Below are 72,089 nucleotides of genomic sequence, written 5' to 3'. Positions count from 1 at the left end.
CAGCCAATTGATTTTAACAAAGCTGAATACTACATATATATAAAGAAAACAATGAATCTTGACCTCTGTTTCACACCAGTTACAACAATTCTACTATAATGGATCAAAAACATACTAAAAAACCATAAACTATATACGTCCTATAAGTAAATACTGGAAACTACCCTGTTGGCATTAGCTTAGAATTTTTACTCAATTCCAGAAAATATTAAATCCAAAGGAAAATAGGCAGGATAAACTTCATTAAAATGATCATGAAACTGTTTGTGGGCAAACCACAAGCTACAGGATTATTTGAAATTTATGTACCAAATAAAAGTATTGTGTCCAGAATATATAACAACTTTTCAGTAATGAAAAGATGCTTCAATAATAAAAAAAAGACCACTAAAAATGGTCAAATGATTTAAAAAGCATTCTAAAGAAAGGCAAGCATATGACCAGTGTGTATATGCAAGATGCTTAACTTCTGCAGCCACTTATCTGTCATGCTTTCAGCACTTACAATATTGCCTGAACTTTGTCCCTTGGGGAGCTGGAACATTTGTCAGGCCTCATCACTGGTCTCCATTTTTAATGGTCCTGACAACCTGTAGGTAGGGGTCTCTATTTGTGAAGGTCAAGCACCCGTTCTGGGGTAGCCCCAACCATCAGTTAATCCTATCATTTAAACTGAAGAAGCTCTGAATGTTTATTGTCCAAAGCTGTGTGATACACATTCTATTCTGTATCACACAATTCTGCATGGTATAGTGGTTAAAGCAAGCAATTTTATATCCATAGGAACCAACTATAAAAAGTTAATCTGCTGGTTAAAATTTTGCCCTTTTGATACTTCATTTGTCCTAGCACTGGGTTTCTTATGTATGAGACAGGTGATGGTAAGGGTAAGCTGAGAGACAGCATATAAAGAATTTAGCCTTGTGATTTCCAGAGAGTGAATATTGGTGGCACAAAGTCTCAGTTTCCTTGTTTGTCTCTCTGATCAGGCTGAAGAACCCAGGATAAGGTCTGTTTTTCATTCTGGTTGTATTCACAGTGCTTCCCAGCCCACATGCTAAAAATTTAAAATGAGAAAGACTATTGAGTTTCTGCTCTGAAAGAGCAGAAATGCTCATGACCTGGGAACTTAATCCATCAGGCTTCTGTGGACTCGGTGTGCTCCTGAGTGTTGTCCCAGCCACGCAGCCAGAAGGTGTGGTCAGTGATGTCAGACTGATCATAAACACATTGTCATTATTCCTTCACTTCTGTCACTATAAAATGACAGAAAGGTAGTAAAAATGGCAATTAACTCAGAAGTACAAAACAAAGAAAAAAAAAAAAACCAGAAGAATCACAATAACCCTGAATCTTGTAAGTTAGAAAGTAGATAAATGAACAATTCTTATTTTAGCATCTTATGACTTCTGCCCTTAATGTAGAACTGGGGAAACCAACAATAACTCCTGATTTACACCATACACTATCCACGTGCTCATAATTTTGTGGCACAAGATATCTTTAGGAGAAGTGAAGGTGGAATTGAATAATGAAGTAATTGGAGTTTCAGATCTCTTCTATTTGTCCACACAGCCACAAGATTACCTCTATTTATACCCACTATTAATATATAAAAGACTAGAATTTTATTCACTAAATAAAGTGAATGCCTGATGGCTCATATCTGTAATCTAAGCTACTCAGGAGGCACTCTCAGGAGGATCACAGTTGAAGGGCAACCTGGGTAAAATACCAGTGAAACCTTCTTTCAAAATCAACCTGTCTCCATTGCTCAGTCTTTCTCTCCATTTTCTTCTGTTCTTCAGAACTCTCCTTCTATTGTGTTTTTTATTTCTTCTTTATCTTTCTTTCTACATCACAGGAAAGATTTCTACTGTGATATTTTTCTTCTTACTCATGCCATATAACTGTATAGGCTTATTCTGATCTTGACTTATCCTCAGTCCCAAAGTTGCTTCAACCTGGTCTTCATTCTCTTTACTAAATGGAGATTTCTTTCCTATCTAAAGATAATACTAATTATACTTACTTTTTTTTCCCTTATGTTTATTTTCCATGGAAAAAGTCAAGGAGTTGGATGGATTCTGAAAGTTTAGTTCTGGGTTTTCTGGAACAATTTTAAAAAATATTTCATGTTTCAAGTGTTGAATTACTTATGCTAGTATAAAACATAAGGAGTTCTAAAAAGTGTAGAAATGATAACATTGTGAAAAAATCCAGATTCTTCAGGGTTCAACTTGTAGTTTTTGTTTTTCTTAGAGAGTAAAGTTTGCATTTGTAGTGAACTCTGTGATCTGTTGGATTTAGGTTCTGTTTTTACAGATGTGTGAGGATATATGAGATCTGCATGTCACCTTTTTATGCCCTACCAGTGGTGAGAATACATTGGTTAGCTGATATTTGGTCTTAAATAGAGGTAATGCTATGACCTATTTTTCCATGTTTGTGTGGCTAGTCTATGATTCTGTTTCAAAATTAGGTAGTAGTGTTACTGAGTACAAAGCATGCAACCAGGAAGACCATTTCTCTTTGTTTTTCCATCTTCATAACAAGAAATCCTCCTTTGGAAAACAAGTTTTTTTTTTTTTCTTTTCATTAAAAACACTAAAGAAGTGCTGAAGATGCAGTTCAGTGTTCTAGCCTTGGTTAAATCCCACCACTAGAAAAAAAAAGTTTAAAAATACAAAGAAAAATATGTAGCATTAATTATGCTCATTTCAGATTTACTCTTTCAATATGTAAATTTTACTCCTTCCTTTCCTCCTTTTTTTCTCTTAGAAGAACAATTTGACCTGGAGCTCTTACTGTGTGCCACACAATCTTTACATATCCTAATAAACATGATTCTTTATTCTATTCTCTGGCGGGGATATGTTTATGTGACTTACATAAGCCCACAGAGCTAATGATACAAAGCTCAGGTTTGGAACATAGTGTGCATCGTGGGAATCAATGGAAAGACAGGAGGATTGTGAAGAAGCAGGGAGACCTTCTGAAGAGTTGCTTCCCAGTGAGTTGAAAAGTGGGGAATATATGGGAATGGTGGCCTCAACCAATGTGTACAGCAGAGAGATGATTTACGAAGTGGGAAGAGAGGAGTTTTCGGATATCTTCAACTAAGTGAAAGGCTGTAGGATGGAGAGAAGGAAGAGATAACAGAAATTTATTTTAACCATAGCTTCTGCAAATTCAACAAAACAAATGACAAAAGAAAATCTTCTCACATTCCTTTCCTGTATGCTGATTATTAGGTATCAATGTGACACCAACACTGCTTTTAGAATGAAACAGCCAAGAACCAGCAGAACCTTCTCTTTACATTCTATTTCCCTGTCTCACACTGCACACTGTCCTGTCCCTGTCATCTATAGCCAGTGTGCATTCATAACAAGTGATTTAAGCTTTCTTATATCCAAATTAAAACATAAAATGTCCTGGTGATTAGGCATTTTTCCAAATTATCTGGTCATTTGCTGGTAGCTTAGGGAATTTATCTTACAACTTCTCCTTTTTCTTTGGACTAATGTCTGTTATAGATTACTAAGCCCTTTATTTAAGATACGATACCTTACTAGAAAGATGCTCAGCTCTGCAGAATTGTGATTTTAATGTGGAGTTAAAAGTGTGAGCTACAAAGAGACAATGATCATTTCTCTGTGATACTGAGACTGAAGAATTTGGGTCAACACTTCTGATGGGACATGTCACTATTTCCTTAGCAGAACACACCAATTTAAACATTATGCCACCATTTGGAGCAACAAAAAGTAAAGGAGTTATTAACAAAAGGATAATAGGAAATTGTGCCCTAGAAAATGTTCTCATTTGTCTGTTACACAGAAGAGAACTATTGACCATCACTACCTAGAGTGAATTTATGGCAAATGTGTCAGTGGGTACATTTTAAGCTAGGGTATAATAGTTCATTGTCACTTTAATTTTTGTTTTAATTTCATTGCTGGAGATTGAACTTAAGTCCTCCCACATGCTAATCATAGTCTACTACTGAGCTATACCTTAAAGAAACACACCATGTTTTAAGAAAGTTGTAAAACATTCACATGTAAGAATAGCCTTATTAGATACCAATGGCAGTTAAGAACCTTAGTCTGATTAAAGTTACAGTCTTTGGTGAAGATGTATAAGTACTTATATTTACTATATTATTTAAGTCACTATTATAATGTGTTTAAATATAAAATCTCTGCTGGGTACTAGTGGCTCATGCTTGCAACCCGAGCAGAGATCGGGAGGATAATGGTTCCAAGTCAGCCTGGAGAAGTAGTTTGCTAGACCCTATCTCAAAAATACCCAACCAAGAAACCATGGCTGGTGGAGTGGCTCAAGGGGTAGGTCCTGAGTTCCAACCCCAGTACTGCAAAAAAAAGAAAAAAAAAAAACCTTTAAATTCTCAAGTAAATTTGAATTCCTTTTGATTATACTTATTATAGTATATGTCTAATTAGAGGACTGTTTGGTTTGAATTTTATTAAGTACATGTTTTAATAAAGACATAGATTGCTACTAAAGATGTAAAATAAGGATTTTTTATGTCCATGACTATACATAACCACAGACACACACACACACACACACACACACACACACACACACACACACAAACCCATTATATCCATGACTGTATCCTTTGGCACAGTCTAAATAGTGAAACATGCTTCACAGGTCCAGACATTACATGTGGTCTGAGCACCATACTGAGGGCAGCAGTACATCATGGTGAAACTTCAATTATCCAGTACTGTGAAGTCAGTAGGCTCATTTCATAGGTAAGATTGTAGTTTTGACCTGGAAAGTCTAATTAACTTAACTTTGATATTAAAACCACTTTTATTAATGTTTATAAATAAAATAGTTTATATTCAAATCTGGAATTTAAAAAATTAACATAATAGGTACATGTATTATAAAATAATTTTAGGATACATCAACTTCTTTTGCAATTATTGAATTCTGTAAGTGTCATTATAAGTATTTGGTAAAGTTATGGATATTGTCACATTCATCTTCTATTTGCATCCTACTTTCTCTATACAGAAAGTTTGAATTGGAAAACTTTTTTTCCACTTACATTCAACTCCATATTAATACGTGTTAAAATCACATCAAATGTTTTCACATAGAAGCTTAATCATATTATTATGAATATTTTTCAGTACTTTAAGTGAGATGAACTTAAAGGAGAGTAGCTTTCAGGGAAAACATGAAGTTAGAAAACATGAGCACCTAATATTTTGGTGCTCATGGAATTGTGTTTGTTTCCCCATCACTTTCATTTCATCTCTCAAAGGAGCATCATCAGTTCCTTCATTTGACATTTGACCAATGTCTTTTTAATGAAAGTTTTAATTCAAATAAAGATCAATAATACTTAGTATACAGTTCAGCAACTACCGAATGCAAGAGACAGAGCAACCATCACCCAAATCAAGGTATTTCCAACCTCTTTATAAGTAAAACCTCCCGACCCCTATTAGAAGCCACTGACCTGTTTTTTGTTGCAATAGACAGTGTTGCCTTTGTAAGAATCTCATATGAGTGGAATCATGTACTACTGTCGTGAGCGCCTATTGGTTCAATTGGGTACAGAAAGACAGTACTCAGGAGACTCATTTCAGAGAGCAGGCTTTTATTCAAACACATTCACATGGCATTTTCCTGTGGATCCTAATGCCTATCTCTACTACCCTAGCTAGCCAGGAGTTACTCAGACTTTCCCCCAAGTCTCGCTCACCGTGCGCCGTCTTCTCAGCCGATGAGGGGGGCATAGTTGCGCCCCAGGAGATCCTCACAGCCCCTTCAGTGCAGGTCCAGTTCACGGTTCACCCCTGACACCCAGTGGTCGACGGGAGAAGGGGCAAGCAGGGCCTGCCTCCACGTCAGGGTCTCTGACCCCATGGTCTCCGATGTCAAGGAGGCAAGCAAAGCTTTGGGTTCTGGACTGAGTTTATATACCCTGTGGTGGCCTCACCACTTCTGTTATCCAGACTGTCACCTTAGGTTTGGCTCATTAGCATATCAGCTTGTCACACTCCGGCTGGCCTCCAAGCCCTAACACACACTAGCTAACACTTCTTTATTTCAACAATTTTTCATGCCTTAACCCAATACAATCCATCAATACAATAACAATCTTATATGTGTTTACCACAACTGCATAGTCTTTTAGTTTAGCTTTTTTTTTTTGCGACATAGTAAAACTGAGGTTCATCCATGTCTTTAATGAGTCAGTTACGAATTCTTTATATTCCTGAGTAGGAGTCATTGTACCCAGGAGTATAGTTCCTCATGCATTCACCAGATAAAAGGCAGTAAACTGCTCTATACATGTATTGATTTTGTGTGAGCACAAGTTTTCATCTACTTAAGAAAACAGTTGCATGTAAACAACTTTATAAGAAATGTTTTCTGATGAGGCTGCACCATTTTGTGTCCCCACAGTAAAGTGGAGCACTACAGATATTCATAGTTTTCATTTTAACATATTTAATAGCATTGATATTTAATAGTATCTTATTATTTTATTTTTATTTCCCTAGTGAGTATTGATGTTGACTATGTTTAAAATATTTGTTATCCCTGTATCTTCTTTGGTAAAGTATTTCTTCATCTCATCTGTTTATTTGTTTAAGTGTTACTATGTTTGTTTTTGATCTTTAAATGTTCTCTATATATTCAGGATAAAGTTTTTTTTTTTAGGTATATGGTTTGAAAGTATATTTTCTCAAGTTTGTCATTTCATTCTGTTAATACCTTATTTCTCAGATAAAAGTATATTTTTTTAAAAAAATGATTCTTCCCCTCCATTGTTCTCCATTAGCCTTCCTCCCCCATTTCTGAGCACAATTTCAACAGGTTTCATTTTTCTACTTTCATACGTGGATACAGACAAAAATCTGTCATATTTGCCCTTCTTCATCCTTTCCTTATGCATTCCCCTGTCCCATTGGTATTCATCCTTGAAAATGACATGTTTTACCTTCCTCTCCTTTCATTTTGAAGTGTATATTGATAGTTTAGGGGGATTTTTTCATGGCATTTCAGACATGTATATATCTTAGTTTAATCAGATTAACCCCCCATGACTTTTTTCTATCACCTGCAGCCTACAGTGATTACATTATATTATCTTCAAATACAGATGCAGTGCTTCAATATTTTTCACTCTCTAGCATCTCTTCCTGTTTCCTGCCTCCCTGTAGTCCACTTAATTCCCCTTAGGCAGACCCACAAAACAACCTCTCTCTCTCTCTGTGCATGTGTATGTGTGCTACTTCTTTTTCCATTCATGGATTTTTCTTTTGGTAGTTTCTTACCTTAATCTTTGCCAAACCTTAGATTATAAAGCTTTTATCTTTGGCAGTTTTCTAAATGTATAAATGCTTATGTTCATATCGATAATTCGTTTTGTGAAATTTTTAAATGCTGTGAAGCAGGGATTGAGGTTTTTGCTTTTGGTATGGACATGGAATTTTCCCATCCTTATTGCTTGAAAATATTGTAATGTCCTCAGTAAATTACCTATGAAATTATTGTCAAAATCAGTGGATGTGATAATGTGGAACAATTTTTGGATTATGAGTTCAGTAGCACAATTTAGTTAAAATATCCCATGCCAAAGGCAACCACAAACTTACTTTTTGTCTATAGATTGGCTACTTTGGGCATTTTGTATAAGATGCACCTAGGCATGTGTGGTGGCTGAGAGAAAGGAATTGAGGTCATTGTGCTTGTAGACTCGATTCCTAAGTGTATGAGTAATGTGGAAATGTTGTAAAGGCTTACAGTCAGAGAACATTACTTTCCACAAATATTTGAGGAGCTCCTTTGTAGCCTGAACTGTTCTTATCACCAGGAACAAAGTGGTAAATAAGGCAGCATGATCCATGTCCTTATAAAATTCATAGTTTTTAGGAAAAAACAGGAGTTAAAGATGAAAAAAATTGGGATGGAGAATGTATCAGAAGTTATGAGAGCATGCATAATGACAACTTATATTGATTGGTTTTGCCCTTGGAACGATCAATTAATTTGTCCTAGCTTCATGTTTTTATGTGTGAGAGAGGGATGCTTGGTTGGGAAAGTGATTGTAAGGGTGAGACAAGGGAAGGTATGCAAAGAATTTAGCACTGTGATTGACAAATAGTAACAGATGGTGGTGCAAATCTCAGTTTTCATGGTTGTCTTTCATATCAGACTGAGGGGTCCCAGAGCAAGGTCTGTATTACATTCTGTTTTATTGGCCTTGCTTCCAGCCTAAGTATTTTAACTTGGAATTTCAGGCTTTTGCATCTTTTACTCTTATAGAACAGAATTGCTCCTGACCTGGGATCTTTAACCATCAGTCTCCCAGGTGTGCTCCCCAGTACTACCTGCTGTGCTGCCAGAGGATTCTAATTAGAGATGGCAGACATGCTGCTTCTATTGCTTCCCAAAAGTCACTAGTGTGGGAGAAAGGGAGTTAAAAATGGCACTAACTTACAAGTGCAAAATAATCAAAGGAATAAACTATCCCTAGAGAGTCAAAGCAACCCTCAAGTATTGTAAGCTAGAACATCAGTAATACTTGTTTTGGCATTTTGATGTCTTCTGTACTAACCTATACCTAGGGAAATCAATAATAACCCCCCATGTATACAATGCACTCTGCATATGATCACAAGTTTGTGGCACCAAATATCTTTGTGAAAAGTGAAGTTGGGGACAGAAAAATAAAATGCTTAAAAGTCTTTTTAGGAAGTAATTGGATCTTCACATGTCATGTAACTCTACATACAACCAGGTGAGTACCTCTATTTATATCCTATTTAAATAAAAGACTAGAATTTTATTCATTGAAGAAATAGAAGCAGAGTATCACAATTAGGAGAGCATATGTGTATGTGAGAAATTTTGCCTTATTAAAAAATGGAAAAGGGTAGAAGATTCCTTCATTAATGTTTAAAACTCAAATTTATTCTTTCAGAAGTTTGGAAGACCCTTCTTTAATAATCAAACCAGTCCACCTTAGGAGTCCTAGGCAGTATTTCCACTAAGATTTCTCCACTGAAATGGACAATGTTCAGTGAAGCTCAGTTGATCAGTGCTAAATGCTGACTTGCAGACACTCATCTGCTTTTAGAGCACCTTTCCCACATCTTAAGTAGGTACAGGCATGTTCATACATTCTCAAGGAATTTCTAACATCACATGTGAAACTTGCAGAAGCAGAAACAGCTGGAAAGAGATAATTCCAAGAGGATGTTAGGTAACCCAAGAATACAAGATACACTCCTGAATGTTACAAATGGTAATAAAAAGATAAAACATAACAAAAGTCCCAGAAGAAATTGATCGTGTGTTCCATAGAATAGAGACACAGAAAATAGGAGAAAAATACAGTAATCATATTTAATTTGCAGATCTATTTCACAGTTTTGACCAAACTCAGTCAAAACCAAACAAACAAAAAAACAAAATTAAAAAAATGTTAAAAAAAAAAAAAACCCTCTATACAGTCACATGCACAAATTGGGCTTAGCCAAAGAGGAAAAGATCTTAGTCAGTCCTGCATTTTGGTCATTTGAATTTAAATCATTGTGTGATCCACTGAATGTTGCCCTGACCTTAATTTCATGAAACATGACTCCAAAAATGCAAATGGTTGCCAAAAAGCAAAGTAAATGTTAATGTGTTTCATTTAAGTTATAAAATGAAATTTTACAATTTCTGAAAGGTGACATGTCTTTTGCAGAGGTTGATTGGTATTTTGGGAAAATGAATCAAGCATGTGTAGTAGAATACTAAACTCCATGTCTCCTGAGAACTCATGCTTTTTTCTCAATGTCAGTCTTCCTGGTACCCTATACACATGGAGGTCAAGCATACACTGTCTCATACAATGAATCAATTCCAGGATATCTGCACGTGAATAGTGGAAGTTCAAGTAAGTAGGTTGAAGATATTAATAGAACATCTTAATTCATATAATATAAGCAAAACTTCCAGAACTAAAGGTCTTAAGTTTTCTAAATGGTCTTAATCGATGAACCTATTTTCCTTTTTGTCTTTACTGGGATTTCATCACAGGGCCTCAAACTTGCTAGACAGGAGCTGCATCACATGAGTTGAACTCCCATTCATTTTTGCTTAGGTTATTTCTGAGATAGAGTCTCTTAAACCTCCTACTATGCTTCCAGCAGCTGGAATGACACCATGCCTAACTTTTTTGTTGGGATAATGTCTCACTTACTTTTTTCCCCAGTAGCTGGCCTTGAAGTGGGATGCTCCTAATTTCCACTTTCCAAATGGGTAGAATTGTAGAAATAAGCCACTGTGCCTGGCAATTGACACTCCTCTTAATGTAGAAATATAGACACATATAAGATACAACAGTGTGAATTTTCAGAACAGTGGAAATAAATATAAAATCTTAAGAGCACCCCAAGTGGGAGAACATAACTAGGTTTATGTTATGAGAGTTATCAGGCCCTAAATTTGAGCAGTGCCTTCAAAATTTTGAAGAACAGTGGCTTCTAGATAATTAGTATTATTGTATCAAAGGTCAATAAATAGGATGGCACCTCCAGGTGTTTCCAGATGTGGGAAATGTCATGTGTGCATGAAGTGATGGTATGTGGGAACAAATGTCATTCTCATTTTCAATAGGAGTCCCAGTTAGTAGAATGCCAGATTAATCCAAATATGAGATGAAGCCTGACTACAAAAACTACCTAAGAGAAAAGAAGGTACATACTTGTGAGGGATAGGATTCTTTGGGACTTGGAGACTGGATTAAGATAATGAGTAGAAGGAGGTGGTGGAGTATAATTGTGTATTAGTTGCTGGTATGGTTGTGAGAATAACTGAAAAAATGATGATCTGAGTAAGATCATCACTGACAATAATAAGAAATTATAAATTAAGCTTATGCACATTAATTAATCTTTGGTACAAAATAGGTACAAATAAGCCTGTGAGGCAGATCTACCAGAAGTTCATGTGATACAGATAGACCAGTGGCTCCCAAACATGGATGAGTTCCTGCTATAGGATAGGGAAGGTGTGATGCTGTAATTTATCATCATAAGGGGTCCTGACTAACACAGCTTAATAAGTGAAGGACACAATAGATTTATTTAATCAAAGTTCCATAAGACACAGGTGCCCTGCAGAAATGACCAAAAGACCAAAGAAAACTGTCTATTTATATAGTCTGGATTGATCTAGAATGGGAAGCTCTGTAGAAATGCATTTGACAAAAACAGATCATCTTATGTAGTAGGTGGGAAGGAGAAATCCAGCAAGGCCTGTCTGTTCTGATTCTCTTTGGTCTCTTTGTGTTGCATTTTTTCCTCCTGGGTATTGGTCAGGTACATTTGTATATAGCACATGTACAGGGGTGAGAAGAGATTAGCATATTTCTAGATTTAATGACTAACTTTGAAGTTGATGGGTCCTAGTTTCTGTGACCTTCCTATGGAAGAAGAATTCTTAGTTTCTATGATCTGCCTTTGGAGATAAAGAAGAACAAACAGGAGGAAAGGAATTATATAAAAAACACTGTGTTCAGAACTTTTACAATGTCCTTCATTTAAACCACTCACGTGTCAATGTGCCATACAATGGAGTACCACTTTCTGAGCCTCAAGAGTGTCATCACATGTGATGTTTGGAGGAGATTTTGATGGGCCCAATTAACATGCAATGTGTATATGTGGTAGCAGGATTGTAATTTTACCTAATTAATAGAGGGGGTTTGTGTGTTCTTTACTACACAGACTATGCAACAAAACTTTTCTCATTCACATATCAACTCTATCAATTGAAAATTCCTGATCTATATATATGTATTTGTGGATCAAAAGGTTACTTAACCTATCAGGTTCTTTCTATGTATCAGGCAATTTCTAAAACTTTATGTGGATCTTTTCAGTTGATCATCATAAGAAGCCAATGAGGAAGATTTTTATGAGTTTCTTTTTGTAGATATACACAGGTATATCTAGATATAAATATAAATACAGAAGTGTCAGACATTAAATTTCTTGTCAGCTGTCCTCTAACTAGGATTTTCCAAAAAATGGATTTAAACTCATACTGATTTGACCATCTCCTATTCTTTCAATCATTTTGCTTCAACATCTTTTGTGTAGAGTGTTAACCCTAAAATATAATGTTTATTAATGCAATCCAGGTGCATTAAGAATTTCCTAGAAATGAAAGTGACCATGCCTCTAGAGTTTATTCTCTTGGATAAGTCATGGTGTGGAGAGAGAAGAAGGGGAACCACCCACTGCTCCATCCTAGGGACTATATGCCTTGTGGGAAATTAATGTTGAGTAGAAATTTCAGTCTCAAAGGATCCAATGTTAGGTGTATGTCACAGGCTGTAAACACAGACTTAGTTAGTAATTTCTACCCTCAAATGGCTCAGATAATCTGTGGAGAAATCATAAGGGAGACAATAATTTTCTGTGCTTGTAATCACTTTCCCAGAAATATGGGGATTGAAATACATTCTCATTTGACTGAGGTGGTGCTGTGAAGGCTCATATAAGGTTGTTTCTTTTTAATAGTGAAGAGAACCTTCTGGATATAGTATCAATTAAAAGTTTTGACATGTTTTCCAGTTTTTATGTTCTAGAAGGTCAGAGGCAGGTCTGTGTGGATGACAATAATGTCCTTAATCATCAGAAATTTGAGCCCCTAGGGGAGTGAGGCAGAAGTTCTCTTGAAATCCAGAAGCAGTGAGTTTTCCAGGGGAACAAAGGTGACTACTGAAACATTTTTCTTGATATTTTCCGTTCAAACCCCAAAGTCTATAAATCATGACTTCTGAGAACATCACTATTATTGCTCTTTTCAGTTCTAATCCTTAGCAAAGAATGAAGCAAATGGAGGAATTAATGTTCAGAAACGCTGTTTGGTTAACCACTTTCTAATGATCAGAGACATTTAACCTTGGTTAGGAGTAGACAGTAATGGGAATTCTATAGCAATCAGTATGCAAATTCTTGCTCTTGGATGTCTTGTTGTTTGTCTTCAGACAATCTGAGCTTGGAAAACAGCAGCACATTCTCCCTCTTTGGGCTAAGAATGAGGGCTCATTTTTAATGTCACCTTCTACCTCTGTTCCTCCAGATCTCACCTGTAAAGCAAATGACTGTGGAAAATGATTCTGCAGTGATGGAGTTTATTCTCATGGGACTGACAAACCAACCTGAGCTCAAACTACCCCTCTTTTTTCTGTTCCTGATCAACTACATAGTCACTATTGTGGGAAACTTCAGCTTAATGAATCTGATTTGCCTGAATTCTCATCTTCACACTCCCATGTACTTTTTTCTCTTGAATTTGTCCTGTATCGATTTCTGTTATTCATTTGTCATTACCCCCAAGATGCTTATGGGCTTTGTTTCAGAGAGGAACAGTATCTCTTATATTGGTTGAATGACTCAATTATTCTTCTTCTGCTTTTTTGTCAACTCTGAATGCTATGTGCTGACAGCCATGGCCTATGATCGCTATGTGGCTATCTGTCAGCCCCTGCTATACACGGTTCTCATGTCCCCTAGAGCCTGTTTCTTGCTGATGGTCAGTTCATACTTAGTGGGTTTTGCTGGTGCCCTGACCCACACAGGGTATATGCTCCAGCTCAACTTTTGTGATTCCAAAATCATCAACCACTACATCTGTGAAGTTTTCCCCCTCCTCCAGCTCTCATGCAGTAGCACCTATGTCAATGAGCTTGTGAGCTCTGTTGCTGTTGGTACAATTGTCATTTTATCTAGCCTCATTATCTTAATATCCTATACTTTAATTCTTTTTAATGTCATAAACATATCATCAGCTAAGGGTTGGTCCAAAGCCCTAGGTACCTGTGGTTCTCACATAATAACTGTTGGCCTCTTCTATGGGTCTGGGTTACTTACCTATGCAAAGCCAAAATCTACTGGGTCCAGGGGTCAGGGGAAATTGTTCTCAGTGCTCTACTCTTTTGTCGTGCCCATGTTGAACCCACTCATTTATAGCCTTAAGAACAAGGATGTCAAACTTGCTTTTAAGAGAACACTAAAGAGAATCAGAAACTGAATGAAGGCAGTGGGATTGCCCTAGTACCTAGCCCCATTGCTCTTTTTTTCAATCCATTTCTTTCTGCTTTTCATTCTATTTTTTCTTTTCTTCATCTTCCTTTCTACATCCTAGGCAGGATTTCTACTCCAATATCTTTCGTTCTTACTCCTCTCCCTGTAACTGTGTAGGTCTGTTCTGATGTTGAGAGTCATCCTTAGTCCCAAAGATATTTCAACCTGGTATTTTATTCTCTGGGGGCTTTCTGAAAAGTTCATCTCATTCTTGATTTTACAAAACAATTTTCTTTCTTGTTTCAAGTGTTTTATTGCCTGTAACTGCATTAACATAGAACAGATTATAAAAAGTGTGTATGTGACAAAATTGTGAAAGAGTCCAGTTTTTTTACAGGGTTCTTTTGGCAATTTTTGCTTTCTTGGATACTAAACCTTGCATTTGTAATGAATTGTGTGCTCAGCTGGACTTCAGTTTGTTTTTATAGACGTGCGAGGATATATGAGTTCTCCATGTCACTCTACGTTTTTAAAACCTACCAATAATGAGAACGCATGCTTAACTGTTATTTGGTATTAAATAGATTTAAAGTTGTGACCAATTTTCCATATTTGTGTGGATGTGTCTATGATTTTGTTTTAAAATTAGACAATATTATTCTGAGGTACAATGCAGACTGTAACCAGGAAGACTATTTCTTTCTTTGCTTCTCTATCTGGATAACATGGTTTCCTTTGTTTGCAAAATAAAGTTTATTTTCTTCATTGAAAAACACAAACAGAAGCCTGAGGTTGTAGTGCACTGTTCCAACCTTGGTTAAATCCCCAGCAACTGTAAAAAAAGATGAAAAACAAACAAAAATATGTGGTATGAATCATGCCCAATTTAGATATACTCTTTCAATAAGTAAATTATACTTTTGTTTTCTCTTAGAAGAATAATTTTCTCCTAGAATAATCTTTTTTTATTCTGTGTGCCGCAACATTTTTTAGCTTTCCTAATAACCATCTCTTTATCCTGTTCTCTGGATGAGTGCATGTTTATGTGACTTGCTTCAGGCTGCCAGGCTAATGATACAGAGCCCAGTATTTGAGCATATTGTGGATGCATTGAAGCAACAGAAGGATGGAAGAACTGTGAAGAAACAGAGTAACTTTCTTGAGAGTTGTTTCACAATGAATTCAAAAGTAGGGACTATGTTGGAGTGGTGGCCTTAGTCAATATATGTAGCACAGAGATGATTCACAAAATGGTAAGAGAGTTAGGAAATGTGTTCAACTAGGTGATAGGCTGGAGCATGGAGAAAAGGAAGAGATTATAGGACTTTATTTTATCTATAGCTTTAGTGAAATCAATCATGTAAAAAAAAGATAATGAAAAAGTTGCTCTACATTACTTCCCTGTATGTTGAAGATTAGACATCCATGTGATATCTGCATTGCTTTTAGTACCAAGAAACCAAGAATCAGCCAGACTTTTCTTTATGTCTTTTCCCAGGACTGTGCTCACTTCACATTGTACTGCCCCTTTCCTCTGTAGCCAGTTTTGGTTCAGGTAACTGATTTATACTTCCTTTTCAACAAATTTTCATTTTAAAATTCCCTGGCTTCTTAAATTGGAGGGACATTTTCCCCAGCACTTATGTGGCCATGCTGGTGGCAGCTTAGGTAATTTATCCTGAGACTTCTCCTTTTCCTTGGACTAGTATCTGCTATAGATCATGAAATTCTTTGTTAAAAGATCTCTTAATCTCAAAAGTTTGATTTTGTCTTTGATGCCTAACCAGAAATATGCACATCCCCTGTAGAATTCATATTTTAAAGTCTCATTAACAAGGTAAATTGCAAAATATTTCTTAACATTTTATACCGAGCTTTTCATAATAGCAGTGGTTTCCTTGGAATGGTGAGACTGAGGAGTTTGGATCAAACTTTCTGATGGGACATGTCCCTATTTCCTTAGTAGCAAATATGTATTAAATACTGTGCCATAATTTGAAGCAACTCAAAGAGTTATGCATAGTAAAAATGTGCTATAGAAAGTGTTCTGATTTTGTGTGTTTTCAGAAGAGAACTATCTAGTTTACATTGCTACCTTGAGTGAGTTCAGTGGATGTGTGTCAGTCGATATATACTACCCAGGGTACAATAGTTCATTATCATTATATATTTTACTTTAATTTTGGAGTTTGGGATTGAACCCAAGACCTCACACATGTTAACCATGCACTCTACCACTGGGTTATACTTCCCTGCTACTGTTTATGTTCATGTAAAAATATCATGATATTTAGAAAGTTCTAAAGCATTGGTATACATGAGTAGCCTTAGAAGGTAACAATGGCAGTTAATAACTTTAATCAAAATTATAGCCTTTGGATAAGATATATAGTATTTATTATAAAATTTTACCACTATTATAACTTGTTTAAATTTAATTCCTCAAGCATAATTTGAATGCCTAACATTTATTACTCTTTTGTTTATATTTATTATAGTGCATGTTTAAAAATGTGGAGACTGGGCCACTGTGATGCAGTCATAATTTAAAAGTGACAATAAATTTTTTTAACATTAAAACTGGTTCAAATTCATTCTGAAGCACATATTTTATAAACAGATAGAATGCTATTAAAGACATAAAATGAAATATATATATAACACCTGTGTCTATAAGCCTTTGGTATTTATCCAAAAGGTGAAATGTGAGTCACAGATACAGCACATGTCATCCTGTAGTTGAGCATGTGTCCTCAGCCTCACAGCACATCAATCACCCCATAGCCGGATTCATCTCTGGGAAGTCAAGAGCCTCATTTTATATATTGAACTTCTAGTATTGACCTTGGGAAATGTAATTGATTTAACTGTGTAATTAAAACCAAATTTAGTAATATTTATCACTAAGAATTTTAAAATTCAGGTCTGGAGTTTAAAAAAATTAATGTAAGTAAGTTAAATGTAGAATAATTTTAGGACATATAAACATATTTTACAATAGTCATTCCATCATCTGGACAGCAGTTGTAGCAGTCACAGGCAAAGAGGAACAGACCTCCCTGTGGTCCAGAGGCTTCTGGGGCTGTTGGTGGAGTCTGTGTTTCAGGTGTCCAAGGAGCACACACTCAGTTTCAGGTCTATGGCCCAGTGCCTGTCTCTCCACATCAGATCCTCTGTCCATTTCTAGCCAGTTTATCCTCCTAGTATCATCAAAGCTAATATGACTGCTATAAAAATGCCTGTCTCCTGCAAATTATAACTTCTTTGATATTTGGAAATATATGAAATGAAAATGTAAAATTGCTTCCAAGTCAATTCAACACAAAATGGATGAAAGAAAATATCTCTAGATCTCTTACCTTATGTGAATATGATTTAATTTTAATTTTGTGATGATTCTTTAAAGCTTTTTTTTTGCTAGTTTTGCATTTGATATATCTTCTAGGTAGTTGTAAAAATTTGGTGCTTAAGATTTTTAAGACTTCCTGATCAATAATTCTAAGTAAAACTTTAATTCACAAAACCTGATAGAAAAATTTATATTTCATATGCAATTACAAACTTTCATTAAGAATTATGAAGAAGTTTAATTTGAAAATATTATCTAATAAAAATGAATCATAATTTTCATGATCATATGTACATTTTAGTGGGAAATAATTTCACAAATGTGGTTGTATATTGAAAAAATTGATTTTTCTCAGTTAAGCCTCAAAGATGTCATGAACATTAAAAACCTCACAAAACTGTTAATAATTTGATAAATAATAAAAGTCATCTTACAGTTTTTAGAGATCTTAGAACTGTATAGGTTTATAATTTTATTAAATTATAAATAAATTTTGACTTTTGAAATCAAATCCAATTTTCCTGATTCTTTGCATGCCTGTTTTTATATCTAGTTTTGAGTGTAGCTTCTGTTTTTCAAATCATAAAACTTGTTATAGTTTCACTTAAAGTTGCTTTCATGTATATCACATAGATCAATGTTTAGCTGTCATTATTGGTGATAGAAACAGGAATTCATTGTAACTGGTGGCACTCTTGGGAAAGGGCTTACATGAGAAGTGAAGAACGACTCTAATTATATCTGACTGAGATTTTTCTTGTTCCCACTATGTGGCCTTTCAATTTCATTTGTTTATTACCCCAGTTTTAGGAATGGATTTAATAAAATTCAGAATTTCTATTTTGGATACACCAGAGTCCCATACAATGTAGAATCATCCATCTAGCCCAAAATTATGCATGTGAAGTTGATATGTAAGAGTTGTCAATTTAGAGTTTATTAAAATGTTACAAAAATACTGAAAAAAAGTGCACTAGTTTTCCACCATATGAATCTTTGTATAAGGAGTCTTTTGAATTAAAATATTGTTTGGTATATTGAGCTACATAAAATTTACAGATTTTAAAAAACTGATTTTGAGGTGTTATGTACATGTAATAAAATGTACAAATCTTAGGTGTATAACTTTCTGCCTTTCTTCCCTACAATTCCCACCAAGAACATAATGTGGGCTACATAAATAGAAATTGAAAATGTCTTCTTCCTACTTGTAGTAGAGTTTCACTGCACAGTCACTTTTGCTTGATCTAGAACTTCATAAATAAGGAGTAATGTAAATCAAAGTGGTTTCTTTCATTTAGCACAGTATTTTAGAGATTGTATTTTGTTGTGTGTGTCAGTATTTCATTCAATATTATTTAGTACTATTCTACTGTATGAACATACTAGAATTTGTTGATCCATTCACTAGTTAATGGATATTTGGGTTGATTTCAGATTTTGGACATAATTAACAAAGTATTTCGTACACATGTTTAAGTTCTTTTGGAGCTACATATCTTCGTTTTCTTTAGGAGACATTTAGGTATTGAATTATTTATTAGGTTATATGGTTAATTACATGTTTAGAATTATAAGAAGGTAAGTACCAATTTGTTTCCCCCACATGATTTACTATTTTGTATTTTTAAAAAATATGTGCAAGTTAAAACTCTTTCACATCTTCATCAACACTTGGGTTAGATTTTTCTTCTTTTTTTCTCTTCTCTTTTTCTTTGTTTCATTTTTGCCATAGTCAATGTGAAGGTGTGATGTAGAGAATCATTGTGTATATGTGTTTCAATTTTCATTCATTATCAAATAGTTCAAATAGAGCAAAAATTTACAGTACTTAGGACTTAAAAAATACACAGTTCAGCAATAATCAAACACTTGAAGCAGAGTAACCATCACCAAAATCAAGACATTCCCCGACCCACTTTATGGTTGAAGTTTCCAGATCCCTGATTTATTGGAATCCAGTAAACTTTCTATTGCTGTGGACAGTTTTGCATTTTCAGAAATTCATATAAATGGGATCATACAGTCTTTTAGTTTGGTTTCTTTCCGTTGATAAAATGAACTTGAGATACATCCATGTCTGCAATGTGTTAGTCATTTTTCCCCTCTTTATTGTTGAGTAGGATTCTCACTGTATCCATGGACTATAATTTACTTCTCTACTCACCAGATAAAGGATAATAAAATGTATGTAATTTTTGTGCGAGCATGTGTTTTCATTTACTGAAGAGAATACTTGCATAGAAGCAACTTTATTTTAATTTTTTATAGTTTCTTTCATGGTACTGGGATTTGAATTTAGGGCCTTTTGCTTGGTAGCCGTTGCTGTACCATTTGAGTCATGTTGCCACCCCTGTGTGCTGTAGCTACTTATAAAATAGGATCTCTCATTTATATGCCTGATCAACCAGGATTGTGATACTCCTACTTAGACATCCCCTACAGCTGAGATGACAGGCACCTGCCAACATACCCACTTTTTTATTGAGTGAGATGTGCTCTCACTGTTTGCCTGGATTGGCCTCAAACTGCAATCCTCTTGATCTTTACCTCCTAAATATCTAGGATTTAAGTGTGACCCACCATGCTGTATCAGGAAACTTCATAAGAAACAGTAAACTGTATTTCTGAAGAGGTAGCACCATTTTACATCTTATACTAATGCATCAGCATACCAGTTGCCTTACATATTCACCAGCACTATGAATATTTAGGGTTTTGTTTTCAAATTTTAGCATATTTAGTAGTTTCAAGGTAGTATCTCAATTCATTTGTATTTCCTAAGTGTCTTTTGATAATGACTATCTTTGAAATATTTATTATCCAAATATCTTCTTTGATAAAGTATTTCCTCACATCACTAACTCATTTCTTGATTCAAGTGTTACCATATTTATGTTTGATTTTAATTATTCTTTATATTTTTAGGATAAAGTTTTCTTAAATCAAGTATATGATTTACAGATTTAATTTTCCAATGTTTGGCTTGTCATTTCAGTCTAATAATATTGAGTTCCTAGGAAGAAAATATTTTAATTTGATAATGTCCAATTCAACTATTTTTTCCATGATTTTTCCTTTTGTTTTCTTACTGTAATATTTGCCAAACTCTAGGTCACAAAGCTTTTGCCTTTGGTTGTTTTCTAAATGTAGTAATGTTTACATTTACAACCATAATTCACTGTGTGAAAATGTTTTATGGTGTTGAGGTAGGGATTGAGGCTGTTTTTATTTATTTTTTGTATGTATCATCATTGCTTGTAAAACATATAATATCCTCACTAAATTACCTATGAATTTTCGCCAAAATCAGTTGACCTGATACATGTGGAACTCTTTTTGGACTGTGACATTCAGTAGCACAGTTCAGTTAAAATATCCCAAGCCCCAAGCAACCACAAATTTGTACTGTTTGCAGATTTGCCTGTTGTGAACTAGGAAAGGTGAGAAACTGTTCTTTACCATCGTAAGGGCCCTGGATAACACTTACAGCAGAATATAATTTTCTGAACCCCGGAGCCAATTAAGGGGCATAAGACTATGTCTGGAAGAAAGTATTGATAGTCCCAAGTAGCATTTTTTGTGTGTGAGTGTTGTGGTCAGGGTAGTTTTTTTTCTTAATGGGTAAAGGCATCATTCTTTTCTTCTTTTCCTACTCTCTTACTCTCCTTTAGCAGTCCCACTTTTGGAAACATGATCTGTACATGTTTATATGTATGTATGATAATGGCTGTATTTGTATCAAACTACCTTCCACATGTGAGAGAAAACATACCACCTTTTTTTGAACTTTTGGATGACTTCACTTACGACGATGTTCTTCAGTTTCATGCATTTACCTATTTACCTGTGAACAACAAAATTTCATTCTTCTTTATGGCTAAATAAACATGGATGTGCAAGTGTCTTTATTGTACCCTCACTTACATTTTTTTCCAGATATACGCCTAAGAGTGGCGTTGCTGTATCATATGCTAGTTTTATTTTTAGTTCATTGAGAAGCTGCCATACTGCTTTCCATAATAGTAGTACTAGCTTAAACTCCCACCAGCAGTGTATGAGGGTCCTTTCTCCCCATATCCTTGCCAATATTTGTTGCTGTTTGTGCTCTTGGTGGTAGCTATTCTAATAGGAGTGAGGTGGAATCTTAATGTGGTTTTGATTTGCATTTCATTTATGGCCAGGGATATTGATAATTTATTCATGTTTTTCTTGGCCATTTGTACTTCCTTTGAAAAAGTTCTGTTCAATTATTTTCTCATTTCTTCATTGGGTCATTGAATCTTTGGGAGTTTATTTCTTTGACTTGCTTGTAAAGTCTGGTTATTAATCCCTTGTCAGATGTAAAGGTGACAAATATTTTCTTCCATTCTGTGGGCTGCCTCTTCAGTCTGATGACCATTTTCTTTCCTGCACAGAAGCTGTTTTAGTTTCATGTTCTCCCATTTGTCAATACTTTCTCTTAGTTGCTGTGCAATTTAGGTTCTAAATAGAACCTACTTAGGTTCTATTTTTCTCCTCTGCCTATATGTTCCAATGTATTTTCCACTCTTTCCTGGACTAGTTTCAAAGCTTCAGGCCTTAAATATTAAGGTCTTTGATCCACTTTGAGCTGATATTTGTACAGGGTGAAAGACATGAATCTAGTTTTAGCCTTGTGCATGCATATATCCAGCTTTCCCAGAAACATTTGTTGAAGAAGCTGTCTTTTATCAATCATATGTTTTGGGTGCCTTTGTTAAAAACCAGGTGGGCATAGCTGTGTTGATCCCTATCTGGGACTTTTATTCTGTTCCCTTGGTCTTTGTGTCTGTTTTTGTTCCAGTACCATGCTGTTTTTATTGATATTTCTGTATAGTTGGAAATTGTATTTTCTCCAGCATTGCTCTTTTTGCCCAGTATTGCTTTGGCTAGTCACAGTATTTTGTACTTTCATATGAACTTTAGGATAGACTTTTCAATCTCTGTGAGGAATGACACTGGAATTATGATGGGAATTGCATTGAACACATAGATTGCTTTTGATAGTATACCCATTTTCACAATATTGATTCTGCTGATCCATAAGTATGGAGATCTATCCATTTTCAGGTGACTTCTTCAGTTTCTTTCTTCTTGGTTCATAGTTTTCAGTGTAGAGGTCTTTTACATCCTTCATTAAGTTTATTCCTAGGTGGTTTTTTTTGAGGCTATTGCAAATGGAAATGTTTCCTTAAATTCTTTTTCAGTCTGTTCTTTGTTGGTATATGGAACAGTTACTAATTGTTGTATATGGATTTTGTGTACTGATACTTTTCTGAAGTTTAAGATGTCTAGGAGCTTTGGGGAGGAGATTTTTGAGTGTTTTAGATATAAGAACATGTCTTCCACAAATAGAGATAATATAACATCTTCGTTTACTATTTGATTTCCTTTTATTTCTTCTTTCCGTCTTATTGCACTGGCTAGGAATAAGTGTAGAGAGAGTAGAAACCCTTGTTTCATTCCTGACTTTAGAGTAAATGGTTTTAGTTTTTCCCCATTTAGTATAATGTTGCTTTTAGGCTTCTCATATATAGCCTTTTTTATGTTGAGGTATATTCCTTCTATTCCTAGTTTCATCAGAGCTTTTATGAGGAAAGGATGTTGAATTTTGTCAGAGTTTTCTGCATCTATTGAGATGATCATGTGATTTTTGTCCTTGCTTCTGTTTATATGTTGTATTATACTTATCGTTTTTCATATGTTGAACCATCCCAAATCCCTGGAATGAAATCAACTTGATCATGGTGTATGATTTTTTTAATGTGTAGTTGCATTCCATTTGAAGTATTTTATTGAGAGTTTTTGCATCTAAGCTCATTAAAGATATTGGCCTGCAATTCTCTCTCTCTCTCTCTCTCTCTCTCTCTTGTTGTGTCCTTTTCTGGCTTGGGAATGAATATAATACTGAATTCATAGAATGAGACTGGTAGTGTTTTTTCTTTTTCTATTTCATGGAAAAATTTGAGGAATGTTGGTATTAGTTCTTCTTTAAAAGATTGTAGTGAATCTCTCAGGTCCTGGGCTTTTCTTTTTGGGGAGACTCTTAATTGCTGCTTCAATTTTGTTACTTGTTATAGAGCTTTTCCTCCTCATTTTAGTCAAGTTAGTTAAGGGTTTATCAATCTTGTTTTTCTTTTCAAAGAACTAAGTTTTTGTTTAATTGATTCCTAGTATAGTTTTTTCTGTCTTATTTTTTTTATTACCTCTCCTGTCTTTTTTGGATTTAACTTGTTCTTGTTTTTCCAAGTTTGAGATGCAGCAGTAGGTCATTTATTTGAGATCCTTCTATGTTTTAAATATACATATTTGTAGCTATAAATGTTCTCCTTAACATTGCCTTTTCTGGACCCCATGTATTTTCATAGATATTTTCATTTTCATTAGATTCCAGGAATTTTTTCACTTTATCTCTTATTTCTTTGATGACCACTGGTTATATAGCAATGTGTTGTTTGGTCTAAAGGTGTTTGAGTATTTTCTGCTCTTTATTTTGTTGAGTTCTAGTTTATTCTGTTGTGGTCAGACAGTATGTAGGGAGTTATTTAAATTTTCTTATGTTTGTTAACACTTGTTTTGTTTCCTAAAATATGATCTATTTTGGAAAAAGTTTCATGGGCTGCTGAGAAAAAGGTGTATTATGCTAGTGCTGGATGAAATACTCTGTAGATGTCTGTTAAGTACACTTGGTCTATGGTGTCATTTAATTCTGAGGTTTGTTGATTTTTTTGTCTGGATGGCTTATCTATTGGTGACAATGGAATATTGAAGTATCACACTATCATTGTTTGGGGTCTGTGTTTTTAAATCTAGTAGTGATTGCTTAATAAATTTGGGTACACTGACCTTGGGACATTTCCTTAGAAAATCTTTTTTCTACTTTTTCACCCTAAGCCAATGTTTGTTTCTGTCTGTGAGATGAGTTTCTTATAAACAACGAATCATTGGGTCTTCTTTTTTATCCAGGTTGGCAATCTGTGATTTTTGATGCATGAACTGAGACCATTAAAATTCAGTGTTAATATTAAGTGATATGTGGTAATTCTTGGCATTTTGTTGTTTTTGATATATATAAATGCATGTATATGCAATTGATTTTTTGGTACTCTACGATGGTTTATCTGCTTATCTTCTGAGATTTAATTATTTGTGTCCTTTATGGCTATATTTATTTTCACCTTCTGTGTATAGGATACTGGTAGCTTCAGAAGTTTTAATTTAGTGACCATTTATTATTTTAGTTTCTGTTTATTATGAAAGGTTCTCCTTCAATTGTGAATGATAGTTTTGCTGGGTAGAGTATTCTAGGTTTGAAATTGTTGCTTTCTTTTTTTTCATCTGTGAAATCCTTCATTCCATGCTCTTGTTGTTTTTATGGTTTCTGTGGAGAACTCTGCTATGATTTTGATGGGTTTACCTTTATAGTTTATTTGATGCTTCTCCCTTACAGCATTCAATATTCTTATCTGTTCTCTGTGCTTATTTTTTTAAACTATGATATGTGGTGGATTCTATTTTGGTTTGTTCAGTGTCAGATGCCTCCTGTACCTGATAGGTGTCTTTCTCTCAAGATATGGGAAGTTTTCTGCTATTATTTTGTTGCATATATTTCCTATGCCTTTGTTTGTGCATCTTCTCTTTCTTTGATACCCATGATTCACAGGTTTCATGTTTTGATGGAGTTGCCGAATTCTTATACATTCCTTTTAATCTTATCTCTGTATATTCATCTGCTTTTTCTATTACATTAATTTTTGTTTCATGTCCTGAAATTCTGTTTTCTACTTGTTCTAGTCTCCTGGAGTGGCTTTCAACTGTATGTTTTATTTGATTTATGGAGTGTTTTATCTCCAAGGTTTCTATTTTTTGTTTTTGAGATTTTCTATATCTTTATTAAGCTCCTCTTTCTCCTCTTGCATTGTCTTCTTTATTTCATTTATATGCTTTTGTGTTTTCCTCGATTTCATTCTAATGGTTTTTTGTATCCTCTTTGATTTCATTTAGTTGTTTCTGCCCCTTTTCATGCTTTTTATTCACATTCTTTTGGAATTCACTGACTTGTTTTTGTATGTCCTCTTCAAACTCCTTAAAAATTCTTATCATCATTCTCTTGAATTTGGAAACTGAGGTTTCATCTCCTTCTCTGTCCACCAAATCCTCTATCATGTGATTGTTGATCTTTTAAGGGTCATATTGCCCTGCCTTCTTCTATTTCCCATGCTTCTATTTCAAGATTTGCTCACATGCTATTATTAGTTGTTTGGGAGATTTAGTCACCTTAAATCTTTCCCTTGACTAAATTTCTATGTTCTTGCCAGATTGTTTGTTGGCTAGGTTGTTGTATTGTTTCTGTTCATTGGCCTGGGGTCATAACTTAACAACAACAAATTCATGAATTGACTTTCAAATCAATTATTTACATGAAATGTAAAATCTTTGACAGAATTATCTATAAACAGAGGGGTCTTGGGAGAATAAGAGCCATTTACATTTAGGTGGTAAAAATAATGGCAATTGAAGAGGAAGTGAGGAAGAAAAGGTATGTGAGAGGGAGAAGAGATGTTATAGAGTAATAAGACCCTAATGTGTGTAGGGTGGTAGTTCAATCATTGTGGAGGAGTGTCCTACTGTCAGGGATTGGAGCAAGACAGAAAAGGTGAGAATATGTGTAAAGGTGGTTGAATAAATCACTCACTGAGTGATTTGTAAGGAAGAGATAGGGAAAGTGGTTGAAAGGGAGAAGGAGAAGGAAAAGAAGATAAGGAAAAGGAAGAAAGAAAAGGAAAAAAGGAGAAAAAATTGGAATAAAAGACAGATTGAAACTTCAATAAAAAGGGAAAGAAAAAAAGATAAAAACATTTTTTAAGTCCAAATTTCTTTCTTATTGTGGAGAGGAATTGGTTTCCTCTGTGTTCAATGAGTACACTGAATGTGTCCTGACAATTTCTGGGCCTCAAGTTTTATTCTGCAGCTCTCATGTGTTCCCTCCAGGTGCTGTGCCTTCCCAACCATGCAAGCCTATGTCCCTTTAGACAGGTGCTCTCTCTGGGTCTGTACTCCTCCCTAGGATAGATATGCTCGGTTTGGGTGTCAATCAGTGGTGCCCCTCTACATCATAGTGTTTGGAGTGCTCCACTCAGGCTGTTTAGTTACAGACTCCTCTTGGGGCAGGGAAGTCAAGTCAGATTGCTTGTACAGTCAGGTTCTCCAAGGTGTTCATGTGTAGAGGTGAGCAGAAAGTAATGGCAAGCTTGTCATGACAGGCAAGTCTGGAAGCTGTAGCTCAGTGTCTGTGGCCAAAAGCTATTCTCTGGGAGGGCAGTCAGTTTCAGCTCAGTAAGAGGCTTCTTGGAAGGGACTGAATGAATTATTTCCCATGAGGTGGGCTGGGGCTTATCTAGCCTGCACCCATACAGTGTTTCTTTGTATATAAAGTACACAGGCTGAGCTGCCAGTCAAGGTGCCCCTCTTCTACCAAGTAGAGCAGGAGATTTCATTCCATTTATTATGCCAAAAAACTTTCTCCTGAAGAGGTACAATTAAAGGCCACAACTTGAGCTGGACTATGCAGTACCCTCCAGGACTGAAAGAAGCAAGCTTACCTGAATGGATTGTAGGCAACTATCTCTGGTGTCAGAGGAACTGAGGTCAGTGGCAGGTAGGCTGGGGACATAGATGGTAAGGAGCAATTCCCTAGTGGTGAATGTTCCCACTCTCCACAGTCCAGGACTCTCTAGACTCTTGAAGGGCTCACAGTCCTGTGTGTTGATTTTTAGCACTTTCAATAGTCTTTTTTCAACTGGAGGTTATTCTAGCCCAAAAAAAAAAGGAGAGAGAGAGAGAGAGAGAGAGAGAGAGAGAGAGAGAGAGAGAGAGAGAGAGAGAAAAAAAGAAAGAAAGAAAAAGGAAAGGAAAAGTTGTACCCACCAGCAGCGCAGCAAGGGATATTGTCGCAGTTCTGACTCTTGTTGGCCTCTCTGTGTTGCATTCCTTCACCCTGTATAGTGCTCAAGCCCCATTTAATATGAAGTGCTTATAATCTACTATCAGACAAGGAGGGTCAAGTAATTTATTTATATGCAATATTTATATAGAAAGGTGAAAAAAAGGTTAGAATAACATTTCTAGGTTTCATGACTGACATTTGGGGAAAGGGGCTATAGTTCCTGTGATCTTTCTTACGGAAGAGGAATTCTTAGCTTCTATGACCTGCTTTTGGGGATTAAGAGGAACAGGAGGAGGATCGCTAAGAAATGGTGTGGAAAACATTGCCCTTCTAATGTCCTTCCATTCCAAGTACTCAACATGCCAAAGTGCCACACATTGGAGTATTATTTTCTGAGCCCCAAGATCATGCAAGGGACACATAACTATGTCTAGAGAGTTTTGATGGTCCAAAGTAGCATTTTGTGTATGAGGTGTGAGGGTTCAGGATAGTTTTGTTATCTAATGGGTAAAGGCTAGGGGTGCTGTTCATTCTAAACTAAACAGACTATACAATAAAACAAAACTTCTCTCATGTATATGTCAATAGTGCCAAGGTTTAGAGTTCCTAATTTTTATGAATATGTTTGTGGAACAAAGGAAGGGATGAAAGGTAATTAACACTAATCAGATTCTTTTTATGTCAAGCACAGTTCTAATACTTTATGTGAATCAACTTATTTAATTCTCACAACAACCCAATGTGATAGCTTTTATGAGTCTTGAGTGTCTGTTAATTTTCTGTTAACCTCTTTACTATAACATCTTTTTTGCAAGGTAGTAAACTGATGATTTAATACTTTAATGTGATTCTACAGGCTATTATGAATAAACTAGAAATAGCAAGTGACTATACTCATGGACTTTCCTCTTCTAGAACTGTATAGGGCATGAATAGCATAATGACAAAGGGAACATTGGTACTTTGTTGTGGGAACTAGTTCTTCTTGGTGGAAAATAATAATATGAGTTGAACTTTAATTCTCAAAAGACCCAATGTTAGGTCTACAGCACATTGTGTAAACATAGGCTCAATAATTTCTATCCCTTAGGAGCAGAACCAACCTCAGAGGAAATCATAAGAGAGAATAATTTTTTTTGCTTCTAATCCATTTTCCCAGAAGCACGAAATAGATCTCATTTGATTGAGGAAATATTTGGAATCTCATAGAAGGTTGTTGCCTTCCTTATTGATGTGAAGAGAACCTTTTGGAGATATTTCCCTGACATGTTTCCCAAGCTCCCACTCCTAGCAGGTCAGAGACAGAATTGTGCTGGTGACTGTTTCCCCTTGATCATCACAAAATTGGGCCCCTCAGAACAGTAAGAAGGAAGGAGCTTTGAAGTCCAGCAACAGTGAAGTTTCCAGGGGAAGAAAGGTGAGCATTGAATCATATTTGTTTTGATAATCTCCCTTTAAACCCAATGCATTATATTTCATAGGTTCTGGAAAACACTACTTATTTACTGCTTGTTTAAGTTCTAATCATTAGCAAAAATAGAAGAAAAGGGAGGAAATGATGCTCAGAGACCTTGTGGGGGTCTTATCACATTCTAATGGCTAGAGACACACATCATGAGTGGGAGAAGGAGGAAATGGGGATTCTTCTGGAATCTACATGGAAAAGTCTTATTCTTTAAATGTCTTACTATGTCTACAGATAATCCTGTGCTTAGAAACCAGCACCTCCAACTCTTCCTGTGGGTTAAGTGGGGAATGGGGTTCATTGTAAAAGTAACCTTCTACCCCTATTCCTACAGATCTCATCCATGGAGCAAATGGCTTTGGAAAATGTTTCTTCAGTGACAGAGTTTATTCTTATGGGATTAACAGACCAACCTGAGCTCCAACTGCCCCTCTTTTTCCTATTTTTAGTCAACTACATAGTCACTGTAATGGGAAATTTGAGCTTATTGAATCTTATTTTCCTAAACCCACACCTTCATACACCAATGTACTTTTTTCTCTTCAATCTGTCCTGCATTGATTTCTGTTATTCATTTGTCTTTACCCCCAAAATGCTGATGAGCTTTGTTTCAGAGAAGAACATCATCTCTTTCACTGGATGCATGACACAGCTGTTTTTCTTCTGTTTATTTGTCAACTCTGAGTCCTATGTTCTGACAGCCATGGCCTATGATCGCTATGTAGCCATCTGTCAGCCCCTGCAGTACACAGTCATCATGTCCCCTAGGACCTGTTCTCTGCTGATGGCCAGTTCATACTTGATGGGGCTTGCTGGTGCCATGGCCCATACAGGTTGTATGCTAAGGCTGATCTTTTGTGATTCCAACACCATCAACCACTACATGTGTGACATCTTCCCCCTCCTCCAGCTCTCCTGTAGCAGCACCTACGTCAACGAGCTTGTGAGTTACATAGTTGTAGGTACAGTTGTCATTTTATCTAGCCTCATTATCTTAATCTCATATGCATTGATTCTTTTTAATGTCATTCATATGTCATCTGGTAAGGGTTGGTCCAAAGCCATGAGCACCTGTGGTTCTCACATAATAACTGTTGGCCTCTTCTATGGATTTGGATTACTTGCTTATGTCAAACCTAAATCTGCTGAGTCTGTGAGCCAGGGGAAATTCTTTTCAGTATTTTATACTCTTGTGGTGCCCATGCTAAATCCCCTCAGTTATAGCCTCAGAAATAAGGACATCAAACTTGCTCTGAAGAAAACCTGGAAGAGAATCACAAGCTGAATGAACTCTTGGGTTACCATTTCCCAGAAACAACACAAGTTTCTCCTTTTCCTTCTCTTATTACTTTCCTTTTATTCCTCTTCTTCTCTTCATTTTTATTCCTATAATCTGAATAGTATTTCTACTGAAATATCTTTTCTTCTCCATGTTATCTAAGTCTTTGGCTATTCTTTTTTTGTTTTTGTCTTGCGGGACTGAGGTTTGAACTCATGCTTTGCACTTCCAAAGCATGTACTCACAAAGCAGGTTCTCTATTACTTGAGCCACAACTTCAGTCCATTTTGCTCTGGTTATTTTGGAAGTGAGGGTATTGCAAACTATTTTCCCAGCCTGGCTTCAAACTGTGATTCTCTCAGTTTCAGCCTTCCAAGTTTCTAGGATGACAGGTATGAGCCAGCTGTTGGCCTACTCTTCATACTGAGATTATCTTCAGTCCCTGCAACCAGGTCTTTATCCTCTGTACCAGATGGAGACTCCAAGCCATTACCTTTTCCTATATAAATACAATACTATTTACATTTTTTTTCTTGAATATCTTTACCTTTCAAGGAAAGTCAAGGATTTGAGTACTTTCTGACAAATTTATTTATTTATTGCTTTTCTAAAATAATTTTAAGAAACTTTTCCTGTTTCAAGTGTTTTATCATTTATAACTGCATTATGATAAATTTCAGGGTTCCTTTGGCAATAATTGTTTTCCCTGAATTTTTAATATTCCATGGGTAATATATCTATACCCTATTGAACTTATATTCTGTTCTTCTGGATGTATGAGGATAGATGACATCTATGTTTTTCAAAGCCTAACAATAATGAAAATGCATTGGTCACCTGTTATTTGTTCATAATGGTATTAAGTTTGTAGCAATTTTGTAGATGTTGTGGATGTATCTTTGATTGTGTTTCAAAATGATATTCACAGCTACAGAGCAGAATAACAATATGTAATATCAAAATTCTTTTTTTTTTGGTTCAGGGACATAAGACGAATTTTAATTTGTGAAGCAAAATTTATTTTCTTCCTTTTAAAGAACAAAGTTCTGAAGAAGTAGCTTAATAGTAGAACACATGCCTAGCTTGTATAGGAACTTAATTCAATTCCCAGTATCACAAAAAGAGGTTAAAAATGCAAATGAAAATATATGGTATAAATCATGCCTACTTGGTAGTTATTCTTTCAATATGTGAATTTTAATTTTTTTCTCTTAGATGAATAATTTGACTTGGTGGTCCATACCATGAGTCACATTCTTACAAATCCCATTTAACACAGACATCCCTATAGTGTTCTCTGAATAAGAAAATGTTTATGTGACTTGTTTAAGGCTGCAGAACTAATGATATCCCTCATGCAACATTTGAAGAAATGAAAGAAAAGGAAAGGAGAGTGTGCAATAACAGAGAAAACTTCTGTAGATTTGTTTTAGAAATAGTTCAAAAATAGGGATTATGTGGAAATGATAACCCTAGTCAAGATCTCTGTAGCATATAGATGATGTACAATGTGCTAAGAGTGGAGCTCTGAGATACCCTGAATTAATTTATAGGCTGCAGAATGGAGGGAAGGAAAAATTATGGGAATTTAAGTGCAGCTTCAATCTAAATCAACAAAGTAAAAGGAAAAAAAAAAACTGCTCTACATTCCTTTCCTGTATGTCAAAATTTAGGTATCCATGTGATATCCATTCTGCTTTTGGAACCAACCAACCAAGAATAAAGAATATCTTCTCTTTATGCCTGTCCTCCTATCCAAGGTCTTTGCCCACTTAATTTGTCTTTCCCCTGTCATCTATAGCCAGTGTGATGTACAGTAAGTGATATAATATGTACTTTCTTCTCTCCAAATTTTCATTATGAAATACCATCTTTTTCTAACTCCTACCTATTCTAAAGTGATCACCATTTTTCACAGTGGGATATAAAGAAATGTTTCATCCTGATCTGTTTGTAAAAATGGTCATTTCTCTGAAATGGTAGGGTGGAGGTTTAGTAGTATTTATGATAAAAATTGTATAAATTCAAGTCGAGTTAAATTTAATATTTTGATGGCCTTGAAATGGTGTCTATTTACCCATCACCCAAAGAAACAGGTATCACCAGATATTTTATTTGGCATATTGCCAATGTTGATGTATTAGTGAAAGATTATTTAAATTTCTCTTCGAATTTTTCATTCTTTCTCCTTCATGAATAAAGATGAAGACAGAGCTTTTTAACTCCTTCATGTAAAACAAAATGGCCAATATGTCACAGGTGAAAGTATTGAGAGCAGGCCAGTGAGGTGTGACCTCCTATAGTTGAAGTTTAAGTCTGGTCTTTCTGAGATTGTAGCCAAAGAAGGGCTCTGTAGAGGCAAAGAATAAGGAGGTGTTTTAAGATTATGACAGTGTCACTTAAGAAGGGACAGGGATAAAGAGGATCCTTGATAAGAGAGAACAGGGATATCTTTGACTTCAGTCACCAATTCATACATTAACCACAAGCTCTTGAAATCTTTAATTTGTTTACTAAGGCATTTACAGTTGTTATCTTTTCTGATACATTGTGTACTACAGAGGATCAAAAAGTTTCATTTGTCCTCTTCATTATCTCCAGCATCTGTTTTAATGCTGTTGCTCCCTATATAAAACAGTGTCAAGATTGGTGTTAATGACTGATGCATTGTAATTAAGCAGATCTAACTGCTAAGAGTAATAGGAGAGAAGAGTGAAAAGGTGAACTCCAGGGAGAAGATATACAGGGTTAAATATTCACTGAGTGACTTATTAGTTACAAGGCTACATGAAGACCAACAAAAACCTGCCTGGAAAGAAATGGGTATGTGAAAAACAGACAAAATGTAATGGCAAATGGGACTGATGGGACATTCTCAAGAAAACCAGTATATGCATTATGTGACTACCAGGAGAAGAAGAGAAAGAAAAAGGAATAAAATTGTTATTTAAAGAGATAATGATTGAAAAACTCTACAAATTCTGTGAAGGAAATTGATATCTTGTTTTGTGAACACCAGAAGTTCCCAAATAAGATGAATCTAAATAGGTATACACCAACACAAATTGTAATTAAATTATGAAATGTGCAAGTCAGAATTTTACAGAGTAATGTGACTTGTCACATACAAAAGGGACTCTATAAGATTATAAGCAATTTTCTCAGTGAAAATCTTGTAGAACAAGAGGGAGTGAGATAATATATTCAATATACTGAAAGAAAAACAATACCAAACAAAAATAATTAGTCCAATGAAATGTCATTTTAAGAATGAAGGAGAGATAAAGACTTTTTAGACAAACTAAGAAACCTGCTTAATAGAGTATAAAGGGTACTAGAGGGGTGAAGAGTATCAAAATATATATTTGTTCAAAGTACACTGCACTCATCTATTGAGTTATTATCATGAAATCCTCAAGTACTATTAATGTATAATTAAAAGTTGGGAAAGTATCAAAATTCTGGTGTTGTTTGCTTCATATACCAAAGTTCTTTGATGTTGAGTGCACATATATTTCTGACAGTTAAATCTTCATGTTAAATTAACATATTAACATTATATAATTATCTTCTTTAATTCTTGTAACAATTTTTGACTAAAGTCTATTTTGTCTGATATGAGTAGAGTCACCCCTGTTTTAGTTATAATTTGAATGGGATGTTTTCTCAACTACTTCATGATTTGTCACTGGGTATCCTTAATTCTAAAGTGAGTTTCTCATAGATAACAGATAATCAGATATTGATTTCATTTTATCCATTTAGCCACCCTTTGCTTTTTGAGTAAGTTTAATTTTTAAATAAATTATTGATAGTTAAGGACTTATTCTTGACATTTTGTTGTTTTCTGTCTTCTCTTTTTCTTCATTTTTGTCCCCTCCACTTAACACTCTCAGACAGCCCCACTTTTATACTCATATCTGATCATCATCATCACCACCACCATTTTAGGTCTAGATTCCATATATGAGTGAAAATATGTGATATTTGACTTTGAGTCTGGCTAATCTTGCTCAACAAACTGATCTCTAGTTCCATAACAAAACGAAACAAAATTAAGAAATTCTCAAAGTAGGAAAAAAACAAAAACAAAAAAATAGAGTTTCTTTGATGTTTTTTGTCTGGCTTTGGTAATGTTGGCCTTATAAAATAACTTCAAAAGTGTTTCCTATTCACCTTTTTGGGAAGATTTTGAGAGTATTGACATTAATTATTGAAAATCATTGGTAGAATACACCAGATTTCTCTGTTTTCAATGGCTGTCACATGTCAAGAGTTTTCCAGATCCAGTCGTTGCTCTGACGCAAGTGAGACAGAAGCTATTTGCTGAGGTAGACTCCAGATAGGTTGGGCCATTGTACTAATTAAGCACCACTTTTCCTCCTTAGGGAAATGCAGGGAACTGGGGATTTCCATTTGCTAACTCCTTGATGACTCTTGGGGAAGAGCTATGGTGACTGGCACAGCCCAGACACGCAGTTTTGTTCCTTCTAAACTTAGAAAGAGCACACTGTGTCCTGAGTACTGTCAGCAGTCTGAGATAGCATAGATGGCAGTCATCTGTGTAGTCTCCACAGTTTGGGGGATGGAAGTGAAATGCACCTTTTTTCTTTAGGAAGAAACTGGGACTGAGATATTTCCTCTCCTGTTTCCAGACTTAACTGAGAAGATTGGCTATGCTGAATGTCAGTCTAAATCATCTTCTCTGTTCTACCTGGTACCTGGTAATCTGTGTATGATTTGTCTTGTGTTATGCTAGCCTGTGAGACAGGCTAGAAGCCATTCCCGTGAATATCATGAGCAAAAGATAGGGCTTTGAATGTTTGCATGGTGTGCTCGGTCCATTCTCCAGGAGATGTTTTTTATCTCAGTTCTGTAGTTCTGTATCAGCAATAGAGATTATGGGAAGAAGGTAACTTGTATTTCCCTACCAGGTTCAATGTGGCTTGTTACACACTAGATTAGGGTGCATGAGCACCATAAATACCGTTTGGATTTCTCATAAATGGAATCTGTCCGTAATAGCTGCTGAATTATTGTGTTCATTACGGAAGAAGGATCCAGGACTTCCTGTTCCACCATCTTGCTGAAAGACAAATGAGAGTTTGCTTTTGGTTCCCATTAGAGAAATTGTCATCCCTAGAGCAAAGGAAAAACTTGACTAATATACTGAGTCCCCAATGAACTAAAGACAGATTAGAGTCCACAGTGTAAATACAATCCCCTTATTTCCCTATTATACCGAGAATCTTTTCCGTGGAGAAGACCCTGAGTAATCTTCTGTCCTGCTTAAAGCCAATTGCATGATGTCATTAAATTTTCTATCTTTTATAAAGGGGTAAATGAGACAATAATAACCATTTCTCCTGTATGTGATCTATAGTTCAGAGACATCTACTGTACATACTGGAAATAAAGTCTGCAACTGATCTTCTAGAGTACTGATATAAATAAACAATAAGGAAGTACAAAGGTTTTCTGGCTTAGGAAATGTGAGTTTCTGAATTCAATTTACATTAATGTCTTCCTTTAAGAGGAAAGTCCAGGGATCTAAGATATACCCCTCTATTTTCCATATTGTTCTGTCATGACATTCAAGTGTATGTGGAACAAAATATGTTCTTGGGACAGCAGAGAGTGTTCAGAGATGTTGAGGGTAACAGGGAATGTGGGATCTCATCACACATGGACCAAAACCTCATTCTTTAGATGTAGGGGTTTTTCTATGTCTTGAGGCAATAAATAAGCTATGCCTGTACTCCATTCTTTCATATTTTAGTTTAAAACATTGTTTTTATTCCCAGTGCATCAGAATCTGTGTTAGAGGCCAAAGCCACTGACTCCAATTCATTGGTGAAGGGAGGGCTTAAAGTGAAGGACAAAATGACGAGAGGAATGAAAGATGTTTCTGAAGACATATGAGTTTAATGCCTGAGGAAAGTTCTGAGACCCTATCTCAAAAACAAAATAAAAATAGTTATGCTTCTGCTAAAAAAAAAAAAAAAGAGACTACAATGAAGGGAAGTATCACTCAGAAGCTCAGCAGCAGCATGGTAGTAATAAAGGAAGGTTGAGGTTGGGAACTGAGTAAGAGTAGTCAATAACAGTGACATCTCATGTGGATGAACAAATGTTATGGAAAGAACTGTTTTGTCCTTTGATGTAATCCTTTTTATCTGTGCCTACAGATTCTCCAAATGAATGTGTCCTGAAACTGGATCTTTTGTAACTGAATTCATTTTGGTGGGCTTAACCTCGAATTCCCCTTGTTCTTCCTGTTTCTAGTAATATATATAGTTACTGCATGGGGAAATTTGGGTTTGACAACACAATTGGACTGAATTCACACCTTCACACCCCCATGTACTTTTTCCTCTTTCACTGGGTCCTTCATCGACCTCTGTTATTCTTCTGTGATTACTCCCAAAATGCTGATGAACTTCATATCAAAGAAGAATACTATCTACTTCAGAGAGTGTATGACTCAGCTTTTTTTTTCTTCTCTGAATGTTACATGCTGACATCAATGGCTGATGATTGCTATGTGGCCATATGTAATCCCCTTCTGTATTACCTTGCCATGTCCCCTAAAGTGGGTTCCAATGCTATGCTTGTTTCCTACTTGATGGCCTTTTCTGGTGCTGTGCCATGTTGGTTGCATGCTGAGACTGACCTGTGATGCAAACATCTTCAACCACTAATTCTGTGACTTCCTCCCTCTGCTCCAGCTCTCCTGTGCTAGCACCCATGTTAATGAGCTGGCATTTTTCCTTGTGGTGGGAATCAACATCACTGTGCCCAGTGTCACCATACTTACATCTGTGGTTTCATTCTCTCCAATATCTTTCAATTACTTCACTGAAGGCAAGTCCAAAGACTTCAGCACCTGCAGTTCCCTCATAATTGCCATTTTCTTGTTCTTTGAATCATATGCCTTTATGAGTCTCAAACCATATTATGCCATGTCAATGGATGAGGGTAAAATCTCTTCTGTTGTCTACACCAACACAGTTCCTTTGATGAACTCCTTAGTATACAGCTTGAGGAACAAAGGCATTAAAATTGCTCTAAGAAAAGCCCTGAGTGGAATGAAATGTTGATCATAAACAGTAGCTTTCTCAGCATGTAGGAGAAGGACAGGGAATTCAGCTTACTAATTTCAATATTTGTGTGGCAGTCTTCTTATCCTGCTTCTTTTTTTTTTAATCAGGGTGAATAATATTTGAGTCTTTTCTTGATAATTTGGTTCTACTTTTTATGGACAATGTCTTCCTTTCATCAGCATTTGTGTATTTCCTTCTCTACTCTTTTATTTTTATCATAATAATGTTAGAGAAGAAATTTATTAAATATAAAATTCTCTTTATTTACTTTTGGCATTTACAGTTCTTGTCTAACTCTGAACATTAAAGTCATGAAGATCATTTAGAAAATTTAGAAAACAAAGAAAAACATAAAAATGTTTCTTCTGATCCTGTCATCCATATACTTGATAAAGTTAAAACACTTGTTTTTTTAGGGACAAAATGTTTAATCTTTGTTTTTTAATTATTATTTTTCATCTGGAAAAAGACAATGGTCTGACAATGATAAAATCATGTAATACTGGGATTCCATTTTGTCATTGTGGGAGGTGGACCTTATCTGCCACTCAATTTTGAGAGCATGAATTAGAGCATTTGTATCCTCATCATTCCATCTTGCACTGGGAAAGAATGCATCTTCTTTAAATTCCAGACATGGAAGTTCCTACAAAACATTTTGTGCATGCAAACAGTATGCATTAAATGTCTGACAAATAATTTTCTCATTTAAGTTGTAAAGAGCAGCACCAGCAAATATTTGATGTATGCATGAGAAAATGAAGCTCAATGATTTACTTAAATTCACTTAATTATTTACTTAAAATCACACAGCTTTTCAAAGACATACTTCAGATTCAACAACTTTCTGATTTTGAGTTTACCATGTTTTCTATTAAACTTTACTAGTTTGTTTGTTTGAGTAAACGTGTAATATGAGATCTTATTTCTATTTTCAAGTGGCTGTATTTTCTTCCAGGGTAACACATGAATTTCTTTCAAAATAAGTATTGCAATTTTTGTTTATAAAGACAGCTTGATGGATTTTTATGTAGTTGGGAGATGATTGACAAAAATATAGAATTTAATTTTTGAAAGAAACATTTGGTGAATAATCCCAGTTGTGATAATGTCTTTTCTAGGATGGAATGTTGGTTTACTTTTTTCATTGAGAAACAGGCAAAAAATGACTGCTCTAAATGTACTCAATCTAATGCTTCAAATGACAGTTTAAACATCCCTTTCAATATAGCTGTAAATATTTTTATTATATTACTGTTTTCTAAACTCATTTTGAAATTTACAAGTTGTTTGTTGGCCTGTTTGGCATTGCTAGGTCCTTGACATATTTAAATGACCACCCATTTCCCATCTGACCCCAATATCGACATGCTTGATTTTCCCTTAATAATTTCTCTTTGTAAAAACTGCTTGATATTATTCAAAGTGTTTTTTTATTTTGCTTACTATGTCTTTTGATCAAATGGCTTTTCTTTTTAAAATAAAAGTGCAAATTTTGAATTCATTATTTGTTTCTTTCCTTATTCCCCAGGCATTTTTGAACTCCCCTCTGCACCCCTTTTAAACTGCTTTCCTGCACACACACAACACATACACAAACACACATGCATGGACAGACACACACACACACACACACACACACACACACAGAATCTTTCACATCTTTAATTTTTTGTCAATAATTACCCAACTAATTTCATGGCATTTGACCTGAGTTTTAAAATTTGCAGGCCCTTCATGGCAGGTAATTCCTGTTCTAGCTTTAGAGAGGCAGTGATCAGCAGGAAGTTCTTGTTGAATGTACAAAAGGAATTAGCTATTACTTTAGTCATTCATTGTTTGTCTAAAGGCAGAGACATGGAGATACCCACATACACATACACAAACACGAACACACATAAAGTTTTTTTTTCGTTTATTCATATGTGCATAAAGTTTTTGGGTCATTTCCCCCCTATTCCCCACCCCCTTCATCTTCCCCCTTCCCCCTCCCTTACTCCTCAACCCCCTCGCTTCCAAGTACAAAACCGTTCTGCCCTTTCTCTAATTTTGTTGAAGAGAGAGTATAAACAATAATAAAAAGGAAAAAGCATTTTTGCCAGTTGAGCTAAGGATAGCTATACAGGGAGATTCCTAGCATTGCTTCCATGTACAAATGTGTTACATTCTAAGTTGATTCTTCTTTTTTTTTTTTCATTTTTCTTTTATTATTCATATGTGCATACAAGGCTTGGTTCATTTCTCCCCCCTGCCCCCACCCCCTCCCTTACCACCCACTCCCCTCCTCCCTCTCCCCCTCCCCTCAATACCCAGCAGAAACTCTTTTGCCCTTATTTCTAATTTTGTTGTAGAGAGAGTATAAGCAATAATAAGAAGGAACAAGGGTTTTTGCTGGTTGAGATAAGGATAGCTATACAGGGCATTGACTCACATTGATTTCCTGTGCGTGGGTGTTACCTTCTAGGTTAATTCTTTTTGATCTCACCTTTTCTCTAGTACCTGTTCCCCTTTTCCTATTGGTCTCAGTTGCTTTAAGGTATCTGCTTTAGTTTCTCTGCGTTAAGGGCAACAAATGCTAGCTAGTTTTTTAGGTGTCTTACCTATCCTCACCCCTCCCTTGTGTGCTCTCGCTTTTATCATGTGCTCATAGTCCAATCCCCTTGTTGTGTTTGCCCTTGATCTAATGTCCACATATGAGGGAGAACATACGATTTTTGGTCTTTTGGGCCAGGCTAACCTCACTCACAATGATGTTCTCCAATTCCATCCATATACCAGCGAATGATAACATTTCGTTCTTCTTCATGGCTGCATAAAATTCCATTGTGTATAGATACCACATTTTCTTAATCCATTCATCAGTGGTGGGGCATCTTGGCTGTTTCCATAACTTGGCTATTGTGAATAGTGCTGCAATAAACATGGATGTGCAGGTGCCTCTGGAGTAACAGTCTTTTGGGTATATCCCCAAGAGTGGTATTGCTGGATCAAATGGTAGATCGATGTCCAGCTTTTTAAGTAGCCTCCAAATTTTTTTCCAGAGTGGTTGTACTAGTCTACATTCCCACCAACAGTGTAAGAGGGTTCCTTTTTCCCCGCATCCTCGCCAACACCTGTTGTTGGTGGTGTTGCTAATGATGGCTATTCTAACAGGGGTGAGGTGGAATCTTAGTGTGGTTTTAATTTGCATTTCCTTTATTGCTAGAGATGGTGAGCATTTTTTCATGTGTTTTCTGGCCATTTGAATTTCTTCTTTTGAGAAAGTTCTGTTTAGTTCACGTGCCCATTTCTTTATTGGTTCATTAGTTTTGGGAGAATTTAGTTTTTTAAGTTCCCTGTATATTCTGGTTATCAGTCCTTTGTCTGATGTATAGTTGGCAAATATTTTCTCCCACTCTGTGGGTGTTCTCTTCAGTTTAGAGACCATTTCTTTTGATGAACAGAAGCTTTTTAGTTTTATGAGGTCCCATTTATCTATGCTATCTCTTAGTTGCTGTGCTGCTGGAGTTTCATTGAGAAAGTTCTTACCTATACCTACTAACTCCAGAGTATTTCCTACTCTTTCTTGTATAAGTTGATTCTTCTTGAACTGACCTTTTCACTAGTTCCTGGTCCCCTTCTCCTATTGGCCACTGTCGCTTTAAAGTTTCTGCATTAGTTCCTTTGCATTGAGGACATCAAATGCTATCATGCTTCTTTTGGTTTCTTACCTATCCTCATACCTCCTTTGTGTGCTCTCACCTTATCATGTGACCAAAGTCCAGTCCCCTTGCTGTATTTGCCCTTGATCTAATGTCCACATATGAGGGAGAACATATGATTTTTGGTCTTCTGAGCCTGGCTAACCTCACTCAGGATGATGTTCTCCAGTTCCATCCATTTACTTGAGAATGATAAGACTTCATTCTTCTTCATGGTGGAATAGAATTCCATTGTGTATAAATACCACATTTTCTTAATCCATTCGGCAGTAGTGAGGCATCTTGGCTGTTTCCATAATATGGCTATTGTGAATAGTGCTGCAATAAACATGGGTGTGCAAGTGCCTGTGGAGTAACCTGTGTCACATTCCTTTGGGTATGTGCCCAGGAGTGGGATTGCTGGATTATAAGGCAGATATATGTTTAGATTTTTAAGAAGCCTCCAAATATTTTTCCAGAGTGGTTGTACTAGTTTACATTCCCACCAACAGTGTGAGAGGGTTCCTTTTTCCCCACATCCTCACCAACACCTGTTGTTAGTGGTGTTTTTAATGATGGCTATTCTAACAGGGGTGATGCAGAATCTTAGTGTGGTTTTGATTTGCATTTCCTTTATGGCTAGAGATGGTGAGCATTTTTTCATGTGATTTTTTTGCCATTTGAATTTCTTCTTTTGAGAAAGTTCTGTTTAGTTTACTTGCCCATTTCTTTATTAGTTCATTAATTTTGGGAGAGTTTAGTTTTTCGTGTTCCCTATATATTCTGGTTTCAGTCCTTTGTCTGATGTGTAGCTGGCAAATATTTTCTCCCACTCTGTGGGTGTTCTCTTCAGTTTAGAGACCATTTCTTTTGTTGTGCAGAAGATTTTTAGTTTTATGAAGTCCCATTTGTCTTTACTTTATCTTAGTTGCTGAGCTGCTGGGGTTCTATTGAGGAAGTCGTTACTTATACCTATTACTTCCAAAGTGTTTTCTACTCTTTCTTGTACCAGCTTTAGAGTTTGGAGTCTGATATTAAGGTCCTTAGTCCATTTTGAATTGATACTAGTACAGGGTGATAAATATGGATCTAGTTTCAGTTTTTTGCAGAACGATAACCACTTTTCCCAACAACATTTGTTGAAGAGGCTATCTTTTCTCTACCATATATTTTTAGCACCTTTGTCAAAAATAAGGTGGATATAGTTGTGTGGATTCATATCTGGGTCCTCTATTCTGTTCCACTGGTCTTATGTCTGTTTTTGTACCAGTACCATGCTGTTTTATTGCTATTGCTTGTAATATAGTTTGGAATAGGGTATTGTGATATCTCCAGCATTGTTCTTTTTGTTGGATATTGCCTTGGCTATTCGTGGTCTCTCATAATTTCAAATGAATTTTAGGGTAGATTTTTCAATCTCTTTGATGAAGGTCATTGGGATTTTGATGGGAATTGCATTAAACATGTAGATTGCTTTTGGTAATGTAGTCATTTTTACTATGTTGATTCTACCAATTCATGAGCATGGGAGATCTCTCCACCTTCTGTAGTCTTCCTCAATCTCTTTCTTCAGGGGTTTGTAGTTCTCCTTGTAGAGGTTATTCACATCCTTTTTTGTTTACTCCTAGGTATTTGATTTTTTTGAGGCTATTGTAAGTGGAATTGTTTTCATATATTCTTTCTCAGTTTGTTCATTGTTGGTGTATAGAAAAGCTGATGATTTTTGTACACTGATTTTATATCTTGCCACTTTGCTGTAGCTATTTATAGTGTCTAGGAGTTTTGAGGCAGAGATTTTTGGGTTTATGGTACAGGTTTATATCATCTACAAATAAGGATATTTTGACAGTTTCTTTACCTATTTGGATTCCTGTTATTTCTTCTTCTTGCCAAATTTCTCTGACAAAGAATTCCAGTATGAGTTCAGTAGGAGTGAGTATAGTGGGCATTCTTGTCTCATTCCTGATTTTAGGGAAAATGGTTTCAGTTTTTCACCATTAAGTGTGATGTTAACTGTAGGTTTGTCATATATAGCTTTTTTAATGTGGAGGTTCTTTCCTTCTATTCTTAGTTTTTCTATGAGCTTTTATCATGAAATTGTGTTGGATCTTGTCAAAGGTTTTTTCTGCATTTATTGAGATGATCATGTGGTTTTTTTCTTTGCTTTTATTAATATGCTGTATTTCATTTATAGATTTGCGTATGTTGAACCACCTCTGCACTCCTGGAATGAAGCTGACTTGGTTGTGGTGAATGATCTTTCTGATGTGCTGTTCAATTCAGTTTGCCATTATTTTATTGATTATTTTCGCATTGATGTTCATTAAGGAGACTGTACTATAGTTCTCTTTTTCGAAAGTGTCTTTGCCTGGTTTTGGGATGAGTGTAATACTGGCTTCATAGAATAGGTTAGGCAGTTTTCCTTCCCTTTCTATTTCATGGAACAGTTTAAGGAGGGTTGGTATTAGTTATTGTTTAAATATCTGATAGAATTCAGCAGAGAATCCATCAGGTCCTGGACTTTTCTTTTTTGGGAGACTCTTGATTGCTTCTTCAATTTCATTTTGTGTTATAGATCTATTTAGGTGATTAATGTCCTCTTGGTTCAATTTGGATGATCATAAGTGTCTAGAAATCAGTCCATTTCTTCATGATTTTCACATTTATTAGAATATAGGTTCTCAGAGTAGTCTCTGATGATTTCCTGGATTTCCACGGTATTTGTTGTTATCTCCCCTTTTGCATTTCTGATTTTACTGATTTGGGTTTTTTCTTTCCTCATTTTAGTCAGGTTTGCCAGGGGTCTACAATCTTATTTATTTTTTCAAAGAACCAGCTTTTTGTTTCATCATTTCTTTTTGTGTTTTTTTAAATTTCTATTTCATTGATTTGAGGTTTTATTTTTATTATTTCTCTCCTTCTGTTTATTTTGGGATTTGCTTGTTCTTGTTTTTCTAGGAGTTTGAGATGTAGCATTAGGTCATTGATATGAGATCTTTTTGTCCTTTTAATATATGCACTCATGGCTATAAACTTTATTCTCAGAACTGCCTTTGCTGTGTCCCATAGGTTCTGGTAGGTAGTGTTTTAATTTTCATTAACTTCCAGGAACTTTTAATTTCCTCTTTTATTTCATCAATGACCCATTCGTCATTGAGCAATATGTTGTTCAGCTTCCAACTGCTTGCACATTTTTTGCTATTATTTTTGTTGTTGAGTTCTAGTTTTAATGCATTGCAATCAGATATAATGCATTGTGTTTTTTCTATTTTCTTATATTTGCTCAGGCTTGCTTTGTGCCCTAAGATATGATCAATTTTGGAGAAAGTTCCATGGGGTGCTAAGAAGAATATATATTGTGCAGAAGTTGGATGAAATATTCTGTAAACATTGGCAAGGTCCATTTGGTGTATGGTATGATTTAGATCTAGGATTTCTTTATTGATTTTTTGTTTGGATGACCTATATATTGGTGATGAGGGGTAGTAAAGTCTCCCATGACCACTGTGTTGGAGTTTATATATATTTTTAGGTCCTACAGAGTATGAATGGTGAAATTGGGTGCGTTGACTTTAGGTGCATATAGGTTGATAATTGTTATTTCCTTTTGGTCTATTTCCCCTTTTATTAGTATGGAATGTCCCTCTTTATCTTATTTGATCAATGTAGGTTTGAAGTCTATTTTGTCCGAGATAAGTATTGTTATTCCTGCCCATTTTGGGGGACCATTGGCTTGGTAAATCTTCTTCCAGGCTTTCACCCTGAGCCTGTGCTTCTTTCTGTCTATGAGATGGGTCTCCTGTAAGCAACAAATTGTTATTTTCATTCAGTGCTCAGAAGACCTCACTCAGTGAATGCTCTTTTTGCTTTTAAGGTTTCTGTTGAGAAATCTGCTGTGATTTGGATGGGTCACCTTTATATGTTATTTGTTTTTCTCTCTCACAGCCTGCAATATTCTTTCTCTATTTTCTGTGCATTTGTTTTAATGATAATATGTCATGTTTTGTTCTATTTTGGTCAAGTCTGTTTGGTGTCCTGGAGGCTTCCTGTACCTGAATGGGCATAATTTTCTCCAGATTTGGGAAATTTTCTGTTATTATTTTGTTGAACATATTACGAATTCCTTTTGCTTGCACCTCTTCTCCTTCTTTAATTCCCATTATTCTCAGGTTTGGTGTTTTGATGGAGTCAGTGAATTCTTGCATATTCCTTTCACGGGTCTTGAGTTGTCTGACTAGTAGTTCTTCAGTTTTTCCTTTAGTTACCATTTCATTTTCAAGTCCTAAGATTTTGCCTTCTGCTTGTTCTAGTCTGCTGGAGTGGCCTTCCATTTTGTTTTGTATTTCTGTTTCATTCTTTTTTCTGAGGTTTTCCATATCACAGTTCACTTCCTCTTTAATATTGTCAATTTTTAATCTGAGTTCATTTATCTCTCTATTTATGGTGTTTTTTGTTTCACTTTGGTGTTTATTCAGGGCTTCTATGTTTTCTTTTATTTGTTCTTGTGCTTTCTCATATTATTTATTTTTATTGTCTTGGAATTTCTTGAGTGTCTCCTGAAATTGGTTGACCATGTCTAGTAACATTTCTATGAAATTCTAATTCATTACTTGCAGTATTTCTTCTTTCAAGGTGTTCTGTGGGCTTCATTGGGTTCCTTGGTATAGTTTCTCTTTGTTTTTTTGTAGTCTGAATCTGGGTATCTGTTTTCTTCATTTCCCTCTGGTTTCTGTACTAATTTATTATTGGGAAAATGGTTTCCATCCTTTTTCTGTCTTCCCATCATTCCACTTCTTGCTATTTACCATCCTCTGTACTGTGTGTAATTTAGTTTATCTAGTTTGCAATAATAAAAGTAATGATATCTAGAATGGAAGAGTAAGAAAAAAGAAAGCAATGAAAGAAAAGAAAAAAGAATAAAATAGAGAACCAAAGAAATTAGCAGGGAGAGATGATGTACTAGTCAACAGTGAACTAAACAAGCATTTAGAGAGAAAGAGAAAAAAGAAGAGAGAAAAAGAAAGAAAAAAAATCCCAGGTTCAGATGCAATGAAGTTTCAGTCTTAGTAGTTCTGGTGTTACTCCTTCAGCATTCAGTCCTGGTGTTGGTATTTGAGTAGTAGATCTGTTGTCTCACCAAAGGAAATAAAAAAATAATAATGATGAAAAAATAAAAAATAAAAAAATAGAAAAGATATATGAAAATATAAAAAAATTTACAATTTCAGATCCAGAAACAATGAAGTTTCAGTCTTAGTAGTTCTGGTGTTGCTCCTTCAACATCCAGTCCTGATGTTGGTATTTAAGCAGTAGCGCTGTTGTTGTCTCACCAGGTGGTTGGGTCAGGAGACAGCTTTGTGAACTGCTATCTGCCCTGTTTCAGGCTGCAGCTCATTTGCCACTTATTGCCAGCTAGTTACTATTGCAGGCTTTATTTTAAGTTCACCCTGGGGGGAGGGAGGAGCCACCACACCCACCTTCTCCAGCAGGCTTTATTTATTTAAAGTTCCTGCAGGGGACTGCCCTTCCCCTCTTCTCAGGTGGGGAGTCCTGCATGCAGGCTACTGTTTCAGGCTTTGTTTATTTAAAGTTCACCAGGAGGACTGCCCCTCCCCTCTTCTTCAGGGCACTCAAGGTGCCCCATCCTCTTTGCTACATGTCCTTTTCAGTTCCTTGTTTATTTTTCAGTTTTTTTTTTCCAGGGCGGAGGTCAGACTGTCCAGGGGGCTATGCTGGTTTATTCCAGGGGATAAACCTAGCTGTGGGGATATTGCATGCCACTTATTTGCTCACCTGTTGGTCTGTGTCTCCCAAGCAGGTTAGGAGCCAGTGTTTGGTGGCACAGGAGCCTTCCTGGTTTCTCTGTATAATGTGGCATGGAGAAGCTATGTGCAGGCTGGGGGTTCTGAGTGTTGGAGTTTTGCTTCTTCTTGGTTGTTTTTCCTGCCAAGTGTGGCTCCATGTCTCAGTAAGATTGTTGCTTTATAGAGCTCACACTATCTGCTTCTTCCCTCTAGTCACCATCTTGGATTTCTCTCACATGAAGTTTTGCAGTATGTGGAGATGCACTGTGTGACACAAATCTAGCATGGTCATAAACTCCTACACAGTTTTACTTTTATTAGTTACATTATAAATGGAGTAGATTATAAAATTAGTCTTGCATACTCAAAATTATTCCTGTAAAATTGATTATTTTGGTATAAAGTTGGGGACTGACATGAAATTTTTCCACAGTATGGCACTGTCTGTTTTTCTCTCTGGCATTGGGACATTTCGCTGTTATGTTGAGCACTAGATGAAGTAAGTGGTTTGTATGAAGAGATTTTGCATACTAAATAAATACTATTGAATATTAAGACATCACTTCTTGACATGCTGAAGGCAGACAGACCCTCCATCTTCCTCAGTGAATTGGAGACAGTGTAATGTGTAGTGTTTGAAGTCTCTCTCTGATGTCACCTTGAAATAACTTGCTGCAAATAGCAATATACAGAGACACATGTGTGCACTACAAGTATATGTAGGAAGAGCAAAGATGAATTTTATGGTGACAAATCTCTGACTTGAATATTTAGATTGACATTCCCAAACTTGTACTGTCAGCAGTGTTTGAGACTGTGAATTGCTTTCATGCATTGTTTAGGCAAAAACCTCTGATACCTACTCATAGAAAACAAAAGGTCCTTTTTATAAGTCCTTAATTTTCTTAGCCCTTACATATTCTCCAACAAAAGCTAAATTCACAAGATTTTTATGAATAAATTTTTGATTCCTATTTTGTTTTGCACATTTTAATAGGTTTTCACATGTATGTAATGTACTTTGATCACATTCATCCCGCATTGCCCTTTCTTTTCCTTTTCCCCCTCACATTGGTTACCTCCATGTCCCGAATAGTCCCACTCCTTATTTCATGCCCTTTTGTCTTCTAAAATCTAGATTACACACACAAGAGAAAACATGGAATATTTGTCCTTTGGAGTTTGGCTTATTTAGCTTAACATGCTGATTTCCAGTTGCATCCATTTTCCTGAAAATGACATCATTTCATTCTTCTTTATGTTGAATAAAACTCCACTGCTTACATAGACCACATTTTCTTTATTCATCGTCTGTTCTTGGGAAACTAGCCTTTATTCCATAACTTGCTATTGTGAGTACTGTTGTTATAAACATGGATGAAGAGTCATTTCTATTGTATCTGACTCATATTACTTCAGGTAGTACATTGAATAGTATAGCTGGATTATATGGCATTTCCACTTTTAGTTTGATTCTTGTTTTTTGAAGCTAAGTTTGGAACTATGACTCATTATAGAAATTATAATGGATAGCAGAATTGTGTGTGTCAAACAACTGTGAAGTAAACAATAAAGTGAAACTTCATCTGCCATATCTCAGAACATGTGTTTTACAGTTGATGCAATTTTAACCACTGATACAAATATTTACTTCTTTCTGGGTATATTGTCTTGTCCTTTTCCTTATTCTATTACCTACTTGTCCAACCTGCCTAAAGAAATCTTTGATTGCCTAAGACTGGTTGTTTCTTGATTTTTATTGGTGTTTTCCTCTTTTATAATGTGTATCAAGTTGCATTATAACTGTTGTTTATACAGATATATAAATATTAATAAAGTGCAACTAGAAGCTGATTCTTTTCCCTCAAAATGAGTGAGCATTTGCACAGAGAACATTTGAGAGTATGTATGAAAAACAAGCAAACAACAAAAATAATGTTCCAATGCCATTTCTTGTTTTCTAGGTAATGAAGAAGAAAATTAGTAAAGTCAGACTTTATAATTTTTTGTCATTCTAAGTAGGACCATACATCCTCACTGAGGATGGTTGGTGGTGTTGATTTAACATTATAAGAGTCCTTTCTTGCCTAGTCTGACAGGAAACCCACTAATACTGGAAAGTCTCAGAAGCTACATGTCTTAGGTTTCTTTGTTGAGATGTACCTTTTGATACTTATGGGGCCAACTGGTTACATATTTGACTCTTGTGAACTATTGCCTTGAGTTACCAGAGACTCAGGAGCCAACAAAATTAATATCTGGTATATCCATATCCTTATCTGTTTCTATGTATGTATGTGTATGTGTATATTCATCTGTCTATTTCATTTTTCTATTATATATCTATCTATCATTTATTATTTATCTACCTACCTATCTATCTATCTAAATGAGTTAAATGTCTGGGGCTTTAGTGAGTCATAAGTGTCTGCTAGATGACGTCAAGATGCTTGAAGTTTAAAATAGTTGCTTCTTGAGTTTTTTCTTTACACATTATTTTTGGATGTTTAAGTAATGAGTGACATTAATCAGATTATAAAAGAAGCTCTCCCTTTAAAATTAGAATATATCATTTTACTGAAGATGATTAAATTGGTACAATTCCTAGAAACTATAAGATAGAAAGATGAAAATTATGGGTCCTATATTTATATTTTTACTTATCACTAAGTTTAATAATATATGATTTTTATTGAAAAACTGTATTTTCATCTGTAGGTGATTTCTTAATTTTAACCCTTTCTACTAACTCAATATGGACCAAAAACTATTGCTAATATTTTAATTGATAGTTCTAAGGCCAGGTCAATTGCCACATTTAGAATCCCTTTTTAAAGAAAAACTTCTTGGGGTACACAAGATTTGGAGTGACTAAAATGAAAATGAAATTGATCAGGAAATATAAAAGATCAATTGCACTTGTCTTCTCTTTTCCCTCTCCTTCTGCAACAGTCTAACATAAGAACACATTACAGAACCAACCCTTTAGTAGGAAATAATCAGCACATATGTTGGGTTCATGGACCCAGTGAGTCTTATCACTGTACAGTTTCTCTAATTTTAACAGGAAAAATGTTTAAACAGTAGATCTTAAGCATCCTTTTCAAGTAGAATATTTTAGTGTTAAACAAATTAATTTTGCATTTTAAGACCTCCACTTCAGCACCACAGACTCTAAGAAGGAGAAGCAATCCCAGATGGGACAGTATTGTATCTGGAATTACATTATATTTTGAGGATATAATGAATCAAGCATTTCCCTAATTCATTGAGGAAGTAAAATATAATTAGATATCTGGCAAAATATACTTTTAGGCTAGTCTAATTGCCTGTGGAAATTAAGATTATTCATATTAATCTGAAAGACAAAATTCAGTAGATTATCTTATTGAAACAAAACTACTAGCATATGAAGACAAGCATGATTATGATTATTTTATCATTAATTTTTATAATAAAACCCAAAAAATCTGAATTTCTAGAAATGTGGAGTGGTCAAATATATAATGATACATCAATGACATAGCATATTGGAGATGTTTCAGAGAAGTGTTGTTTAGATGACAAAAAGAAGCCGGGAACTAGGGGTTCATGCTTAGAATCCTAACCACTTGGGAGGCTGAGATCAGGAGGATCATGATTCAAGGTCAGCCTGGGCATCTCAACCATTAGCTGGTAATGGTGGTATATGCCTGTCTTCTTAGCCTACTTTTGATAGGGAGGATCGTGGTTTCAGGCAAGCCTGGGTAAAAACGTTTGCAAGACTGATATCAATGGAGAAAAGCTGAACATGATGGTGTGTGCCTGTCATCCCAGCTATGGTAGGAAACATAAAATAGGAGGATCCTGGTCCAGGCTGATCTGGGCAAAAATGCAAGACCGTATCTTCAGAACAAAACAGAGCAGAAAAGGCTGGAGGCAAGGCTCAGCACTAGAGTGCCCCCTAGCAAGCATAAAGCCCTGAGTTCAAATCCCAATACTGAAAAAAATTGGATGATAGAAGAAATAGGTAGAAAATACCTCTGTGAATCAAACGCATGGCCCCTGTGAATGCATTTGATTACTTGATCAAGTAATAACATATGGGAGCATTTTTGCAAGTTTTTGATTTAGTGATTAAGATCACTATCAAGGGGTACCAAGAAGGGAAAGCTAGTACTGAGTAAAAATAAAGTGTTTTTTAAAAAAGTTTTAAAACTGTTCAGTAACAGGCAATCACATGTGTCATAATGTTAAACTTATAAGCATATAAGAAATTATATATGTGGATTTCATTCATTTTCAAGTGGTATTTCTAATAAGTCACTAGCTATGCAAACAACTGTACCTAAAAGTTTAAGAAACAGCCAAGAGAAAGAGGAGGGAACAAAGCATTTCCTGCATTATATGCATTTGGATGTGTGAAATCACTGATGTGAAGTTTTGAGTATACTAGAGAGTTATCAAAATCACCAGGATTAAAGCATCCTAATCTGTGTCTAAATTATTTCATAATTCTGTCTTTCCTAAAGGAATTGAATTTTGCAGGGACTCCTGGTGAAGTCTTTATGTTAAGCCTCTAAATCTTAAAATTCAGAATAAAATCACTTACATAATGCTACCTGGTGTTACCTCAAAAATGAAGAGTGCAATGTAGATTCCATTTTTAAAGTTTAATGATTATGACTAGGACAAAACATAATTAAAACTTATGATCTTCATTGACTGATGAAATTTTGGAACTAATAAAACCCATGAGGTTCTCTATACAAAAAGAAGAAGAGTGGCTTTGGCAGTTATGTCTATTGTGTGCAATTTTTGTGTGAACATGTTTTACCCACTTAGGTGAATATTTCTGATGAGGACAGCTTTATGAGAAACTTTCAAACTCTTCTAACTAGACAACCATTTTTAATTCTATTCTTCTGCATCCTCATTGCACAGGTTATAATCATTTATAATAAATTTAATGCATTTAATAGGTTTTAAATGATACCTCATTATGGTTTTAATTTGCATTTCCCTACTGTATGATTTTGAGCGTGTTTTCTCTTTTAGATGTTATTTTGTAAAGACTATTTTCAGGTTCACAGATTGCCCATATAAGTTCTCTTTCCCCACAAGTGCATAATGCATAGCTAACCACACAATTAATATCCCCCACAGTGACATATATCATGTACATATAACATATTATTCATAAACTTATATACATGCAAACTTATATATATATGTATATATGTTTCAATATGTGCATACATCACACATGCACACATATTCATCCCAAATCAATAATTTAAATTAGTGTTTGCTCTTGGTGTTGTATATTTTATGGGTTAGGGCAGATGTATAATGGCTTATGTGCATCATTACAGTATTATCCAGAGAGCTCTCACTGCCCTAAACATCATCTCTACTTTGTCTATTTGTCCCTTTTTCACTCTCAAATCCCTGACAACTACCAGTGTCTTAACTGGCACCACAGTTTTTGCTTTTCAGGAGACTCATATAGTTGGAATAATACATATGTCCTTTTCAAATTGACTGTTTTTGGTTAGGTAATAAGCATTTAACATTCTTCCATGACTTTTCATGGCTTGGCAGTTCATTTTTTAGTGTTGAATAATACTTCATAGACTAGATCACAATTTATTCATCCATTTGCTTACCAAAGGACATTTTGGTTGCTCTCAAGTTTTGGCAGTTCCAAATAAAGCTTCTGTGAACAACAGTGTGTAGCTGTCTTTATGAATAGTTTTCAAAGGACTACATGTTCTTATTCACATGTGAAAGTTTAAAAACAATCAATTAAAACATACAATATAGAATAATAGAGGCTGAGGGGAGGGTGAATAAATGAGGCTGAATTTGATGAGTCAAAACTGAGTACACGGAACCACACTAACATGCAGAATTAATACATGTTAATAAATTTAAAAAATAAAAGAGCCCACTGGTGTATCTTTTTCAATATCACAAGTAGTTATCGGGTATCTTAGGGCCATTCATAATCTCTTAAATTTGGATCATTTTCTGTAATGTTGAATTATAAGTTTCCCCTTTGTTCCCTAATATAGTGTGTCTAGTAGTTTCAAAACCATTTGAATCATTAGAAATAACCTAAATAAAACACAGTAAAGAATAAGCTTCAAACTGAAATGGAAGACTAAAATGTCAACATGAATAATATTAATTTGAGTGCTTCAAAAATATAGTGCTTAAATGTTTTGTTCTGTCTCTCTTGCTAAAGTGATTTCAAAGATATGTGCATACAAGACTCTGCTTTGAGTGAAGACTGTACTTATTTTGAGAAACTTGAAAGCATTTAGGTAGTCTTTTTGACTAATAAGAGAAACCTCCTTATATAAGAATAGAATGATGGCTTTCCTTCCTAATCCAACACATGTAAGTGGTGAGTAAATATATATTTATGTATATTTATTTTTCAAAACCGTAAAATTTTATGATTTTTTACATATGTATATCTGTATATTCCATGATAGTTGAATTGATTTAAAGCTTAAAAGAGTAACTAAATGAAAAAGTATTTTAAAAAGTAAATAAAAAATTAAGTATATTCTTTAGCAATACTTAAAAATAACATGTTTTACCTTAAAATGACAATTATGCTCACTTAAAATAACAAGTGTATTATATTTCTTATTGCACACTGTTCATAATCTTGTTTGTGGCAAACAGTGTTGATGTCCTACCCAAGTCATATTTCTCCTCCCTGTTTCCCTAATACCAGCAACTTCATATTATAACACAGGGGAAAAATGAGAATGATTGAATTTGTGAGTCTCCTTCCAATTAGATTAGCTGTATTATGTCATCCTCTACTGAAAAGACAAAGGGAAGTCCTCTGTTGGCTGCAGAAAAGATATTTTTCATGTTACATAGAAAGACATGTGAGGCGAGTTCTCTTTCCTTCTCGTCTGGCTTTCTTCTTTCCTTGTAGTTGTGTTTTTATGTGATTCTTGGAGCTATAATAGCTATTTTGTGACTATGAGGTGATAAGCCTGAGACTAAGGCCAACAGACTGAAGATGGTGGTGTGGAAGAGCCTGGTTCTTGATAAAGATTGTTTAGTTAATGAACCAACCCTAGGAATTCTACCTCCAGATTTATGCTTACTTTAGAAAAATAAACCCCTAAATAAAATGGGTGATGGGTGTTTTAATTAAGCATATGCTTAAATATCCCTAAGTAAGCAGTTATAACTCTGATATAATTTCTTCTTTAATTTTAAACCTGACTGGATCACAGTTTTGAGATATTATTTTATGACTTCAATTCCCCAGAGTGTAGTGAAGCACCATTGGAAATTCTTATGCTAGGGAGGAACAGAGATGTGCTTTCAGAGCTTATTTTAACAGTAGTGCAGAAACTACACAAAGGAGGAAAAATGCTAGAATAACAGATAGGGGCCACTACAATTGGCCAGTACAGTTCAACTAACCCAAAGAATTCCTAAACTGGTGTGGTGGCAGGGGAAAGAGATGGAAGTCATTGACCTTGTAGACTCTATTCTTAAGGTGTGAGAAATGTGGCAAAAATACTGAGATTTCAACCAGAGAACAATGTACTTTGTATAAATATTTTAGAATTTCTTACTCTGTACTCTGTGCTACACTTAGCACCAGGAACAAGGCAGAAGTGATTTTTATCCTTACAAAATTTGTACTTTTTAAGGGAAAAACAGTAGTTAAAAGGAGAAAAATGCCTGATGAGTGCAATGATATGGGATCTACCACAATTATGAGAATATAAATAACAATGTCTGACTTTTCTAGGTAATGTGCCAGCACTGTTCTAATCATCTGACTCAATATCTTATTTAATTGTCATGACTGTCTCATGAAAGATGTGCTTCTAATCATCATACCTGTTTGAGAAAAGGTGAACCTGAAGCAAAAACAGTTTTGGTAACTTCTGAAATTAATTATTGCATTTAAACTACAAGGAAGATCATCAGCCTGAAATTTCTGATTGTTGATTAGAAGTACGAATGTTAGAAGGAAGAAAATAGTTTTTCTTTTTTATATTTTTTTTATTTTGAAAATAGTTTTTCAAGTGAGGTATTTGTATAGGTGAGTTGGCCCATGCTTGTAATCCCAGCTACATGTGAGGCACAAATTGGGTGGGTTAAGGTCACAGCCCAGCCTGCATGAAAGTTAGCAAGAGCACATTTCAACAAAGAAGTTGGGTACAATGACCCACACTGTAATCCCAAGTACACTATAGGAGGACCCTGATCCAGGCTGCCTGGGCCAAAAATGTGAGACCCTAACGTGAAAAATAATTAAAGCAAAAAGGGCTAGGATCAAGTGGTAGATTACCTGCTTATCAAGTGCAAGGCCTTGAGTTCAAACCCTAGTACCATCAAAATTAATAATACTAACTGCAGTATTCCATGAAAGACAATTGAACTGGAATATTACAATTCTTAGTGATATTCCAATAAAGAAAATAGGAAGAATGGAGCTAGAACACGTGGAAATTTCTCATTTAGAATGTGGGAAGAAAGAGAAACAAGGCAATGCATTTCCCATCAGATGTGGAGACAATGGGGAGGTGGGAGTTTATTTTTGGCTCTGCCTTGGGAATTGTACATGCCCAAGGGTGAAGGGAAAACTTTTGAGTAAGATTTTGAGTCACCCAGGAACTAAAGACAGATTATGGTCTGGAGTGAAAATACAATCCCTTTACATTCTTTTCCAGACCTGTTCTCTGGGGAAGAGACCTAACAAGCTTTTATTCTGTTTATTGTTAAGTGCATTTTCACATGAAGTCTTCCACATCTTATCAAGTGGCAAATGTGGTAGTAGGGATGACTCATTGTTCTCAGTTATGTGAAATGATCTAAAGTCACAAGTAGAAAATATGCTCTGTATTTCATCAACATTTCCAGGACACATAAGAGATTAAGTATGTGCTACATCCTCCTAACATCAAGGGCACTGAAGACACAAAGCTTGAAATAGGTGCTTTGCCCCGTGGTAGTGAATAAAAAGCATAAAGAAGCACCAACGTTTTTTGATGGTGAGTTTATGAATGCCATGTATATTTATGATTCTCTTTATTTGAGATGAAACCTTAGGGATCTAAGATAGTCCTGCTTCCATTTTTTTATTCCTTAGATTCAAGTATAACCAGCAGGAGAATCAACAGAAAGACAGCTCAGAGATCAAAGTTAAGAGGCATGAGGGGAATCAGAGTGTATAAATGTTTACTAAGTTTCCTTTCCTAGAACAGAACCCAGTGTTGTAGATTTAGGCTTTGATTCTGTGACATGCAGAAGTAAATAACCTTTCCTATAGTTTGGTCCCTCACCTGTGAATGAGAAGCAATGTTTTGGTTCTCACCTTACCATAGTCCTATCTGCATTAGAAGACAGTATAATACTGTTAAGATTTCTGCCTCTAATTTTATTGGTGAGGGGTAGAATAAGTGAAGGAACAAGAAATGATATGAGACAAGGTTTATTCTGTCCTGTTTCTCCCCTTCTCTCTTGGTTTGTGAGTATCATGCTTCATGTAGCAGCTCATACGTTTACTCATAAGTTTAATTTAGAGAGGTGTTGTACATGGTTGACTCTGGAAGAATGTAATAACAACACTCAGTGGTAAAAGCAGATTCTGTGGGATCAGATTGGGCAAGACTTGGACATTGCCAGTGTATACCCCACTTTTATGTTAAGAGATGTTGTGGGAACAGATGGGTTGTACTCTGATGTAACACCTTTCCCCTGTGTCCACAGATTCCAATAAAGAATGGATCTTGGAAATGGCTCTTTTGTCACTGAGTTCATCCTTGTGGGGTTAACAGACCAGCCAGATCTCCAACTCCCCTTATTCATCCTGTTTCTAGTAATATACGTGATCACTGCATTGGGAAATTTGGGTTTGATAATTCTAATTGGGCTAAATTCACACTTTCACACCCCTATGTACATTTTCCTCTTTAACTTGTCCTTCATAGACCTCTGTTATTCTTCTGTGTTTACACCCAAAATGTTGATGAACTTTATATTGGAGAAGAATATTATCTCTTATGTAGGGTGCATGACCCAACTCTACTTTTACTGTTTTTTTGTTATTTCTGAATGCTACATGTTGATGTCAATGGCCTATGATCGCTATGTGGCCATCTGCAATCCACTTCTGTATAACAGTGCCATGTCCCCTAAAGTGTGTTCCTATCTTATGCTTGGCTCATACTTGATGGCACTATCTGGTGCCATGGCCCACACAGGATTCATGGTAAGACTAACCTTCTGTGATGTAAATGCCATCAACCACTATTTCTGTGACATCCTGCCTGTGATGCAACTCTCTTGTACTAGCACCTATGTCAATGAACTGGAAGTTTTCACTGTGGCAGGTATCAACATCATTGTGCCTAGTGTCACAATTCTTATCTCTTATGGTTTCATCCTCTCCAGCATTTTTCACATAAGCTCCACTGAAGGCAGGTCTAAGGCCTTTAGCACCTGCAGCTCCCATATAATTGCTGTTTCCCTGTTCTTTGGATCAGGTGCATTTATGTACCTTAAGCCATCTTATGCTGGGTCTATGGATGAGGGAAAAATCTCTTCTGTCTTTTATACCAATGTGGTTCCCATGATGAACCCCTTAATCTATAGCCTGAGGAACAAAGAAGTAAAAGTTGCCCTGAGAAAAACCTTGAGCAGAAGAAAGTTTTGATCAGAAAAGTGTCTCTATGTGCTTATAATTACAAAGCAGGGATTCTGTATTTTATTATCACAGTTGTTTCTTATCACAAGGATGGTTACGTGAGTATCATTTAAATTTGTTTCAAATTATTAATAGTAGGTTTTCGTTGTTCCCAACATTTCCTTATTTTACTTTTCATCATTTTTTCATACTAATAATAAAATTCAGCAAAATTTTATCTGTGTTTTTTGCTTTATCATTTTAGTGGATTTTATTTCCCTTGGGAAAGATGAACTGTTTTATAAATGATCAAGTGAACTCTAGGATGACATTGTTTCATTGCAGAGGCTTCTGGAACACAAATGAAACGATGTCTCTCTCCCATCCTCCTCTAAGCAGGAATATGTCTCCTTTATATAACAGTATTTTGCACATATACAGGGTTCCACCAGGGCTATCAAATGCCACCTATTTTGTAGTTATAAACTCTATGCCTTAAACTTCTTTTTGGCTTAATTTTCGTATTTACCTTTGTACACCAAAGTAGCTCATAGTAGATGACGCATATATGTTCATTGTATAATGAAGGTCAGGGATGTTAGCAATTTAAACTCTCACAGCATTTTACTGAAAAAGCCTAATCTAAACCTATAAACTTCTCAGGATTTCTTTAAGGAGAATGAGACAAGTTACTTGATATTAAAGAAATGTTAAATCCCAAAGGCAAGAAGACCTTGGAACAATTAAACCATTCCTATTTTTGTGAGCTTTCACATTGTATTCTCATGCTGAATTTTAGGTATTAGAACTCATATTTCAACTGGGAGAGTAATGGTAGTTTGAAAGAAACATTTGGTGAAATTTTTGCATAAGTCTAGCACAGTTGTGGTTTATAGTTAATTCCATGGAACACCAGAAGTTTATATTCACAGTGCAAATTGTGCAGATACATTACTTTATATAATGAAATACACTCAATGTGAGGAAGTTTTACTTCTGAGCCAGAGACCCCATCTTCTTCAGTGAGTAGGAAGATAATAGAATCACCTGCATTGCTTAGCGTCTCCCAATCACAAGTTACATAGTAGAGATGAGACTTGGATTTGGGTGTTTTGCTTCTATATCTATCAGCTTTGAAAAAATGCAAAATTTACCTGTTTTTAAAAGTAAGTGAAACAACAATTGTTTAAAGAAGTGCCTTGAGCATAAGTAAGAGCAAGACAATCAGATAAGAATGTACAGAAAGAATTCTTCATAGCTTATATTTCATATCTTTAATGACTAATATAGAATATGTGAATGTATTCATAATTTTACTGGCCTAGCAATTAAGTGGAAACAAATAGGAGTGGTGTATGCTATTATTCTTGTTTCTGGCTGTATATTTAGTCTCAGGGTCAGCAGTAAATTCTTACATTCAATATCTTATTCTATCTCACATCAGTGATGTTTGGCACCAATATGATTGACCTAGTGTGGCAAAATGGCTTTGTTCACTTCTTCCTCCAGAACACACGTACCCCAGTGTTTCCTGAAGGATGTGGTCTGGGACAGTTCCAGAAATAACGGACATGATGCCAGGATCAGGTTGAGCCCTTTCCACTTTGTCTGTCTGTGGGCTGAATGCACATGACATTGAGGCCTCATTTAAATGATGAAGGTATAAAATAAAGCCAGAGATGTAGCTCAACATAATTATGATGAAGAAGGGAAGAATGGATTGAGTGACATTCAAGAAGGGGCTCATACAGGGCTTGGAGTGCTGGCGATATTCAATTTGCACATATGGAAACTGGTTTTATGGTGCTATTTTATAATAGGTGAATGTTTATATAATTTATGCACCATTCTAATATTTGCAGTAAATTTCACAAATTATTAAGATTAAAAAACTTTGATAAGAGCTCCACTTCAAGTGAACAATACACAAATCCCTAACCAAAGACTGAGAATACGGTCCTAATATATGGAGTGACTTCTAGTATAAAATGTCTAATCTAAATTGAAGACCATAAGATAAAACATACAGAACAATGCAGACTAGACCAGGTTGTGAACTGTTCCTTTTACCACACCAGAGGCAGAATTCTCACAATGTTCTGTGGGGAGATGAAAGTCAGTGTACCACCCTTCTGTGCAGATTTATATTATTATATATAATGTTTTTAGTTAATAGTAGAATAAAGAAGATATAGTTCTTTTTTATGGCTGTATTTTAAAGTCGTAATTTCTAGCATGGGAGGGTCAGTATATGAATTTAAACCTTCAGTAAATTCAGAATTACCTAAGAACAGCAAAAAATACAAAAGATGCACTTAATACATATTTCAGCTCATCCAAGTTATAGCCATCAATATTTTGGGTGTAAACACAGAAGAATAACATGGTCTATGAAGGACAAATTAAAGAGGAAAAAGTACATAGGGATTTATTTTCCCATTTTTCTCTCCTTCCAGCCCCAAGAAACCACCATTCCAATTTCTGTCTCTATGAATGACTACAATATAAAGTTAAATAATATTGAATTTAGTCAATTCATTTATAAGATGATGGTGTATTACTACTACTTGAATCTTTTGATACAGTGAATCATACCGATTGATATTCATATATCAAATCCATCATGTTAGCCATGTTTATTGTGCTCATTAATTATCTTTTTGTTTACTGTTAGATTAAAATTGCTAATTTTTTTTGCAGTGCTGGGATTTTAATTCAGGGTCTACAACTGAGCCACTCCACCAGCCCTTTTTTTGTGTTGGTTTTTTTCGAGATAGGGTCTTGTGAACTATTTCCCCAGATTGGCTGCAAACTGTGATCCTCCTGATCTTTGCCTACTGAGTAGTGAGGATTACAGGCATGAGCCACTGGGGCCCAGCTAACATTGATAACTTTTTAAAAATTCATCTATGTTTTATAAAGACCATTTATCATTAATTTTCTTTCTTGTGAATACTGTGTCTGGTTTTGGTATCAGTGAAATGCTTGTCTTACACAATGAATTGTGATGTTTTCCTTCTTATTTGATTTTTATGACTTTGAAGACTAGTAAATATTTGGTAGAATTCTCAAGAATGTTATCTAGGTCTGAAGTTTATTTTATTAAAAAATTTAACTGAAAATTCATTTTCCTGCATAAAGGCCATTCTGTTACCTTTTTAAAAGTGCTATGCCTGTTTTTATTTGTAAAAATTATTCTTTTAGTAATTTATCCATCATGGGCTGTTAATGTCCATCACTATACACTGATTCATTATCCTTTACTTTCATTTTAGTGTTCTGACTCTTGTCTTTTCAATTTTTTTGCTAGAGCAGACTGATTAAGTGGATTATCACTTATTGACATAAGAAAGTGACTTTTGATGAATTTATATATTATTGTTATTATTCTGCCTTCTTTATTCTTTTTGAACCATTATACTTATCATTCATTTATTTAATTGTATGTTTAATTTGAGATTATTGGTAGTTTCATAAAATATGAGCTCAGGTTGTTGATTTGAGACATCTTTCCTTTCCTTTCCTCTCACTTCTTTCCTTATATGACACTTGGGTTCAATAAACTGTCAGCTAAGGGCAACATTTATCTGTATTTACACATTTTAATACAACATGTTTGCCTGTTAAGTCTCTTACTGATGTTCTCAATTTCATATTTTATCTCATTGTTTCTTTTATTTAGAGCTTACTATTTCTCTGGTATTTATTTGACTTAGGTATAATTTACAAATCACACAATTCACACTTTTAAAATGTAAAATGCAATGGTTTTTAGTATACTTCCAGAGCTATACAACACTTACAAAATTCAATATCAGAGCTTTTAAAATCACCCACAAAGATACCCCAACAACAGACTTACTTGCGAAGCTACCAAATGATATTCTGCAGACAGGCAGAGTAACATCTTTGTATTGGTTATTTTATTGTTGCATTAACAGAATGCTAGACATAAACAACTTAAGGGGGAAAGACTTATTGTGGTTTCTGGTCTCAGAGGGTTCTTTTCCATGGCAGTTCGGAAACATGGTAAGCAGTTCACATCATGGTGGTTAGCAAGGAGAGAGCTTTCTGTAAAAGCTCTTCTGTTATAAACACACACAGAAGATTGCTTTACTAATTTCCTAGACACTCCTCAAACCAGTAAAGTTGACAATCAAGATTTATCATCACAATCTTTTTGACATTTCATATAAATGAAATAACATAACATGAGGTGTTTGTGACTGACATTTTATTTGGAATAATGTATTGATGGCTTATTCTTGCTATAATTTGTGTTTGTTCTCACTCTTTTTTGCTTTGTTGAATAGTGTTCCATTGTATTATACTGTACTTTATCCATTCATCAATTGACAGAGATTTTGACTACAGAGTAAGTGCTTAACTACTATGAATATTGGTGCTATGAACACTCATATAATTTTTTGTGCAGATGTAGTTTTTCATATCCTCTAGGAGAGGGAATGCTAATTCATCTAAGTAATTCTTTCATCATTTGAGGTACAGCTAGAATGATTTTTCAAATGTTTGCACAATTTGCAATCCTACCAATGTAATGATTTATTTGTGGATATAAGTCACCAAACCTTGTTATCGTTTGTTTTTTATTATAACTATCTAAAGGGGTGAGATGATATATACAATTGTGCCTTTGATTTGCATTCCCCTATTTTAGAGTTGTATTGAGCATAGCTTCATGTACTAACTGCTTTTTTGTGTCTTCTTTGGAGAAATATTTAATTATTTGCTTCTGTCTGAGGGTTGGTACAAATGGGGTGGGTGGATATAAGGAAAGGGTGTAGGACAGTGAATGGAGTCATGTATGCAATGTTTTCTTCTAAGAATTTTGTTATATCTTACATTTAGATACACTCATTATATGAAATTAATTTTATGTATGTGTTGAGGGAAATATCCAAAATCATTTTTTGAGTGTGGACATTTTTTGAGGCTTAGACACTGTGATTCTTCTAGTACCATTTATTGAAAAGTGTATTCTTCTTCTATTTTATTGTCTTGGCATCTCAGTTGAACATAAATTCATAAATGTGTTTGTATGTTACATATGTACTAATATAGAAACTGGTCATAAATTATATTTTATTAAATATATAAATTAAAACAGATTATATATTTAATTTATATTTTATGTACATTTTCACATATATAATAAGTGGTCAGTTTATTTGTATCTATGTATAATTTCTGCAATGTATCTAGTACATTGTATTGTTAATACTATATGTATAATTTATGGATGCATTAAGTACCTTTTGTCTATACTCTAGATCTTTAATTTTTAAAAAAAGTTATTTGTACAAAGATTTTACTACCTTAGCATCTTTAAACCCTTTATTTTTGTTTGTTTTTGGTGGTACTGGAAATGAAAGTTTGGGTCTGCCTCATGCTAGGCAAGTGCTCTACCACTGGTCTGCATATCTAGCCTCTAAACCATTTATTCTTAGCAATTAACAGTTAAAAATAAAGGTGGAGTGGTTTTAGAATACTTTCAAGCTACAATATTCATCATTTGTAATCATAAAGAACAGAGGTAATAAAAGTGAGAACAAAGAGGAAGAATCTGCAGCCATCCATTAAGTTTTAAAACTTTCTCTCAGTGAACTGCTCTTTGAATTACTTCTCTTCACTGTTAACACCAAGGGACTCAAAGACTTCTCAGTGACTAGAAGAGAAGTGAAAGGAAAGGGTCAAATACTTAACACATTTTTCTACTGTATTGTAATTGATACTATTCACAACAGTTGTTAAAATTAGCATAAAATATTTAGAGGATCTTATTACACCACATAACTTTTGTTTAATTCCTGATGAAAATCAGCTTAGATTTATTTTTCAAACTATAGCAACTTTGGTAGAGAAGAAACTCATATTTTGAGGGCAATTGAAATTTGTCAGAAGTTTTTCTCTCCAGTGGTCAGTTTTTCTCCTCCAATTTGTTAAGACTTGTATTCTAAAGTTCATAGAGAATTCATCATCTAGTAAATTCTTAGAGGTAACACATTTCTTCTATGAGTGGCATATTGGTTTTGTGTGACAGTCGGCTTTAGATTTCTGTGACAAATACCTGAGATAATTCATAAAGGGAAAGATAAGGGGAAAGGTTTATTTTTCTGCAGAATTTTGAGGTTTCATTTCATGGTCAGTTGATCAATAATTGCTTCTATGAATATGGTGAAGCAGTAAATCATGGTGAAATAGCTGAAGAATGCTACTAACCAGTTCAAGGAGAGAGAGAGAGAGAGAGAGAGAGAGAGAGAGAGAGAGAGAGAGAGAGAGAGAGAATTATTCATTCAAGGGTGCAAGCCCCAAAGACTTAACTCACTTCCACAAGGCCCTACCACCTCCTAAGGCTTTGCAATCCCTGAAATCTGGGAAAAGAGCCTTCTGTCTTTGGGGGAAATTCAAGATTCAACCTAATAGCAAACTGAGATATAATTGAACACATGGTCATCTAAGTCATTGATCCTATTTCTGCATTTCCAATTTACTCAGAATCTGATAGAGAAACACAGTCAGGATTTATTAGCTCTTAACATATCATAAGGTCCTTGTGAAATTTTATTTTCTAAAGTCAGTCCATAAGGTAAATACCATTGAATATGTGACTTGTTGACCGAAATATTGTTATGCAGTGCATGTCTTAAATCTTTCATTTATTGTCATCAATAAAATTGATTTATTCCTCAATTTTAATTAAGATTGGATTATATTTTTAAGAATTATGGTTCCATCGCTTAGGTATAGTTTTTTAGCAGATACTGGAGAATCATCCAAAGTTCTTTATTATTTCATTTTAATGTTTTAAATTTAATTATAAATTCAAGAAGTTTATTGTATATATTTATGGTGGTAAATGATGTTATGATTTATTAATTTAATGTAGAATAATTAAATCAAAGTAACTAACATATCTATTAATCTTAGGTATTGTGGAGAGAACATTTGAAATTTACTCAGCTATTTTGAAATGTACAAGACAATATTATGAAACATATTCACTATGCTGTGCAGTAGGTCTCGAAAATATTCTTCCTTCCTGTATAAAGCTTTATATCCTTTTATGATCATCTTTTATTTTTGTCTTTACTTATTAGTGTATATTAACTGTAAAAAGGGGTTTCATTGTGATGGTCTATACATGCTTATAATGTACTTTGGTCAAATTTACATGATTATCTTTTATTCTCCCCACATTCCGGCCCCTGTCATTCTACTCCTATGCTCTATAATATGAGTTGAGTGGTTTTAGATTCCAAAGACAAATGAGAACATGTGGTGTTTGTATTTCTTCCCTGGTTTGTTTTAATTAGTATTATGTTCTCCAATTCTATCCATGTTGTTACAAATGTCATCATTTCTTTTGTAATACTGAATAGTATTCCATCCCGCATGTCTTTATCTATTTATCTCTTGATGAAAATTGGATTCCCTATCTTAGATCTTGTGATTAAACCTGCAATAAGCATATGAACGCAGAAATACCTTTAACAAGCTGACTTCAAAACTTTGGGGCAAATATTCAAGTGGTATTGCTAGATCATAAGGTAAATCTAGTGTTAGGATTTTAAATAATGTCCATACAGTTTCCATAATGACTAAACTAATTTACATTGCCACCAGCATTGTGCAAGGGCTCACTTTTCTCCACATCTCACCAATGTTTGTTATCTACCATTTTTTTGATAATAACCATTCTAACAGAAATGAGATGATATCTCATTGTGTTTTTCAGTTGTATTTCTTCAGTAATTAGTGGTGGCAAGGTTTTTTTTTTAAATCTATCCATTTATTGTGTTTAAATACTATTGATTTTACTATGATAACTTTGCATTCTATACCTTTACTGTAAGTATTTATTTTTCTACTTGTTTGTTCATGGAATCTTTAAGACATTCTATGTGTTTCTATGTGTCACACCAAATCAGCAGCAAGCAGCTACACTTTCATTTCTTAATCTCCTCTTCCTATGCCTTGCACCTCTTCTTCTCACCCAACTTCTTTAGCTAGCACTTCTAATAATGTGTTTAGTAGGAGTGCCAAGAGCGGGAAGCCTTTTATACTCTGAATCTTAGGGCAAAGTCTTCTAGTTGTTCACCACTGAGTGTAGTGTTAACTGTGGGCTTGTCCTATGTTGTCTTTATTGTGATGCAGTCCCTCCCTTCTATACCCAATTCATTGAAAGTTCCTTTATCATAAATGGATGTTGAATTTTTTGAAATGCTTTTTCTGCATCCAATGAGAAAATCATATGATTGTGGTCATTCATTCTGTTACTGTGCTGTATTATTTTTATTAATTGGTAATATTGGGCCAGCAATGCATCCCATTATCATTTGGTTATGGTGAGCCATACTTTATATGTTTGAATTCAAATTACTAATATTTTCTTAGGGATTTTTTGAATGTATCATAATCAAAGATATTACCTGAATTTTGCTTTACTTGTAACATGCTTCTATGGTTGACATCAGAATAATACTGAACTAACAAAATTAGAAAATAAAAATAGGAAATAGTCTCATCTCTTTGATAATTTTTGAAAGAATTTCAGAAAAATTTTCATTACTACTTCCTTATACATTTCACATAATCGAGCAGTGAAGCAACCATGTTCCGGAACTTTGTTGCTGGAAGTCATTTTATTAGTTATTCAACTTCTTATCATAATTAGGTTTTTCTATTTCTACATGGATCAATCTTGGTATATCATATGTGTCTAGTAATTTATCCATTTTGTATCGGTTATCCAATTTGTTGAATTTGACTTTCTCATAGTATTCTCTTATGAACTTCTGTATTTCTGTGGTGTCAGTTTTTGTTGGATTTGAACTTTTTTTTTATGGTACTGGGGTTTGAACTCAGGGCCTCATGCTTACTCAGCAGGTGCTCTACCACTTGAGTCACACTGTTTTTGATCATAAAAACTTAATAAGGAACCAGTACAGCAGAATACATCCAATAGCAAGGGAAGACACTTTTTCTCAAAACACATTGAATATTCTCCAGAATAGGTCATATGTGAGATGATAATTCTTAACAAATTTAACAAGTTTAACATTACATCAAGTCTACATCATATCTCAATGGTAGGAAACTGGAAATCAATGTTTGACCTACTTCATTTCTGAATTTTTTTTCTAGTCTTGTATTTATGCTTTAATGGAGCCAAAATTTATTTTACCTTTTCAAAAAGTGACTTGATTTTATTGAACTTTTAATTGTCTAGTCTCTATTTTACTTATTTTTGTCATAATTTTTATTTTTTTATGCTGTTTTGACCTTAGTCTGTTCCTCTTTTGCAAGTACCTGAGATATAATGTGAAGATGCTTGTTTTATATGTGATTAACTCATTAATTCATAAGATTCCCCTTTCAATTAGTTCATTGACCTAGGGTGCTCAGTAGCATGTTGTTTTATTTCCACATACTTTCAAAATTTCCATAAGTCTTTACATATTGGTGTCCAGTTTCCTGCCATTGTGATTAGATAAGGCGCTTGATATGATTTAAACTTCTTAAATTAGTAAGACTTGTCTCATGACCTCACAACTGATCTATTTTGGAGAATATTCCATGAGTTATTGTTGATTTGTGTATTCGGTTCCTGTTGGATATATGTGTTTTATTAAGTATTTTGTGGGACTAAAATTTTGTTCAAATTCAACGCTTGCATATTATTTTGTTTGCAATGTTATCATCATTGCTAAAAACAGGGCACCAAAGTATCTAGTATCATACATTGTAAACTCTCTATCTTTTATATTTGCTTTATATGTTAATGTGCTCCATATAGTTACAAGTTTTTTATTTTCTTGATGAATTGACAGTGTTGTTATCATATAATATGCCTCTTTTTCTCATTTTTCTTGGATGTAAATATAGTTACTCTGATCTTTTTTGGCTTAGATTTAAAATTTCTTTTATTTCTTTCAGCTCATGTGTGTCCTTAGACGTGAGAGCAGCCTCTTGTAGACAGCATATATTTTGATCTTGTGTTTTATACATTCAGTCACTCTGTCTTTTTATTGGTGAAATCAGTATTTTTACATTCAAAGTAAATATCAACAGGTGAGTACTTGATGCTGCAGTTTTAATTGTGTTTTGCAGTTACTTTGTTTCTTCCTCTCTAGCTGCTTTTCTTTGTGGCTTGATAAGTTTCCTGTACAACGTGCTTTGAATCTTTGACATTTTGTTTTGTGCAATTACTTTAAAGTTTTGCTGTAACTACCGTGAACCTTAAATACTTTAGTATTTTAAAAGGATTATTTCAATATGATAACAAATGAACCTTGATTGCATATAACTCTGTTACACTTTAACGTTCCCTCTCACATTTTATATTGTGGTGTCAGAAATGACATCATTTTTAATATGTTCCCCCTGACAGTTTAATTAAACTGTCATTGTTTTTAATAGTTTTGTCTTTTAACTGTCACCACAGACAGAAATTACTTTATGGTATCCTAGTTCTAGAATTTGGCTTTGTATTCTTCCACCTTTGAGTTTGTACTTTCATCAGTTTTATGTTATTTAATAGTAGCCTTTTGTGTCGATTAAAAGAACTTCCTTTAGCAATCCGATTAGGGAGGCCTAGTCCCGATTAATTATTAGCTTTTATTTGTCTGGAAAAGTTTTTATTTCCCCTTCATTTCTGAAAAGTCACCTTTGCTGTATTCTTGTAGTAGTCTGGGACAAGAAGAGGAATTTACTTTGTGTGCCAAACTCCTAAAATTACAAGTTTAAAACTGTGGACCCTAAAAAAAAGACCTGTGCAACATCAGCTGGGACTGGAGAAACAAATAATGTCATCCATTCTAGTTTTGCTGAGTCAACTTTTAATGAACCAGGAGGCTTGTGTGAGGGAGAGAATGGCTGGCTGTAATGTATAGCAAACACCAATAATCATCAAATTAAAACGATAACTTTAGAAACAAAAACAATTTCTGTGCTCCCTGTGTTCAGATCTGACAGTGTCAGATCTGTCCACATGCCTATGTAAGGACACCTGCCATTTGATGCATAAGGTCTGTTTTAAGACAAAAGTATTTTCATTACACTAAGAAGCTTAAAGAGTACAATGGTGTTATAAGGGACATTTACTCTCTTCTGTGATTTTCTCGTGTGAGGTATTTTTTAAGAGAGTCTTGATCTATTTTTATTATAAATTATTTGTTTTAACATATAATAGTAATTATATGTTAATAATTATTAATGCCTTATAACTTTATTTAGAAAAAAATGAACATGTACTTTTAGGACATACTGACTTATTCCTTTAAATTAACTGTTGTTTGTTTTTGTTGTTGGGATTTTTGTCTTGTTTTTTTTTTTTTCTTTTTGAGTGAACATCTTCAATTTCTTGATGCTTGCCAATTTTATTTGGGTGAGATGGAATCTTAGAGTAGTTTTTACTTTCTTTTCCTTTATCACTAAAGATGTTTAGCATTTCTTATTTCTTCATGTATTTATTTCCTTTTTATTTAATCATTTATTCATATGTGCATATATTGTTTGGGCCATCTCTCCCCCCATCCTTCACCCTCTCCCTCTCCCCCACACCCCCCTACCTTTCTTCCAGCAGAACCTTGTCTGCTTTCTTCTCCATTTTTGTTGAAGGAAGACATAAGCAATAATAGTTTGAGATAAAGATAGCTATACAGAGAGATTCTTAGCATTGGTTCCATGCCCATGTGTATTAGAACCACATTGGTTCATCTTTACCAGACTTCTTTACTACTTCCTAGTGCCCTTCCCATAGTGGCTTCTGCCAGTTTCAGATTACTGTATTTGCTCCTCTGCAGTGAGCACATCAACCACATTCAAGTTTTAGGTTTCCTTCCCTTTCCCTATTCCTCCCATGTGTGTTCTCCCCTTAGTGTGTGATCAATGTCCAATAATATTACTGCATTTTTTTAGATCTATAATCCGCATATGAGGGAGAACATGTGATTTTTGGTCTTCTGAGGCAGCCTAACTTCACTTAAGATGATGCTCACCAGTTCCATCCATTTACTTGCAAATGACAAAATTTCATTCTTTGTTCTTTGTGGCTGAATAAAATTCCATTGTGTATAAATACCATATTTTCTTAATCCATTCATCAGTAGTAGGGCATCTTAACTGTTTTCATAACTTAGCTATTGTAAATTGTGGTGCAATAAATATGGGTGTAGGTGAGTTGCCTTTGGAATACCCTGAATTGCATTCCTTTGGATATATCCCTAGGAGTGGTGTTGGTGGATCTTATGGCAGATCTATGTTTAGTTTTTAAAGAAGCCTCCATATTGTTTTCCAAAGTGGTTGTACTAACTTACATTCCCACCAGCAGTGTATGAGGGTTCTTTTGTCCTCGCATCCTCGCCAACATTTGTTGGTAGTGTTCTTGATGCTAGCTATTCTAACAGGAGTGTGGTAGAATCTTAGTGTGGTTTTGATTTACACTTCCTTTATGGCCAGGGATGGTGAGCATTTTTTTTTCCGTATGTTATTTGGCCATTTGGACTTCTTCCTTTGAAAAAGTTCTGTTTAATTCAGTTGCCCACTTCTTTATTGGTTCATTGATTTTTGGGAAGTGTAGTTTTTTGAGCTTCCAGGGGTCTTCTGAAATTAGAGAAAGCCTCAAAGTTTGAACAAAACCCACCTTGTGAGAATATGCATTGTTTTGATTCTCTTTATTTCTAATTCCAGCAAACAGATGGCAGGTTCCCTATTTTAGCTCATTTTTCTTTGGCAATTTGCCTGAGTGCAGGAGGAGTACCCATTTCTGATTATTCCCTGCCATGTCTGTACACAGTTTGTCATCACTCTGACTCTGAACCCAATGATCCAACAACAAAATCCCAAGGGAAGCTAATGGGTTGTTGTTCCCTATTGTTCCGCCTTCTTTATCTGTATCTTGAATTCCAAGGCCAGTTGTAGTGCTTACCTTCTCAGCTTTTAGGTCAATCTTTCTTATAAGGTGGTTTTCAGTGTCTACAACATATATATTATTCACCATGGCTACACCCTGTGGAGAGTAAAAGGATGATCCTGAAAATATTCCATCGTTTTTCCAGGATTAGGTCCTCCAATACTGTGTTGAATTTGTCCATTCTTGGAAATGACCAAAATTGTTTGGTGTCCAGTATCTGCTACTACCAGTCTATTAGTAGCATGGTCTACTGGTACTTTGCCAGGAAACAGCAATGGTGAAGATGGCAAACTATAGAGTTTGATTCTAATTTTATTATCTCTGATCTGTCCCCTGTCTTTATAATACTTTAAAGTTGTTAAAGTATATAAAAATGATTTATTTTTGTGTCCCTCTCCCATCAGAGAAAACAGCATATTTCCATGGGGCCCAAGTATGACCAGAGTTGGTCAGCAGGAAACTTCTACTTCTTCTAGTTAACCACAGAGAGGTGATTCTGTGTTGCAGAGAAGAGCACTCTTAATGTTTTCCAGGAGTTTTTCATTTGGAAACTTAGCTGAGGGAATACCAGCAGTCAGGAGAGCATCTTTATCGGAGTATGGGTGTTCTAACTCACAAAGTTCAGGCAACAGGTGAATACAGTTTGTGCAGCAGTAGGTGAAGAAGTCAAGGACAACCACTTTTCCACACAAATCCTTGTGGACAGAAATAGACTCTTTTGTGGTCAGTCATTCTAACTCTTTGGGAAACTCTGGCACTGCCAGGTCCTGCTCCCAGCCATCTACCTTCTGCAGATACTGGTAGACCAGGCGGTGCGCCTGGGGACTGAAGTGCTGCTGCCCAGAGGCTTCGCGGTGGCTCCACCCTGTGCCACCAGCACTTTTTTCTTTCCTAAACACGTGTTCAAATGCCAAAGTCCAAATGGCCGAAATTCCCCAGTACATAATTAACCTCCAGTCTAGCCAACCCCACCTTGCCCCTTCCAGGCCCCTCATGGTGGCCCTGTGCTTGGTTTTTTGATAGTTGGCTGTTATGTGTCTTGGTAAATTCTTCTTTGAGCTGAATTTGATAGAGATCAATCTCTTTTTTCCTATACCTGGGTGTTACCATGTCTCCCTGTAATGAGGACGTTTTCAGTGATTATTTTCTTTTTGTTTCTTCCTCTCTCCCTCTCTCTTTCCCTCCTGTCTTTTTGTCCTTCCTTCCTTTTTTTTTTTGTGATACTGAGGTTTGCTAGAAGTGCTCAGCTCATTTTTCTTCTCCTTCTGGAAATACTATTAAGCAAAACATGAGACTTTATATTGTGTTTCACATCTATAGGAGGCTTCCTCATTTTATCCTGTTTCTCTTATTGAATAGTTTCAAATGCTGTGCCTTCAAGCTCTTTGATTCTTGTTTGACTTGACTGACTATGCTATTGATATGTTCTACTACATTACTCATTTCAATCATTTTATTCTTCATCTCTAGGTTTACTATTTTTCAATATTTTATATGCTCGTATAAATTACACAAAATGATGTTGCATTGTGACATTTTTATTGTGTGCATCTTACATACATTGATTACAACCCCCCCCTTACTTTCTCTTACACTCCTTCCTATTTCAATCTGATGCCCTTGTTTTTTCTTAATAGTCTTCCTTCTTCTATAATGTCCTTTTTTCTTGGTTCCACATAGGGGCAAAATATATGATACTCATCCTTCTGCGTCTGGCTTATTTTTCTTAACATAATGATTTCCAGGTCCACTCAATTTTTTTCA

General features: G+C 35.1%; 2 protein-coding genes and 3 pseudogenes across 2 annotated transcripts; 4 read left to right on the top strand and 1 right to left on the bottom strand.

Annotated features, from left to right (window-relative positions):
- The first annotated feature begins 13,137 nt into the window (after nucleotides 1-13,137).
- On the top strand, nucleotides 13,138-14,094 carry LOC109678185 (olfactory receptor 8C8-like; annotated as a pseudogene).
- A 15,102-nt stretch (nucleotides 14,095-29,196) lies between these two features.
- Nucleotides 29,197-30,153, top strand: LOC141410395 (olfactory receptor 8C8-like). Its single transcript, XM_020153832.2, has one exon. The coding sequence runs from the start codon at nucleotides 29,212-29,214 to the stop codon at nucleotides 30,151-30,153; it is 942 nt and encodes a 313-aa protein (XP_020009421.1). The 5' UTR covers nucleotides 29,197-29,211.
- Nucleotides 30,154-36,348: 6,195 nt separating this feature from the next.
- On the top strand, nucleotides 36,349-37,247 carry LOC109678179 (olfactory receptor 8B3-like; annotated as a pseudogene).
- Nucleotides 37,248-53,249: 16,002 nt separating this feature from the next.
- LOC109678164 (olfactory receptor 8B3-like) lies at nucleotides 53,250-57,421 on the top strand. The gene is made up of 2 exons (XM_020153821.1): nucleotides 53,250-53,257; nucleotides 56,488-57,421. Exons 1-2 carry the CDS (start codon nucleotides 53,250-53,252, stop codon nucleotides 57,419-57,421), a joined length of 942 nt encoding a protein of 313 aa, XP_020009410.1.
- Nucleotides 57,422-68,320: 10,899 nt separating this feature from the next.
- On the bottom strand, nucleotides 68,321-71,269 carry LOC109678178 (NHL repeat-containing protein 2 pseudogene; annotated as a pseudogene).
- Between the last annotated feature and the right edge of the window lie 820 nt (nucleotides 71,270-72,089).

Source organism: Castor canadensis, chromosome 2 (assembly GCF_047511655.1).
Source record: "Castor canadensis chromosome 2, mCasCan1.hap1v2, whole genome shotgun sequence".
Lineage (NCBI taxonomy): Eukaryota > Metazoa > Chordata > Mammalia > Rodentia > Castoridae > Castor > Castor canadensis.
This window is presented reverse-complemented; position numbering and strand designations above follow the sequence as displayed.

What these genes read in the sequence shown, in the direction of transcription:
- LOC141410395 (XM_020153832.2), top strand. Translation starts at nt 29,212, where the DNA reads ATGGAGCAAATGGCTTTGGAAAATGTTTCTTCAGTGACAGAGTTTATT.